Raw genomic sequence first — 60,948 nt, forward strand, 5'->3', positions numbered from 1 at the left:
GGTGTGCACCATGAGGACAGTGACGTTGAGAAAGGCAGGGACTCCCTGCCCTGCTTGCCTCACCTGGGAAAGTTGTGATGGAGCTGGGACCAGGGTCCCAGGACAGACCCCAGGACACATGGGTGCCAGAGCCCACCTCCACTCTGGACCTTGACTCAGGGCGGACGTTCCGCCCTAGAGCGGCTCTAAGGGATGAAGTTAGAGCAGGGCTGGCAGCACCTGCAGCCCTTGAACCACAGGCAGGGACGCTGGGTGAGGCAGGAGAGGCTGGCACTGCAGGCAGAGCTTTGGGGCAGCCTGGGACTGGAAGGGGCTCTGGGCAGCCCTGCACTGAGGGTGGACGGTGCTGGTGGGCAGAGCTGGGCCCAGAGCAACCCCAGCCAGGACGCACTCAGGCGGAAACGGTCCTTGGCCCCTGCAATGTGGGGCAGGGGTCTAGGTGGGACCACCCTCAGGCCTGGCTGTGGGAGGGCACAGCTTGGGTCCCCTTCCAGCCCAAGATGAGGGCCGGACATGGCGGAAACACTTTCTGTAGCCGCATCCTCCCCAGGTGGCGGCGTACCTGGGGACGAAAAGGACAGGGCCGGGAATGGCGGCCTCCCCGGCACGGGACCGAGGGTGTGTCTGCAGGTGCTCCCTGGGAACGTGCCCAGCCCCTGTCCTGGCTGCCCATATTTCTCAGCTGGGGTGGCCCCCTGAGCCATGTCACTGCTGCAGCCAAGGTCTGTTGAGGGTCGGATGGCTCAACGGGTGCTGTGCCCACCTTCCAGATGAGGAGGCTAAGGCTCAGAGAAGAAGAGTGACCTGCCCAATCCCCCAGAGCAGAGGAGTTGCTGGTGGGGCCCTGGCCTGCGGGGTTCCCCATGCCCATTCTCACTCCATGGCCAACACTCTGGGGCAGAGGGCAGGGTCAGACCTGTGAGATGCTGCCGAAGGCTGAGGATGGTCCATGTACACACGCAGAGACAGAGGCACAGAGAGACAGAGACGCAGAGAGAGACAGAGACACACAGAGACAGAGACACAGAGAGGCAGAGACACACACACATAAAGAGACATAGAGACACACAGAAACACAGAGAGAGAGACACACACACAGAGACGCACAGAGAGATAGAGACAGTGACAGAGACACAGAGAGACAAGGAGGTGACACGTACGGTCCTGTGGCCTTCGTTGGGGCACTCAGACCCCTTTCTGCAGGCAGTCCTCTCCCCTAGAAGCCCTGCTGGTTCTTTCTCTCCCCCAGGCCCCACACCTCTTAGCCCCACTGGGGTTCCCTTGGGTGGCAGGCTGAAGCCCAGCTAGCTTCCAGGCCCCGGGCCGTCAGCTGCACCGCCAGCCTCTTCACCCCGCCGGCTGCAAAGCTCCACTCTGATCCCTGCTTTGAGACCCTGTTCCAGGACCACCTCCCCAGGGCACACTGGGGCATCCTCGCGCTCCTGGGACCTGTGGCACACCCCGGCCTGTTTCCCCATCAGTCACCATGAAAGCTCTGTGGCCTCTGAGAAAAGGAACCCTCGGAGTCCCCGTGGGGGTGTCCGTGGACCCACACAGGTGCAGGCAGGGACAGTGGAGAGGGCCTGGGGAGGTGGGGGCGCCCTGGCCAACGCTGCCTCCCTCTCCCCCCCCACCCACCCCCCCCCCGCCTGGCAGGATGGACCCCTTCGCAGACACACTGCAGCGGCTGCGGGAGGCCTTCAGCTCGGGGCACACGCGGCCGGTCGAGTTCCGGGCCACCCAGTTGAAGGGCCTGGGCCGCTTCCTGCAAGAGAACAAGCAGCTTCTGCAGGAGGCGCTGGCGCAGGACTTGCGCAAGGTGGGTGGGCAGGGGCGGAGCGGGCTGTGTCCCCAGTTCTGTCCGTGCTTGTTTAGCAGACCCTTCCCTGGCCTGCAGCCCAGCACGGCAGGCATTCTACAACCTCACCTCAGCCAATCTGGGAGGCAGGTTCGATTGCAGTCCCCACGTCACCGCACGGGAAACTGAGGCGCATGGGGGTTAAGCCACTTGCCCAAGGTCCCACAGCCGGGAAGTGGCAGCGCTGGGACGGGAGCCCAGGACCCAAGCTCCTTGCTGCTCACGGTGCAGCTCCCAGGGGGGCGGCCCGGCTGCTCCTGGAAACTCTCCCCATCCTCCTTGGGGACTCTTAGGGACCTAAAGACTAGAGCACCTCCCTGACTCCCGAATCCCGCCTCCCCCGCAGTCGGCCTTTGAGGGGGACATGTCTGAGATTCTCCTCTGCCAGAATGAGGTTGACCTGGCCCTCAAGAACCTGCACACCTGGACGAAGGACAAGCCAGTGGCCAAGAACCTGGTGAGCTCGGCGGGGAGGGGGCGCAGCCCAGGGCCGCTCAGCCCAGGCCCAGGGCGAGTCACTGACATTCTCAGGTCCTCTGTCTCCTCATGGGGACGCCACTGCCCTCAAGGAGGCTTGGGGACTCTGGGGCAATGGGCTCTGGGACAAAGCTCTCAGGGGCCTCAGGATCCATCCATCCTATACCCCAGTTCACTCAGCTGGACTCGGCCTTCATCCGGAAGGAGCCCTTCGGCCTGGTGCTCATCATCGCCCCCTGGAACTACCCTGTGAACCTGACTCTGATGCCCCTGGTGGGCGCCCTCGCTGCAGGTGAGGGGGCGCCTCCACCTCCTGCCCCCCTGCCCATCCCCCCGCCCCCAGCCTCAAGGTCTCACAGCCACCCTCAGAGCCAGGGAGGAGGGGGAAGCCAGCCCCAGGTGGCTAAGAAGGCTGGTCCCCACCTGCCCACCATCCCCGGGCTGTGTGGTCCAGGGTCCGAGCCGTATTCTTCCCCTGAAGGGGGCGGGGGCGGGGGGCACCTGCTGTGCAGGTGTGAGGACCTGATGGAGGCGGGAGAGGCTGCACCTGCTGCAGCTTCCCCTCCCCCTGCCCCGCCCCCCAGGGAACTGCGTGGTGCTGAAGCCCTCGGAGATCAGCAAGAGCACGGAGAAGGTCCTGGCCGAGGTGCTGCCCCGATACCTGGACCAGGTGAGGGTGGACCTGCCCCTTCAACGCCCTCTTCCCACAACCCCGCCCCTGCAGCGAGAGTCCCGCAGCGACCCCCCCCGCAGCGGCCCCTGAGCCGTCGCTCATCCCCCATTGCAGAGCTGCTTTGCCGTGGTGCTGGGTGGCCCCGAGGAGACGGGACAGCTGCTGGAGCACAAGTTTGACCACATCTTCTTCACAGGTGAGGTGGCTCCGGCCAGTGTCCTGGGGGAGAAGGGACCCTGGAGAACAGGACGGGGAAGGCCATGGAAGGAGGAGGTGGTGGCCAGTGTGGGGAGCGTCCCAGGGGGCAGTCCACCCAGGCAGGGTGGGATCCTGGGGCAGGCGGGCCAGAGACAGATCCCAGTGGGTGGACCAGGATGGGCCGGGAAGGTGGTGCCTGAACCATCCAGCCACGGCTGGTTGAAGGTGGGGTCAACTCCCACGTCCCCAGGGAGCCCTCGAGTCGGCAAGATCGTCATGACTGCTGCCGCCAAGCACCTGACGCCCGTCACGCTGGAGCTGGGGGGCAAGAACCCCTGCTACGTGGACGACAACTGTGACCCCCAGACCGTGGCCAACCGCGTGGCCTGGTTCCGCTACTTCAACGCCGGCCAGACCTGCGTGGCCCCCGACTACGTCCTGTGCAGCCCAGAAACGCAGGCGCGGCTGCTGCCCGCCCTGCAAAGCGCCATCACCCGCTTCTACGGCGACGACCCCCGGGCCTCCCCCGACCTGGGCCGCATCATCAACCACAAACACTTCCAGCGGCTGCGGGGCCTGCTGAGCTGCGGCCGCGTGGCCATCGGCGGCCAGAGTGACGACAGCGATCGCTACATCGGTGAGTCGGGCCCTCCCCGCCCGCCCACCCCGCTGAGGCCCCTCCACGCGGGAAGCCGCACTCGCGCCCGAGTCCGGGCTGGGCCCGAAACCTCTGGCCCCGAGGCTCCCGCCACCCCACGGCTAGAGCCCAGCCTGGTCCACGGCTCTGTGACCCGTGCTCCAGGCTGCTGTGGCCCGAGACCGTGACCCCTGGACTCCACACTCTGGCTCCGGCTCTGGATTCTCCCAGCTCAGACCCCAGACTCCCAGGGCTCCCGAGAGCTCAGAGTCCAAGCTCTGTCCCTCGCTCTGTGGCTCCTGCGACCCCAGGTCCTCCGAGCCCGCGGTTCCCGGTTCGAAACTCCCGCGGCCCATCCCGAGCAGGTGCTGTGCCGTGGACAAAGCGGCACGGCTCCGAGGGCCACGCTGCGGCCGCCAGCAGGCTGGGGCCTGGGCCCTCACACTCCCGGCTCTGTAAGACCACGGCTGAGTGGTTCTCTGGCCCCACGGGCCCCGGTCCTGCTGGGGAGCTCCTCAGGGCCACTTCTCGGGGGGCGGTGGGGAGACTCGCTTCCCTCGAAGCTCCCTGAGCCTGGAGCCCGGGCTGCCCGGGCCCTGCCCGAGGCCCCGGCCCTGGGGCTGAGCCGTCCCCTGTGCCCGGGCAGCCCCCACGGTGCTGGTGGACGTGCAGGAGACGGAGCCGGTGATGCAGCAGGAGATCTTCGGGCCCATCCTGCCCATTCTGAACGTGAGGGGCCTGGACGAGGCCATCGACTTCATCAACCGGCGGGAGAAGCCCCTGGCGCTGTACGCCTTCTCCAACAACAGCCAGGTGGGGCTGGACAGCGGGGGCGGCAGCAGAGAGACCAAAAGTTGAGACAAGTCACACCCCCTTCCCCGGCCACCTAGGAGTGTCAGGGCAGCAGACGCCTCCAGTGTGACTACAGACCAGGCCACCAGGACGACGGCTCCCTGCACACAGGGGTCTGGCAGAAGGGGCTGGGGCAGTGCCAAGAACCTGCTAACACATGGCTGGCCAGCTGCCTGCACTGGTCAGGGCAGCCTCTGCCCAGATGAGGAGGTGCCCTTTCTACCTGGCCTGTCCAGACAGCCCACACTTTTCCCAAATCGTGCAAAAACTCCGTGTGGGTGAGCAAAACCCATGAAGGGGGATGGAGCCCGAGGGAAGCTGGGACCTGACAGGTAGAGCCAGGGTGGCCGCTGGGGAGTCTGCAGGCTACTGCAGCTTATGACCCTCACTGCCGCTTCTCACGGCCAGGGGCTCCCCTCTGCATGATCAGAAGGGTGACACCTGCTCAGCAGAGGATGGAAACTGGGGAGGCTCTTCCGCTCCTGGTAGAGTGACAGCCTATCCCCCTCCCCTCCTGCCAGGTAATAAACCAGATGCTGGACCGGACCAGCAGCGGTACCTTTGGAGGCAACGATGGCTTCGTCTACTTGACCCTGCCGTCCCTGCCCCTGGGGGGCGTCGGTGAGCTCTGCCCGCCCTTCCCCTCCCCCTCCAACTGTCAGGGAAGCCCAGTTTGGTACCCAGACCCAGGAAGGCCCAGTTTTGCCTTCATTCTGAAGGCTTCGGTTTCCCTACCTGGAAACTGGCTCTCAGAATAGCCTGGCTTTCCCTGAGCTCCCTCGCGGGCCGTGGGTGGCTGCTGAGGATGGGCTGCCTGGCCTCGGGCCCTCACCTCTGTGCACTTGCAGGCAACAGTGGCATGGGAAGATATCATGGCGAGTTCTCCTTCGATACCTTCTCCCACCACCGCGCCTGCCTGCTCGCCCCCTCAGACCTGGAGAAGATCAATGAAATCCGCTACCCGCCCTATTCTGGCTGGAACCAGCAGGTGATCAGCTGGGCCATGGGCAACCAGAGATGCAGCATTCTGTAAGCACCCTGCCCACCTTCAGGGCCCACCCCCTCGGGCCCCCCCACCCTGTCCTGCTGCTGCCCAGATGCTCAGTTGTCCCTCAAAGGCAGGTGCACAAAGATCTGGGGCTCTGTCTGAACAGACTCCTGGCCAGGCAGGACCTCTGGGCCACTGGTCCAGCCCCTTTCAGGGTCAAAGTCCTCCGTACAGCCTCCTGACAGATTTTTTGACCCTCTGCTTGAATACATCTGGTGTCGAAGGACTCACTCCCAAGGCTGAGCCGCTCTGATGGTTAGAAAGGACACCCTTGTGTCAGATCTGTAATTAAATTTCCAAAACACAGAGTGATTTTAGCAGCTTCTGCCACATCTGGTTTGGGGAGCTGGGTGTGTCTGACCTGAAGTGATCTGATCTTGACCTCAGATCTGGCCAGTTGGTGGTGTTTGCCTGATGTGCGTTCTTTACAAGGACTCTGAAGATGTGTGTGGGGTCCATAAGGAAGGTGCGCAACGGTCGATTAGGGATGTCTGCAGTGGGCACAGCAGAGGGTTGTTCACATGCTTCACTAGACTCCTAGAAGGAAATGGATCAGTCATGTCTGCTAAGGCATAGGAGTAGGTTGTGCACATGCTGGCCATGTCTGTCATCCCTGCTCTAGACTCCCCGGAGGTCAGGGCGAGAAGAATCTAAATCTGGTCACTTCACCCGACACATAGGAAAACTGAGGTCTAGAGCCAGGATAGGGCTGAACTGAGTTTATTCAGTAAAGCAGGGCAGAGTTGAGTGACAGTGGACTTCACTGAGAAATGTGGGCATGGGGGATCAGTAGACAGCGTATCTGGTCCGTTGTGACCAGGCTCTTGATCTTTCCTTAGTCCTCACCCTGGGAGCCCACTTCTAATCCACCCAGCCTTGCTTCAGTGGGATCCTCCCCACTCAGACATGTGGGAAAACTGAGCTACCGGCCTGACGTTGAAAGAAGGAAAGTACAACCCTCCTGCTCCCCTGGGAATTGTTGGGAATGGTTGACCTCAAAAAGGTACAGGATAGACTCAAAGGAGGTGCTTAAGCCTAGACTCAAAGAGCTTGTAAATGAGTGGAGGAAAGCATGAATAAGGAAGTGAGAGGATGGATGGATGGATGGATGGAAGGGTGGGTAGATGGATGGATGGATATGAGGGTGGGTGGATGGATGGAAGGGTGGGTGGGTGGATGGATGGATAAGACAATGGGTGGGTAGAAGACCAAGTGAGAAAAATAAAATTTTTTTTAAAAATTTTAAAAAAAGGGCAAGTGAGTGGCTGAATGGCTGAGTGAATGGGACAATGGATAACTGTTGGGTGGCTGTGTACACAGATGGATGGGCAGGTGGCCCAGGTAGAAGCTGAGTGACCAGTGAGCGTGGGTCAAAGAGACTGCTATCTCCTCACCTCTGTCCTGGGAAGCTGATTCCTTAAAATAACTATTGGACTGAAAAGAGAGAGCCAGAGGGATTGGGGAGATCACAGGGTCTCCTGGCCACAGTCTGGGCAATGGGTACAGTGACGAAAGAAAAGAACATAAAGCTCCTTAAAGACTCTTTGGGGATTTCTTTGCCCTCGCCACACCAATCTTGTTCCCTCCCTTTGCCCTCCTGGTCATCAGCTTTTGTGGCTCAGCGAGGGGACAAAGCCTCCAAGGAAGAGTGGCTCTGGGGGACACTAGGGTGGGAGGGCCATCCCCAAATGACACTGCAGTCCTGATGGCCTTTCCTCCGCTCTCGCTTGGGCCTGTGTACCTTGCCCCTCTCCCACCCCAGGCCACCGGTGCCGAGGTCAAGGGCAAATTTGGGTTTGTGGCCTGGCTCTGCCACATACGGGCTGTGTGGACTCGGGTTGTCAGAACCAGCTTCGCAGGGATCTGGTGAGGACGAAACGAGCTTGTGTGCGTGGTCGTGCCCTCAGCTGGCTCACCCAGCGCCCTATGCGTCCCTGTGGGTGCTCCACCACCGAAAAGCTTGGGCGTGCATCGCTCCACTGGCATATTGTGACTGTGTGCCTTCAGGCAAGCCCCTTAACTTCTCTGAGCCTCTGTCTCCGTGTCTTGCAGCATGAGGTTCCCACCTACTTCTTACAGTTGGTGAGCATGTCAGATGGGATCATTTGTGTCTGGGGCCAGGGGCTCCCACCCCGAGACACAGTGGGGTCCAGACGCTCACGCACACTGAGCCAGCATTGGGCCGAGGCCCTGGCTGCAGTTCCCCCTGGCCACACATCTCCCAGAGCTTCCCAGGGCTCTGTCACAACCCCAAGGTTTGTGACAGCAGCTTCTTCCCATCCAGCAATCATGGCACACTGCTGCCCTGAGGCTTGAGGGTGGCCCGGGGGTCTCTTAGGGCTCAGGGCAGCACTTCAGCCATAGGTGCTGTTTCCACTGTCCAGAGTGGGCCTTTAAGAAAAATAACAATATGGGTAAGTCCTCCTCCCACCCCAACCCTAGGACACCAGGCCAGCAGGGAGGAGGGGCAGGGTGGTTCCGGGGTACACGGAGGAACAGGCGATGTGATGAGGGCGCTGGGAGAGGCCAGCAGGAGGGGGAGTCAATCCGGGTCAGGATGGTGGACCACCGGACAGAGGGTCCCAAAGCCACTCCAGAGACCCTGGGTCTGGCTCCCAGCTCACGTGGCTCTCCTGAGCCAAGCCTTCCAATTTGATGGGTTGGTCCAGGTCCTGGCCCTTCCTGGGCCTCGGTTTCCCCACCTGCAGTGAAGAAGTTGGACCCCGTGGTACTCAGGACGCTGCCACCCTCAGTCACACCAGGGTCTGCTCTGCGCATGCCTGTTCTCCAAGCTTGCCCCACGCTTTGCCCCTCGCTTCTCCCGGCTCCCCGGGCCCAGGAGGGAGCCTCACCCCCATTTCATAGGCAGGAGTCAAGGCCCAGAGAGGGCCACTGACTCTCCACAAGTCACACAGCCTGTCAGGGAGGGCTGTCAGAGCCAGTGGGGGTTAGGAGCCCCCCTTTATTCCATTTTTGGCTGCCCCCGGGCATATGGCATTCTCAGGCCAGGGATCCTTTTTTGGCCGCTCCTTGGCGTATGGAGTTCCCAGGCCAAGGATCAGATCTGAGCTGCAGTTGCCGCCCTCATCGGATCATGTAACCAGCTGTGCTGGGCTGGGGATCGAACCTACATCTTGGTGCTGCAGAGATGCCACAGATCCCCTTGAGCCACAGAGGGAACTCCCATCTGAGGCTTTAAAGAGTCACTGCAAGTAATTCCCCAAGGCCATGTGCATCTCCCCAGGGAAGCCCCACCTGGCCCCGGGAGGTGGGGATGCTCTGATTCCCAGAGGAGGGGCCAAGGGCAAGGGCGGGAGCCTGGCTGCAAGACCTGGACTCACTGGGCTATGACAGCTGTGTGAGGTAGAGCCAGCAGAGACCCCAGCAGCTCCTCTGGGTGGATCTCAGTCCCCCCCTCCCCTATCCTGCCCGTCCCCTCCTCTCCACCAACTCAACACAAACACTTCCTGCCCTGGGATCTCCTGGCCCATAAATACCCATCGGTCCGGGAGATGCCCAGCTCAGCCCAGGAAGCTGAGACCCTACGGCCCCTCCCTAAGGCCCCAGCACCAGCTCAGAGGAGCACAAGGGATGGGCCTGAGGGAGCCGGAGTCGCCTGGAACCCGACACTCCACAGCCAGCTCCTGTGACACTGCCCTCTCCACAGCCGTGCCCGCATCCGCATCTGTAAAACAGGAGCACGGCCCTCTGCTAAGGGAGTGCCATCCGTCTCCCCAAGTCTGGGCCCCTTTTCTAAACTTGGAGAAAGAAACTCCTTCTCTCCAAAGGGAGCAGGGAAGTGGTTTCCTAAGATGGGGGTGGGCAGTGCTCACCCGCGAGGGAAGGATGCTAACAGAGGGACGAAGCTGACACCTGGGCCACTGAGGGGCAGGGGGGACAAAGCCGAGCTGACATCCAGCCACCCTGCCTGGCCTGGGCTCCTCCAGCCTCAGACAGCTCACCACTGCCAGCCCAGCTCTCTCCAATGTTGCCTAAGCAGGCCCACCCACCAGTGGCGTCACCTCACACCATGATGGGCTCACTGCTGGTGCCCTGAGGGGCCCTGCGCCAAGTGGCAGTGACCCCGGGCACCCATGGCAATGAGATGGCTGGGGTCTACCTGACCCAGCACTGCTTCTGGCCCCAGGGGAGCTGCAGAAACCTAGCTTCGCCTCCATGCCTGTGCCAGCCAAGCCAGGGGTCACAGCCACCTGGCTCCAAGTGGGCAGTGACCTTGACCACATCCTTGTCAGCTCCTTCCTCAGGGGGCATTCCTCTGCCTGCAATGCCCATTTCTCCATTTTCAGTTTAGAGAAATCCCGATTGATGCCACCTCCTCCAGGAAGACCTTCCTGATCCCAGGCTGAGATGGGCCCTCCTCTGTGTTCTCTAGACCCTGGGGTTGCCTCAGGTCAGCCCCACCGGCTGTGTTTACCCAACCACTGTTTACACCTGCCTTTAGTGGATGGACACTGGCCCAGCGTCTCTCTGAGCCAAGCTCTGGCCAGCTCGGGTGAGAGAATGGGGACTCGAACCAAGGCGCTGTCCTCAGCTTATTGCAGGAGACAGAGGACGGACCCAACAGCCACAAACCAGGAAGCTAAATGCAGAGGCGAGGGCAAGGATCTAACTTGGCCAGGGGCAGTCAGGGAAGGCTTCCTGAAGGAGGCGGGAATCTCAGCCAAGCCTCAAAGGGTGAGTCTAGGAATTCCCACTGTGCGCAATGGGATCAGCGATGCCTCTGCGGCAACAGGACACAGGTTCAGGACACAGGCCTGGCACCATGGGTTAAAGGATTCGAATCTGATCCCTGGCCCAGGAACTCCTATGCCACAGGGAGGCCGAAAAAGAAAAAAAAGGGAGGGTGAGTATGAATTAATCAGGTGAAGAGAGGAAAGAAGGAGCTTCCAGAGACTGGGCAGCAGGCTCAAGGTTGAAGGTGAGGCTAGCGCGGGGCTTGGAGGTGTGGCTGGTGTGAGAGCTTACAAGGCAGGTGGGCAGGGCCAGGCTGAGGGTTTAGGGCCAGACCTAGGGTTTACGGCGCCCCCATGAGCCCGTGAGCTGCTGCTGCAGGGTCTCAGCGGCTGCCTTCAGCAAGAGGCTGCCTCCCTCTCCACTGAACCTCTGTCACCGACAGAGACCACAGGCGCCTGCCAGGGCCGCTCTGAATGACACATTGGAGATGACAAAGGCCCAAGAAATGAACCGGCTGCTGGGGCTCAGGCTGGGCCTTCTCTTCCTTCTTACCTTCCTTTCTCTCTCTCTCTTTCTTTCTCCCCCCGCCCCCGGCTTCCTTCTTTCTTTCTCTTTTTAGGGTCACATGTGCTGTGCATGGAAATTCCCAGGCTAGGGGTTGAACTGGAGCTGTAGCCACTAGCCTACACCACAGCCACTGCCATGCCAGACCCGAGCTGCATCTGTGGCCTACGCTGCAGCTCACGGCAGCACCAGAACCTTAACCCGCTGAGCAAGACCAGGAATTGAACCTGCATCCTCATGGATACTAGCTGGGTTCTTAACCCACTGAGCCACAACAGGAACTCCTGGGCCTTCTATTTCATCTGTCTTTCACAACACCACAGCCTCATCTTGGGCGGCACCCACAACGTTTATGCCATGCACCTGTGCCACCACTCCAGGTGGCCCTGGCTCCCCAGAGGACGGCAGAGAAGGGTGGGGGAAGGGGGCAGAGGGGATGGTGAGGGCGCCTCCCCTGCTTGGCTTCAGTCCCCAGGGCTTGCCACCTGCACGTGCTCCAGGTGGGCATCTGCTGTCCGTCCCCCGGGCCCCCCCGCCCGCCCCCCCCAGGAAGGCAGAGGGAGGAGGGTGCGCCCTCCATTCTCTTCCTCCTCATCCCACCCTTGCTTCAGCTGTTTCCCACCCCCGGTCCCAGCTGCAGAGCCCTGAACGGTCCTACCCAGGTCCTCCTGCACCATCGACCGGGAAGAGGAAAGTTACAGCGCACACTCAGTAGCTAAGAACCGCGGGAGAAGTGGGCGTGGCCCAAATGGGCGGGGCCAGAGATGGGCGGGGTCAGGGGCCTTAGGTCTGGAGCGCAGCCTCTCGGGTATCCCCTGACCCCTTTCTTCTCTGTCCTCAGCCCCGGAGCTGGGCGCTCGCCTAGCTGGGGCCAACTTTTTCACCAGGATGAAGGCACTTGTAGCTTGAAGCTCTGGGCTTCATCGAGCTGTTCAACCAGGGCGAGACCCTCGGGAACTTGCTAGGAAACTGAGGCCCAGAGAGGAAAGGGCCTGGCCCAGGGACAAAGGAGGGTCGGGCTCCCAGCATGGCTTTCCAGCCTTTGCGATGGAAGCGCGTAGAACCGTGAGCCCCATGGAATTCCCACGCACCGAGTCACAGGGTCATCAGCCCCTCAGAATCAGAAGCAGGACAGGAGGCTGGGTCCCCATGTCCCACTCCTACTGTCTCCCCGGGATCGCCGCAAGCCGGCCTGGCACCGGCGCCGCAGTGATCCTCAGAGCGCCTGCGGAGGCAGGAGGGGGCTCCTCAGCTGCGTGGACACGCCTCCCTCGCCCCAGAAGGCAGAGGGAGGGAGGGGATTGGGGTAGGTCCGACCCAATTCACCCGCTTAGAGCTACAAATACAGAACTCTCTTGGAGTTCCCTGGTGGCCTGGCGCTTAAAGGATCCAGCATTGTCACTGCTATGGCTCAGGTCACTGCTGTAGCACAGCTTCGATCCCCGGCCTTGGAAAAAATGCAAATACAGAACCCCTTCTTTAATTAAACCCTCCAATTAATTCCGCGAGCATATGCACATTAACAGAGAATCCAGCATCTCCCGCTCCAGGACGCCCCCTCCTCAGAGTTACGGGAACTGGGTAACCCGGCTTCGCCACCTAGCGAGCAGAAGGGGAAGATCGGGCAGCCCACCACTGCTGTTCTGCGTTCTGCCACATGGGGCCGCTGTCGAAACCCCTCCAGGGGCCTTTGTGTTCTGCAGTCCCAGGCCGCTGGGCTGTTCCCCAAGCCCCCCTACTGGCCTTCTTAGGTGGGAGGAGCTTCAGAGGGGCCACCCGCTCTGTTGGCACCTGTCCTCCCCCACCTACCGCAGAGTGCTGCCCCTCCAGGATGAGCCTTTGTGGGCCAGCAGGGTCCTCAGGTGGGGCCATGTCCCCAGGAGCAGAAGTGACCAACCAATGCTGATCCTCTGCAGGGATGAGTTTCTGTCTTAGAGGCCTTCACCTCCTTCCATTGGCAGGCCTGCCTGTCCCAGGGTAGGCAGAGCCTGGCTCCCAGGGCAAGCAGAACCCCCAGCCGAGGGCACAGCAAAGTATGGGCACAAAAGACAGAAAAATTTTAGGAAGAATTTTTTTTGGTTGCACCGTGGCATGTGGAAGTTCCTAGAACAGGGATCAAACCTGTGCAGTGACAGCACAGAATCCTTAACTCTCTGTCCCACAAGGGAACTCCCAGGAAGAACTTGATATTTCAAAAATTTGGTCCAAACGGCCAAATAACAATCATAGGAAAAATTAGAACCCGCCTGGATGTGTTTGCTCTTATTACAGCTGCCCGTTTTATTTTAGGGGTTAAGTTATTTGTAACAACATGATATGTATAAATGCAATAAAACTCATTGAGTAATAATAAAAAATTAAGTGTGTCTATTATAGATAGAATTTAATTGGATTTGTTCGTTTGGTTGTGTGTGTGTGTGTATGTGGTGTCTTTTGTCTATTTAGGGCTGCCCCCATGGCATATGGAGGTTCCCAGGCTAAGGGTCAGACTGGAGCTGGAGCTGCGGGCCTACCCACAGCCATGGCAACGCGGGATCCTTAACCCACTGAGCTAGGCCAGGGATCGAACCTGTGTCCTCATGGATATTAGTCGGGTTCGTTAACCACTGAGCCACGACAGGAACTCCTGGATTTGTAAACTCAATCTGAGACTCTGCCTTCTGATTTATGCTTAATCCTTTTGCATTTGATGTAATTATTGACATGACTGGATTTATCGCTGCCGTTTTGCTATTTGGTTTTTTAAATTTTCAATTATTTTACTTTGAGGTATACAATAAGCTACAAGGATATATTGTACAACATGGGGAATACAGCAATATTTTTAATAACTATAAATGGAGCATGACCTTTAAAAATTAAAAAGTGAATCACTATGTTATATACCTGTAACTTACATGATACTGTACAGCGGCTCTACTTCAATAAAATTTATTGTACTTTGCAACCTGAAAAAAAAATTATATGGTGGAGGGGCACCGTCCTTTCAGGGTATAGGGCTAGAGTCCCATCTTCCTTGCAAATGCTAAGTAATAGTCATTTTGAGTGATTTTGCACACAATTTAAAAATTCATTTAATAAACTTTTATATAGTTTTCATTGTGTGTCAGATACTCTTAAGCACTAGTAAATGTTTAACCCTCAGGATGGTAAGAGGAGATATTATAATTTACAGATGAGGAAACTGAGGAACAGAAAGGTTAAGTGAATTGCTCAAGATCACACAGCTAGCAAGGATTTGAACCCAGGCTTCACCATCTGTGCCCACAACTACAAGGGGACACTTCCACAATGATAAGCATCTTTCACAGGTGACTGGTGTCTCCATTTTTGGACACAGAGCCAGTTGGCATCTGCAGACACCCCAGTGGCTTTGACTGAGGAAGAGGAGGCGTGAGTGGACACGGCCGTGAGTGAGGGTCTTCTTTTAGGCAGTTCCTGCTGGGGTCGCCCCCACCAAAGCCAGGGCAGAAGTTGGCCCCAGCAACCTTGGCTCTTGGCTCTCCACCTAGGACTGAGACTTTGAGCCCCTGCAGCCTGGTGCACACATCTTTATAAAGGGGAGTCCGCCGTGTACCCCGTATTCATCAGCGAGGCTGCCTAGCACAAGAAAGGCATTGCCTTCATCCAGACGGAGACGCTCACGTTCTCCACGCCTCCCCTGCCCGCCCTGGCATCCAGCCCCAACCTGGGTCCCTAACCCAGGCCACACCTGCCCAGCCTTAGCCCTCTCTTCTTTTTTTTTTTTCTTTTTAGGGCCCTGGGAATGTGGACGTTCCCAGGCTAGGGTTCCAATCAGAGCTGCACCTGCTGGCCTGCACCACAGCCACAGCAATGCCAGATCCGGGCCACATCTGTGACCTGCATCGCAACTCATGGCAATGCCAGATGTTTAACCCCCTGAGTGAGGCCAGGAATCGAACCTGCATCCTCATGGATATTAATCAGATTCTTAAGCTGCTGAGCCACAACAGGGACTCCTCAGCCTTCTCTTCTGAACAGTCCTGAGACACGCTCTCAAGCCCAGGCACCCCCTTTACCACCCACCGTGTCCTGTGTTTCTCGCCACATCCAGAGACCTCTGGGCCTCAGGTTCCTATTCTATAAGGCGGAAGATGTCCGGGGCCCGTGGTTCATGTCTTCTGTCCTGCATGGCCCCTCTCTGTGACCTCAGGATCTGGGGCAGGGTGGTCTGGAACATGCTGTGTGTCCTGGGGCCCATGATAGCTGTCTCTGGGCCCATGATTTTTCATCAGGGCCCAGGGAGGAAGATCCCACAGGGTTGGGAGAGGACTTGGAGAAAGACTGTCCGGGGCCAGTCGAGGAGATTCCAGAGGAGCCATGACCCAGAGGAGGGCCCCAACCCCACCTGCATTCCCAGGGCAGAGTCGCTCTGGGAGAGTGCGTGTGGGTGTCTAGGCGTGTGCCCACCCCAAGTGCTGTGTGCATGTGTGTGTGTGCGCACACGTGTTCCTGAGAGCCTCAGTACCTTGGGCCTTCTTCTGGAGGGGTCCATATGTGGCTGGAGGTGCAGCCCAGAGGTGCGTTTCCAGATGCATCATGAGCCCAGGGCCCGGACGCAGCCTCACACTTCCCATGCCCAACCTGGCAGCATCGCTCCTTCCTGACAGCGGGGCTGGTGGAGCCCAGAGCTCGTCCTCACTGGTCGTCGCTCCCTGTCCGCCCCCCACCGCCTGGCCCATCCATCTCCCTGCGGCCATGGCTGCCACACGGCCTCCCGCTATTGAGCAGCGAGATGAGAAGGTGTGAAGAATATGGGGGCACCAGGGACAGGCTGGCAGGCAAGATGGATGAGGGGCCAAGGAGCCAGGAGGCGCCTCCGGCAGGAAGGGCAGTTCAGCTGGGGAGGAGTCTGTAAAGGGCACACCACTGTGCGTGGTGTGTGTGTGTGTAAGAGAGAGCGTGTTTCTGTGCACAGGAGCGGTGGCAGGTCATCAGGCTTCGAGATCATGTATGCAGGTGGCTGGCAGGTCAGCGTGCTCATGTCCATGATAGGGGGTTCCCGTCATGCAGACCAAAGGCGTGTGCAAGCGCACACCCACACACATCGCATACCCACACACATGCACACACACATCAGGAGCCATAACAGGACCCTGGGCTCCTGGACTGGCACGGAGCCCCCTCCATCATCTCTCCTATTTCCCACCTGCCCCGCTGTGCATCCTGGGACAAGGTGGCTTGGCTCCACCTCCACGAGTGGTGCTCCTGGGAGCCGCTGGGACCCTCCATTACAAGCGCAGAGAACGCCCCCGATCTTGCCCAGCAGCAGACCCCAGGGCTGGCGAGGCCTTGCTCCACAGCAGGGTGTGGGTCTGTGCCACCCTCATCTGTGGGATTCCACCCAGCTAGGCAGGCAGGGGTCTGGGGCTCCAGGGATTGAAGCAGCAGACCTCCCTGAGCTGGAGGTGGGGGTGGCCTGCCCCCCTCCCACCTGTGCCTATGTGCCCAGTAGGGATGGGCATCTGCCAACCCCACTTCCCTAGTGCCAGACTGTGGAGGAGATGGGGGGTTCTAGCTGACTTTGGGGATCCCAGCCCACTGTGCTCCCACCTAGCACTCCAACCTGGGGGCCAGCCTGCAGTGCTCCCTCCTGGAGTGGGCTAGGCTGGGATCTAGCCTGATGACCTGCCCTGGGCCACATGGCAGCAACCAGCTTCCGGGGACCCCCTCCTCTGCCTTCCCGACCCGCCATCTGGGCGTCCCCTAGCATGTCCAGCCCCAGCCAGGTCAGGCTGGACGGAACAGACAGACCTGTGGGCAGAGCAGACGTACCCAGAGGCCTCTGGCCAGGGCCGGCCTCCCACCCTGTGGGCACTATGCAGACATGGTCTGCCAGGATGGGGACAGCTTGCTGCTGCCCAGGCTGGGCCAGCCCCTCCCAGGCAGGAGCGAGGATGCACTTGGTTCAGTTGGGGAAACTGAGGCAGGGGGACAGTCGGGGTCCTCCCAGTGGTGAACAGGTCATTGGAGCACAGGGCTTCCTGCCTGCCGGGCGGGGTTTCTGCCTCTGTTAGTACTTGCTGCTGCGGCCCCCTGGGCTCTCCTGCCCAAACTCCCCGGCAATTCCCCACCAGCAGCCCCAGGTCAGGGTTCTGAGCCCTGGTGAGAGGGCACCACCTCTGCCATTGAATCCTCTGTGCTCCTGCCACTACTGTGACCCCCATCTTCCCTGAGGCCCTGTCAGCCAGGCCTGGGTCCCTGCAGATCACCCAGCCTGTCCTGGAGATGGGCCCCCGCCCTGCGCCTGGGCCCATTGATCAGGAATGGGCTGGGGGCTCCTAGTCGGGGAGAGGAGGAAGCTGGGAGGGGAGAGGAGGCTTGGCCACGTCAGAGCCTTCCCACCTGCCCTCCTCCCGCACAGCACTGCGCCCGGAGTGGACCAGCCCTGCCAGTGGCCTCCCACAGTCCAGTCTGAGGGTGGCTTGGAGAAGGGGCTGCGCACACCCCAGTGCCGGGGGTCCCCCTGCAGAGACCAGAGAACCAAGACCTGGGCGATCGAGAGGGAAGGACAGTCCTGCCAAGAGACCAGAGACCGTGTAAGGGCCTGAGAGCTAAGCTGTGCTGCCGAATGGCTCGGGAGACCAGGAGAGGCTGACCGCCCCTCCCGGCAGGCGGGGGCCCCAGCTGAGAAGCCCTACTCCAGGAGCCAGACGTCCGGAACGTCCCCATGGCAGGTAAGGTGCTGGAAGACGGGGCAGCCCTATGGGTGGGCTCAGGATCCAGGGTGAGGGGGGCAGGGCAGGGACTGGGCTTGGGGACCAAGAAAACCCCGCTAGACCCAGGACCTGGGCAAGAGGAGGGGGCAGGGGCACCCCAAGCTGAGGACTCAGATCCCGCCAGGGTGGGGCTGATCGGCTCATAGCCACCCAAGTGCAAATGTGGGGGTGTTCCCAGGCAGGGGGACAGAGCCACATCTGAGAGGTGAAAGCCTTATCAGGCATGGGTGACCTTGAGCCTGGCCCCTCCCATCTCTGAGCCTCACCCCTTGAGTGGACAAGGAGCCTTTAACTTCCCCTCCAGACCTGATTCATGGCCTGTGGGAAACTCACCTCCTTCCCCTAGAGGTGCTGACTTTTAGAGGAACCAGGCAGAGGGCAGGCCCCTCCCCAGCGTTACTGAGGGCGCTGAAGGGTGGCACACGGACCAGGATGGACAGGGCGAGGGCTCATAGAAGACTTGGGAGCCGGTGACCAGCCTGTGAAGCCAGCAGACCCAGCAAAGACATGAGCCTCTCCCTCTGGGACCCATCACCATGGGCTGGGCTGGCATCAGTTACCTGGATGACGTGACTGCCCCCAGCAGGACGGCTGAGTGATGGGCAGCTGCCCGTCTGATGGCCAGATCCCAGGCGGTGGGGACCTCAGCCCATCCACCCTTCATGGATTTGCAGATTTGGACCCAGTATGGCCCATTCTCTCAGTGAGACCCACCCACCCCCAGACTGCAGAACACCCAAGGGCTTTAGTGAGATGCTACTTCTCACACACGTGGCTTTCAGCGTTGCTCCTTATGGGCCACGGGCCCTGGGCTCTCACCAGGCATCTGCTGTGCACGGCTCTGACCTCCTGTTAGCTCATTACATGCTGTACCATCCCAGTGATTCCCCATCTACCCATCCATCCATCCATCCGAATTCTACCGCTGCCTAGGGGACCTCAGGTGTTAAAGTATATATAACAGGAGTTCCCGTCGTGGTGCAGTGGTTAACGAATCTGACTAGGAACCATGAGGTTGCGGGTTCAGTCCCTGGCCTCGCTCAGTGGGTTAAGGATCCGGCTTTGCCGTGAGCTGTGATGTAGGGTGCAGACACGGCTCGGATCCCGCGTTGCTGTGGCTCTGGTGTAGGCCAGCGGCTACAGCTCCGATTTGACCCCTAGCCTGGGAACCTCCATATGCCGCGGGAGCGGCCCAAATAAATAGCAAAAAGACAAAAAAGAAAAAAAAAATAAATAAAGTATATATAACATAAAATTACCATTTTAACCATTTTTAAGTGTTCAGTGGCATTAAGTACATTTATTTTTTAATTTATTTTTTACTTTTTTGTTGTTTTAGGGCCACGCCCACAGCATATGGAAGTTCCTGGGCTAGGGGTCGAATCAGAGCTGCCTATGCCACAGCCACAGCAGGCAATACCATATCTGAGTGGCATCTGTGACCTACACCACAGCTCGCGGCAACGCCTGATCCTTAACCCACTGAGCGAGGCCAGGGATCGAACACATGTCCTCAAGGATACTAGCTGGGCTTGTTGCTGCTGAACCACAGTGGAACTCCTATTTTTTACTTATTTGTTTTATGGCCGCACCCATGGCATATGGAGGTTCCTGGGCCAGGGAGTGAATGCAAGCTGCAACTGCGACCCACGCCCCAGCCAAGGCAATGCCAGAATCTTTAAGCCACGGAGCAGGGCCGGGGATCAAACCCATGCTTCCACAGCAATGTGAGCTGCTACAGTTGGATTCCCAACCCACTGCACCGCAGTGGGAATTCCAAGCACATGTATATTTTTGTGCAATCAACCGCCCTTCCATCTCCAGAATTTTTTGCAACCTGCAAAACTGAAACTCTGTCGCCATGAGACGTTACCTCTCCGTTCCCCCTCCCCAGCCCCAGGCAACCACCACCTTACTTCCTGTCTAAGAATCTATTTTAGGTGCCTCTTAGGAGTGGAATCATACAGTGTTTGTCCTTTGGTTTCACTTAGCGTAGCATCCTCAAGCTTCATGCATGTTGCAGGCTGCATCACCGTCTCCTTCTTTCTAAAGGTGGAATAATACTCCATCGCCTGTAGAGACACATTCTACTTATCCGATCATCCATCAGCCGACACTCGGATGCTCCCACATTCTAGCTGTTGTAAAGAATGCTGCCGTGAACCCTGAATGTACACACATCTGTCCAGGTCCCTGCTCTTGATCCTGTTGGGTATATACCGAGAAGTGGAATTGCTGGATCATATGCTAATCCCATCTATAATGTTTTGAAGACCCATCAGTCGTTTTCCCCATGGGCTAAACCATTTTACATTCCACCAGCAATGGATAATAGTTCTGACTTCTCCACATCCTCACCCACACTTGTAAGGTTTGGGGTTTTGTTTTTGTTGTTGCTTCAGTTGTGGTAAAGCCATCCTTGTGGGTATAACGTAGTACCTCACTGTAGTTAGGATTTTTTTTTTTTTTTTTTGCCATTTCTTGGGCCGCACCTGCAGCATATGGAGGTTCCCACGCTCGGGGTCTAATTGGAGCTACAGCTGCCGGCCTACACCACAGCCACAGCAACGCCAGGTTTGAGCCGCACCTGCGACCTACACCACAGCTCACAGCAATGCCAGATCCTTAACCCACTGAGCGAGGCCAGGGATTGAACCTGCCACCTCATGGTTCCTAGTCAGATTTGTTTCTGCTGCGCCACAACGGGAACTCCAGGATTTTTTTTTAATTAGAAGGGGGAAGCATGGCAAAGCTTTTGGCCAAGGCTTATGCCAGGACTGCAGATCAAAAGATGGGCCCTCTGTAGTTCCCACTGTGGCTCAGAGGTAATGAAACTGACTAGTATCCATGAGGATGCAGGTTCAGTCCCTGGCCTCTCTCAGTGGGTAAAGTATCCAGCATTGCCGTGAGCCATGGTGTAGGTCACAGATGTGGCTTGGATCCTGCGTTGCTGTGGCTGTGGCGTAAGCCAGTGGCTCTAGCTCCAATTCAACCCCTAGCCTGGGAACCTCCATATACCCCAAGCGCGGCCCTGAAGAGTGAAAAAAACGGGAGGGCTCTTTAGAAACAAGTGAGGAGGCCAGAGCATAAAGATGTGAGAACTGGCTTTTTTTTTTTTTTCCCTAGGGCCACACCTGTAGCATATGGAGGTTCCCAGGCTAGGGGTCTAATCAGAGCTGTGCCCGCCGGCCTACACCAGAGCCACAGCAACGCCAGATCAGAGCCACATCTGCGACCACAGCTCATGGCAACACCGGATCCTTAACCCACTGAGCAAGGCCAGGGATCAAACCCGAAACCTCATGGTTCCTAGTCAGATTCGTTAACCACTGAGCCACAATAGGAACTCCAGAACTGGCTTCTGGAGGCAGAATTTGGGCCAGTTTGGGGTCAGAGACGGGCGAGAGTCATTGGTGGTAATTTGAGACTCTCCTTCAGCTCAGTAGTTCTTAAGCAGCGCAAGGCAGCCAGGTCTCCACAGAGAAAGACCCCACCCCCAACCTCCAAAACCGCCCATGTGTCCCACATCTGTAACAGGTGTCCTTTATGAAGGGCCTACTGTGTGCCAGGTCCTGAGTGTGTCCTCACAAACCCTCACATCAGCCCCATAAGGCAGATGGTAAGAACCCCTAGTGACAGAGGTGAAAACTGAGCTCTGGAAAGTGGAAGGACTTGTGCAGGGCCACACGGCCTCCTGATGGCCCAGAGATTTCCTGGAGGGCCAGAGAGACCCTGGCTCTGATCTCAGGAGCTTTACGTGAGCATTGACCTCATGAAGTGATGCTGACTCGCGGATCCTGTGGCAACACATCCCTGGCAGTCAGGGAGGGCTTCCTGGAAGAAGCAGCAGCTCGGTGCAGCCTGAAAGATGAAGGCTGGCGGGGTGAGCAGGAGCCTACCTGCCGTCCTCTCTCCCCAGCCTTCCTCTCTGCTGGCCTCGGGGTATTTTCCCCCTCAGAGACCTACACCTCGCCCACGACCTGCTCCAGCTGGGAGCCCCGCCCGGACTCCCTGTTACCATCAGGCCCTTCCTCCACCTCCACCGGGGCCCAAGCCACGGCCAAAGCCACCGGGCAGGGCCCCAAGAACCCACGTGTGTCCAGCGTGACGGTTCAGCTGGAGATGAAGGCTCTGTGGGAAGAATTCAACCAGCTGGGCACAGAGATGATTGTCACCAAGGCTGGCAGGTATGAGCAGTGGCGGCGGGGGTGGAGGCGGGGGCCATGGCGGAGCGACGCGGGCTGCTGAGCACCCCCTCCCGCAGGAGGATGTTCCCCACCTTCCAGGTGAAGATCCTGGGCATGGACACGCTGGCGGACTATGCCCTGCTCATGGACTTCGTGCCCCTGGATGACAAGAGATACAGGTCTGGGGGCTGGCGGGGGATGCAGCTCAGACCTCAGGTGCCAAAACGGGGAGGCAGACCCCCACCCGCATGCTGGGTGAAGCAGGGCACAGCCCCTGAGCAGTGTTGGGGGCCTATCCTGCGCCAGCCGGGGTGGGCCGGCCCAGGGCAGCAGGTGCATCACGGGGAACACAGCCGGGCGGCGTTCTCGGAGCCCGGGCTCCTCATGTGCAGCTGGCGCTGGCACATGGGCAGTTAAGGGAGCTGCTGGCGAACCATCAGTCCTGGCTCCCAGTGGGGGCAGCAGATGAGGTGCTGTCGAGGCGCCTTTGCCACCTTGCTCTGTCCCCAGGTACGCTTTCCACAGCTCGGCCTGGCTGGTCGCCGGCAAGGCAGACCCGGCCACGCCCGGCCGCGTGCACTTCCACCCCGACTCCCCCGCCAAGGGCGCACAGTGGATGCGCCAGATCGTGTCCTTCGACAAGCTCAAGCTGACCAACAATCTGCTGGACGACAATGGCCACGTGAGGCCCGGGCCACAGTGGGAGGGGTTGGGCCAGGGCAGGGGACACGGGAGTCTGACGGTGATGCAGCCCGGGGCCAGGGCTGGCTGGGCCTTTGCTGCCCAATGGCCTTGGTGCCCCACCCCCCACCTGCTGCTGACAGCCAAGGCTGGGGGCCGGGTCACCTGGCTGGGGTGTAGACAGCAGAAGGGACGCCCAGGCCAGGGGGGCCAGGCCCACCGCAGGTGCAGGAACATAGCCCTGCCGACACAAAGGACAGCGATCCCTGTCCTGATGGGCTCACCTCTGGGTAGAGGGCAGGTGATGAGCAAAGAATCCAGATGACAGATCCTGGGGACAAATGTCAGGAGAAAAAGGAAGCAGGGAGGGGCCGAGGCGGAGGTGGCTATTCAGTTCAGGCGTCTCAGGAAAGGGGCTGAGGAAGTTCCCTTGTGTCGCAGTGAATCAAGGACTGGCATTGCCACAGCTGGGGTGCAGGCCACAACGGCGGCTCGGGTTTGATCCCTGTCTGGGAATGTCCATGTGCCATGGGTGCAACAAAAAGAAAAAAAATAAAATAAAGAGAAATGTGAAGGAAGAGGAGGAGGGAGCCTGTGCTTATAAGGGGGGAGCTGTTGCAGGCAGCAACAGCAAGTGCAAAGGCCCTGGGGCTGGAAAATGCTGTGAGGAGGCTCCCCTGTGGCTGGAGTGGAGCAAGGAGGGGCACGGGGAGGGGAAGAGAGCCTAAGGGGGGCCAGCGCTGACCTACAGGGCCAGTTGGCTGCAGAGAAGATTCTGGTCTTTACTGTGAGCAGGGCGGGAGCCACAGGAGCGTTTTGAGCTGCAGCTCATCGGGGCTGTGGGGGTGGCGGGGAGAAGGGACACAGGCACCCGGTGGAGGTGGGGAGAGTGGCAGGGAGGCAGCAGAGGACAATCCAAGAGAAAGACGATGGTGGCCGGGCAGGGTGGAGGCAGCAGGTGGGACGGGGGGTCAGATTCCAGACAGTTCCCTGAGAGCTGGGATGCGGCGGTGAGAGAGGCCAAGTGGCAAGGACGCTCCGCCACAAAGGCGCCTGGCTCAGAACGGCAGACGCACAAGCTCAGACCCGGGCCCATCACACGGCTGCCGCGCCCAGCCCTGCACAGCCCCTTCCGCACCCCCACAGATCATTCTCAACTCCATGCACCGCTACCAGCCCCGCTTCCACGTGGTCTTCGTGGACCCCCGCAAGGACAGCGAGCGCTACGCCCAGGAGAACTTCAAGTCCTTCGTCTTCACGGAGACCCAGTTCACGGCCGTGACGGCGTATCAGAACCACCGGGTGGGTCAGGCCACGGCTCGTGGGGCAGCTGCCAGCCCATCGCACAGGGCGACTCTGAGGCCCCAGGCCCCTGGGCCCTGCAGGCACACAGACCCCTGCCCTCTCTCCTTCCCTGGGACTCAGTGGGGATCTGTCCCCAGCCATTCCCCTGCCTTCATGCCCACAGGCTCTATGGTTCCTAAGTTGAGGGGTCCAGGGCCCAAGGCCCAGGGCCCCCAGGTTAGGGTGTCCAGGGAGGAGAGGGTGGCTGAGCCTGGGGCCCTTCCCCAGCCCCGGGCTGGCCCCTAATGACACTTTCTCCTCTACAGATCACCCAGCTGAAAATCGCCAGCAACCCCTTTGCCAAGGGCTTTAGGGAGAGTGACCCGGACTCCTGGTACTGGCTGGCCCCTGACAGTCCACCCCGCTGCCCTAACCCATCCCCTCACCCCTATCCTTATCCCCAGACATCACCGAAGTCCTCGGTTCCTGAACCTTCTTTCAGGGTCATGCCCATTGGCTTGTGCTGGGGTCCCCCCACCTGACCCTGACCCCTGGCCCAGGCTCTCCATCCTGACCCCCTGCTCGCCCCACCTTTAGGACTGTATCTCCACGGCCCCTGCTCAGCGTCCCGACCCGGAGGCGCAGCAGCCTTGGCCCCTGTCTGCTGAAGGGCTCCACTGAGCAGGAGAAAGGTTTGCCGGAGGCCCGCAGATGCAGTGAGACAGGGCCTGCATAGTGCACAGGAAGCATGGGGCAGGGTGGAGGGGAATGGGAGGACAGGGCCAAGGGACCTCCAGGAAGGGGCTTCAACCTGCTTAGCAAGCTCACTGGGCATCTGTGTGGAGAGAGAAGGGGAGGCAGAGATTTCTAAGACAATTTGGGGCCCAGGGCAGAGAGAGGAGAGCAGGGAGGGCAGGTAGGCTTCCTGGAGGAGGTGGCTTCTGAGCTGGCCCTGGAGGACTGGGAAGGGTTTGGACAGAGGGAGAAGGTGGGGAAGAAATTCCAGGCAGAGGGAAGGGTAAGAGCGAAGGCCAAGAGGTGGGCAGCTTGGGATGGGAGGAGCAGGGGACAGGCAGGCAGCCTGAAGGTCAGGGGAGAAGGGGACCCACTCAGACCATTTCCTCCCTCAGACCCCAACAAAGCTCCAGCCTTCACCTCCAGGACCCCTGCCAGGCTCCACCATCAGCTGCTGGCCCCCACTGAGGCTCTGCTAGCCCCGGCCACCTACCAGCCCCTCACCTACCAGGGCCTGTACCCTGGAGCCTCAAGCCCCCTCCGAATCCCAAGGGCCAGACCGACACCATACCCCCTCCCCAACATCCGGTCTGACAGAGATCAGGGGGGGCTGCCCCTCCCAGCAAGGATGGGGCTCCTCTCCCCAACTGCCATGTGCCTGGGGCCTGGCCAGGACCCACAGTGATGGTGGAGGAGCCCTGTGTACAGAGCACCTACCCTGGCCTCACCTCTGTAGAGACCTCCCTCCCCTCACAAGGAGAACAGAGCAAGTGGAAGCCCAGAGAGAGAAGTGACCTGCCCAGAGTCACAGCAAGGCTGCAATGGCACCAGGGTTGAAACCAGCCCCCCCCCCCATGTCCCAACCTGCCCCCTTCTGCCTTGGGGGTGACGCCTCCAAACGCTGCTTTACCTTTCTTCCCCCCAACATTAAACCATTTGGCACAGGTGGTCAGAGCACTTCTGTCTTCAGAGGTCAGGGAGGAGGGCCTCAGGAATGCCCATGCCCCCGTGTCTGGACAGACGTCCCAAAGCTCTACCCAGTGCGGTTGGCTTCCCTGGGGCACAGAGTGACGGGAAAGGTGGTGACACAAGCTGAGCGGCAGGGCTGCGAGGGAGGCTGTGCAGCTCAGGGAAGCACCTGCCATTCCACGTTTAGGTGCCACGTGCAAATCTGGTTCTCAAGGAGCCAGAGGTGGCGGAGGAATGCAGAACACCACAGACAGGGACCGCAGGGGTCAAGGTGGGGGTGGAAGAGGAGATTGAGAATGCGATCAGGACTCCAAGCAGGAGCTTCTAGAAAAAATGACACGTAAACCAACACCTATAGAAGTAGAAAGTGCGGAAGAGCGGGGGCAGGAGGAGAGGCGAGCTCCCGGCTCTGGGAAAAGCATGGCTAAGGGGTGGGGCTCCAGTGGGTACCTTTGGAACGAGAGGGTGCGACGCGCGCCACCCAGCGGAATCAGGAGATAGGGCCCGGAGGGAGCGGAGGGCCGGGCACTCCTCCTGCAGCCCCTGGCGTCTCCGCCTCCCGAAGGGGCGCGCCGTAGACCCCCTGAACGCCGACTGGGAACGTCCCGGAGCACTTCCTGCGAGGTCCCGGACACTCGCGGACGCGGAAGAACGCGGGCCTGGCAAGGCTTCAACAGCCAGACCCCTTGACTACCAACCCCGCAGTCGGCAAGGGCGGGGCCAGCCGCCAGGCCACGTGCAACCCTAGCTGCTCTAGGGTACCAACAGCCTAGACCATCCCGGGAAGCTCCGCCGCGCCCGCCCCCGGCCCCCTGCCCCCTCCCTCCTCCCTCCCGGAAGCCCAGGCTATCTGGTCACGCCCCTTCCGGGCCCGCCCCCAACTCGAGCAAGGGCCTCCAGCCTGGGTTGGGCCCCGCCCCGTGGGCGTGGCTGGTGCTGCTTTGGAGGCCCCACCCGCCCATGGGGACGGGAGACTCCTCCCGCGGTCCCCTCCCGGGCTTCCGAAAGACCTGGGAGTGTGAGTGCTGCCCTCTCTCCCTCGCGCGGCCCAGTGCCCTTGCTGTCCCGGCCGCGCCCCGCCGGACATGCTGCCCGACTACCTGTCGGCGGAGGGCGAGCGGCGCTGCCGGCGACTGCTAGCGGAGGTCACAGCCCGGCTCCGCGCGCGGCCTGCGGCGGCCGCGGTATTAGTGCCGCTGTGTTCTGTGCGCGGAGTCCCGGCGCTGCTCTACACGCTGCGGTCCAGTCGCCTGGCCGGGAGGCACAAGGGTGACGTCAGGTACACCGGCCAGGAACTCCTCTCCCTTCTTGGAGGAGGCCAATGAACCCCGGCGACTTCAGGGTCCTGGGCAGGGCACTTACCCTCTCCTAGCCTCGGTTTCTGCCTCTGTGGAATGGGTCTGGGGAGGCCCCGTCCTGCCAGCGGGCTGGGGCAGGAGTCAGCGACCCGCGTCCCTCCGCCTGGAGCCTGGCGCCGCGGTGCAACTGCGCGGTCGCCGCGCGGACCCTTCGAAGTGCATCCCGCTACCCTTCAGGCGGACGACACGTCTCTGATCGGTGTCCTTCTCTAAAAAGGCAGGACTCTGCCCCCTTCTGGCGACTATGGGGAGATTCGAGTTTCGGATCCGAAGAAGCGCTTGGGGTAGGGCTACCTGACTTCCTGACCTGGCCCCGCCCCAGCGGGAACGGGGGACACCCAAGGGTCAATGTCAGCGCCACCGGGGCCACCATAAGCAGAGTTGGCTTGTCTGAGGCCCAGGGCCTCTCTCTTACCCTCTTTGCTCAAGGAGGTAAACTGAGCCCAGAGAAGTCAGGTAGCTCGCCGACACGGTCGTCTAGAGACAGACCGGATTTAGGTGGGTCACTAGTTCTCTGCCACAGCTGCTCCCCCACCCATCCATGGCCATGAACGCCCAAGAACCAGGCTCCCCATGCCGTTCAGTTTCCCAGGTGGCAAGTGTGACCCCACTGACCGGGACGTAGTGCACACGGCCCTGAGGGAGACCCATGAGGAGCTGGGCCTTGTTGTGCCGGAGGAGCATGTATGGGGTGTCCTGCAGCCTGTGTATGACCAGGTAAGCCTGCCAGGCCCTGAGGCCCCCACCAGCCCTTATCCCCTTCACCACCTCTGCTTGCCCTGGGCTAGGAGCAGGGACCCCCAGGGACAAGGGAGTGGTCATGGACTCTTGCCATATGGTGGAGCCCCGGACACCTGCCTGGCAGCTGTGTTCCATCCTCACACAACCCAGTGGGACGGGGCCGGGGGTATATTGTCCCCCTTTCTCAGGGGACACTGAGGCTCAGGTGCTTGGGTGAAGGCAGCTCGGCTCAGCTCGGTGGACAGAGCTTGGGGACGGCTTTGCAGAACAGGTAGAGACTGAATGACAGTTGGGACATTTTAAGGCAGTAAAAGTAAGAAAAGGTTTTTCTTTCTTTTTTTTTCTTTTGGTCTTTTTAGGGCTGCACTCATGGCATATGGAAGTTCCCAGGCTAGGGGTTGAACCGGAGCAGCAGCTGCCGACCTACGCCACAGCCACAGCCACGCCAGATCCAAGCTACATCTGTGACCTACACCACAGCTCACGGCAATGCCGGATCTTTAGCCCACTGAGCGAGGCCAGGGATAGAACCCTAGTCCTCATGGGTAGTAGCCAAGTTCATTACCACTGAGACACACGGGAACTCCAGGGAAGGTTTTTCTAAGGGGAGGGAACAGTCTATGTAGGCCCAGAGGTTGGAATGGGTCTAGTGTGTTTGGGGGGGCCTAAGTCAGTCCGCAGGCCTGGGCAGGGCCAGGTGGACCGGGCCTGCACAGCTGAAGGCCCTGGAGTCCTCCTCTCTGGCCCCACCCCACCCCCAGCCCCAAAGCCCTGCAGAGGCCATACCTCCCCTGACCGCCTGCCCTCCTTCTGCCTCAGCGCAAGGTCACTGTGGTGCCCGTGTTGGCTGGTGTGGGCCCACTGGATCCCCAGAGCCTCAGGCCCAACCCTGAGGAGGTGAGTGGGAGGATGCCCAGGGGAGAGGTGGGGTTGTCCCTGTGGGGGGGCGGGGGGAACACCCTCTGTCTACCCTCTTGCCGCCTCTTGCCCACAGGTGGATGAAGTGTTTGCCCTGCCTCTGACCCATCTGCTGCAAGCACAGAACCAGGGCTATACCCACTTCCGCCAGGGGGGCCACTTCCGCTACACACTGCCCGTCTTCCTGCACGGGCCGCACCGTATCTGGGGGCTCACGGCCATCATCACTGAGTTCACCCTGCAGCTGCTGGCACCTGGTACCTACCAGCCCCGCCTGGCCGGCTTTAGCCTGTCCAGGCGCTGAAGGCCTGGCCCCGAGCAGCCCCCACCTTTGCGCTGCCAGGCCAGCCCCCTCCAGGACTAAATAAAGAGCCTTCCCTGACTCCATGGCAACTGCATCTTCTGCACTGGAGCCCTGACCTTGAGCAGACCCCATGGGACAGCTGGCTTCCTGTGGGGTGCCCCTGGATAGTCACACTGTCACCCACAGAAGTGGGCACTAGCTGTGAGCACTTACTATGTGCCAGGCGCCTGGTTACCCCAATTTGGGATTTGAACCATGCCCTCTCTGACTCTAGGAGCCCAGACTCCTAGCCATCATGTTGTTCCCTCTTCTGTGTCTGGCTGACCCTGTGCCAGGTGGCAGGAATCTAGAAAGAAGCCCTGCAGCTTACTGCAAAGCTCTGACTTACCAAGCTCCCACCAGGTGCCAGGCGTTGTGCTGGGGCCACATCTGTGCACAAGCTAGAGGCTACCCTGTCCTCTGGGGGTGCTCAGTATGGGGGAGACCTTAGACCAGGTCACAGGGATAATCACATGATTGCACATTCATTACTCCCAGATGATAGCAGAATTATGTATCAGTCATTTAGAGGAGGGAGCTCCCATTGTGGTGCAATGGGATTGGCAGCATCTTGGGAGCCCTGGGATGCAGATTTGATCCCCGGCCCAGCATAGTGGGTTAAGGTTCCAGTGTTGTTGCAGCTGTGGCTCAGGTCACGTCTGTGGCTCGGATCTGATCTCCAGCCTGGGAACAACATGCCACAGGGCAGCCAGAAAAAAAAAAAAAACACCAAAAAAAACGTAAAGCAGGGTTCTGTGAGAGAGTTGAGGGGATGATGGTCTGACCCTGACGTGGCAGACTGGGTAGTATTAGGCAGGACAAGCGACAGAGAACTCCACCCACTAGCTGACTGCCAAGAGAGGAATTACAAACTAGAGAGAGATACTGGCTTCAGGCATAGCTGGATCCAGGAGCTGAGGCTCCCTGTCTCTTTCTGGGCTTTCCACTATATTGGCCTCAGCCTCAGGAACATTTTCTACACCACAGGGATGAGAGGTGAGGAGAGGGCAACAGCTCTAAGATGGCATGCTACAGCATCTGATCAGTGGAAAACAGCTTCTCTTTCTGGGCCAGTCTATCCCAGAATTGTACAGTATGGGTCTGCTTTGCTCACTTGCCCGTCCCTAAGCCTGTCACATGGCTGCTGGATTTGGAGCTCATTGATTGGCAAGGTCTGGGGAGCAGGGCGAACCTCCTGGACTGAGAATAGGGAAGAGGTGGCCCCAAAGGACCACTGAAGAGACAGGAAGTTGAGCAAGTAAAAGCCAGCCACAGTCCCCTGCAGAGAGTAACCTTGAGACCAAAGGTACAAAGGAGCAGGTGCACTCAAAGGGCAAGCGGGGGGAGGTCGGGACAGAAGGAACAGCACATGCTCAAAGCTTAGGTGGACCTGAGGGAAAGGGGGCTGCTGGGAGGGGCAAGGGGACAGGCCTCAGCGACGCATTAGGATTTTACTCCCCTCTGGGAGGGGGGAAGAGAGGTGTGGAGCATGTTTTTAAAAGCTTGAGCTGCAAAGGGACCAGAGGGCAGACGCCCTCCCCCATCTCACTTTCCCAAAGTGCCCCCACCCTCCCCCTTCCCAACACCTCCCCAGCCCCCTCCGTCTCACCTAGTCCTTCCTCCCCACACTCCCCTCCCTGTGCCCCTCACACCCCTGTGTCACCCCTGGCCCTCCAGCCTCCTCACCTGGGAGCAGAGCCACATGATGGTGGTAAAAATATCTCTCGGACAGAGTGTGAACTGGGGGGGCAGGGGAGGAGGGAGGCCGAGCCCTCCCACTAGGCAAGGGACCCTTGGGGTGGAGGGCAGGGCACTGCTGGTCTCCTGGGCTCTGGGGACGGGTTCTGACGCCCTTCTCCCTCCCCCACGGCCACCCTGGCTCTTGGGTCCCCTCAGTCAGGCGCACAACCCGGTGCCAGCAGCACCAGCTGGGAGCCAAGCAGGTGGAGGAGCTCAGAGGTGAGTAGCCCAGCCGGCCTGCCAGCACATGAGCCCCCTCCAGGCTGGAGCCCCCACCCCACCAGCCTTGACCTTGTGCTCTGTCCTCAGGTCCCCACTGCCGCCCAGGACCCCCCTTGGCACCCTCAGTGATGCCTCTTTGCCCTGTCTGGCTGGCCCAGTGCAGTCCCCTCATCTCCAGTCCAACGGGGCTCCTCTGAGTCCCCACCACCCATGTCTGCGCCCCCATGGCGGGCATGGCGACAGCAAGCCGGGGGCGGGTCACCATGCAGGAGCACATGGCCATCGATGTGAGCCCGGGCCCCATCCGGCCCATCCGCCTCATTTCCAACTACTTCCCGCACTTCTACCCCTTTGCTGAGCCCACCCTGCGCACCCCAGACCCACAGCCTGCAGTGACCCCCGCCATCCCCTCTGCACCGCAGCCACAGCTGGACCTAGAGCCAGAGGAAGACTCAGATGACAGCAGTGAGTGGGGGGGTGGGGGACAGAGAAAGGGCTGTCCCTGGCTTCTGACCAGGGACGGGCAAGGCAGGAGGCCTGGGGCCGGGGCAGGGGCCGAGGTAGAAGCTGACCATGCCCCCCTCCCCGCCCCGCCCTCAGCTGTGCTTGGCACCCTCGAGTTCACCCTCCTTTTGGATGCGGACAACAGCACCCTGCACTGCACGGCCCACCGTGCTGAGGTGAGGATGGGGCGGCGTCCCTGGGCCCCCGGCCTCGACCCCGGGCCTTTCCCACATCCCCTCCCTCTTTCCAGGGCCTCAAGCCACCAGCCTCGGGCTCCGTGGACACCTATGTCAAGGCGAATCTGCTCCCGGGGGCCAGCAAGGTGAGGGCGAGATGCAGGTCCCTACGGCTGCCCCTTGGCCACACCCCTAGCCTGAACCCGCCTGGCCTGCAGTGCCCCTCCGTCCCAAGGCCTTGACCTCAGGCATGCAGCTCCCCATCACTGGAACCAGAGACCCTAGCAGAGAGGGGGACCCGGGTGGGGCCCTGGGGCCTGAGAAGGCTCTGACCTTCCCTGCTCGGTCCCTAGGCCAGCCAGCTGCAGACACGCACGGTTCGGGGCACGAGGGGACCTGTCTGGGAGGAGACGCTCACCTATCATGGCTTCACCGTCCAGGACGCCCGGCGCAAGACCCTGCGGTGAGGCTGGGGCCCGAGCTGCAAGGGGAGCAGGGTTGGGGAAGGGGTGGAGGCCTTGCCCGGCCAGGTCTGACCTGGGTGGCCACCAGGCTGTGCGTGTGTGAGGACCCACGGCTGCGGCGGCGGCGGGGGGCACCTCCCCTGGGGGAGCTGCGGGTGCCCCTGAGGAAGCTGGTGCCCAACCGAGCCAGGAGCTTCAACGTGTGTCTAGAGAGGCGGCGGCTGGTGAGTGGGGCAGATGCACAGGGTGGGGCTGTGACGGGGTCGGGAGGGAGACCGCGGCAGTGTTGGCCAAGGTGACCGGGCTCTCTGCTCTTTCAGACCAAGAGGCCCAGGAGCCTGGACACAGCACGTGGCATGTCTCTGTATGAGGTGGGTAGGACCCAGCAAGGGGTGGGGGCGGGCAGGTCTGGGGTGGCCCAGACTGAAGTGTGATAGACAGGGGCCAATGGGGGCTGGGCAGGGTCCAGGCACAGGCAGGCTCGGGGAAGGCTTGGCCATCTCTCTCACAGGCCGTGAGCACTCATAGAGTCCCAGGGAAGAGCCAGGCCCCGGTGGCTGGGCAGAGAGGGTGACACCCCTGCCAGGGCAGCCCAGAGGAGCTGTGGGGAGCTGGCACAAGTCCTCAGAGAGCAGAGACACAAGCCAGCTGGAAGCAGAGGCTGACTGGTGGGACCTGTCCATGGTCAGAGCTGGGAGGGCAGGTCAAGGTCCAGGAGAGAATGGATGCGGTGGGGCTCCCTGGCTGCTAGGTCTGCCCCTGGGGCAGTGTGGGTGCCATTCTGGGGCTGGTAGCCCCAGACAGGCTGTTGTCAAGAGGCAGTGAAGGTGACTGCACGGGATCTGCAATGGGAAACCAAAGACCTGGCCAGAACCCAAGCCCCCGCCCGCAAAGCTGAGGCAGGGCCCTCCCCAGCCGAGCCGGATGGAGGGCCAGGGGCTGCTGCCCTGCCCCCTAGCGGAGCCGCAAGGTGCTGCGGCTGTCAGTTAGTCCAGGCCAGGCTGGTGAGTCCCACCAGGTGGGGCAGGCACCTGGGACAAACCCTTCCTGTCCCAGACCCCCCAGGCAGCAGCCCCTTGGTGCACGGCCAGTGCCCAGGGGGCAGTCCCTTCCCGAGAGAACTGAATGTGAGCAAGGCAGTTGGGCTTTCTGCGAATCAGAGCCCACAGAGAGTGTGGGGAAGCTTATTCTTTCCAGGCATCCTCCCTGAGTCCTTTTGGGAGCAGCGGCGCAAAGGACATGGCGAATCTGGCCTCCTGGGCTGCGGGGTATTGCAGCTGCAGAGATCTGTCTGTCCTTGGACAGAGAACAGCCCCAGAGCCGCTTCTCTAGCAAGAGCCCCGCAGAAGGGTGGTGACGGGGTCCTAATGCAAGACCACTTAGGGAGCCGTTAGCACATTCGGGGCCCTCAGACATCAGCTCCCTTCTCCTCCTGACAAAGACGCACTAAACTGACCAGTCACGTGGCCTGAGCCAGCCCCTCTCCTTCTCGGGCCCTGGAGAGTATGGCTGACCTCCAGGCCATTGGGCCAGTGACTGTCTTTGGAAACTGCACCATGAAATCAAATCCTGGGCCTGTCTGAGTCCTCACATCAGGGCCAGCGCTGGTGGGTGGCTGGACTGTGGGCCACACGGGGGCTGACCCAGCCTACCCCCGCAGGAGGAGCTGGAGGCAGAGGCGGCAGGAGAGGAGCGCGGGCGCATCCTGCTGTCGCTGTGCTACAGCTCTCAGCGGGGCGGCCTGCTGGTGGGTGTGCTACGCTGCGCCCACCTCGCCCCCATGGACGCCAATGGCTACTCAGACCCCTTCGTCCGCCTGTGAGTGTGAACAGGGTGACAGGTGGGCAGCAGGGGTTCCTCAGAGCCCTTATGGGACTCACCTCTCCAGGGCCGCGCCCACCCTGAGCCCGTCCTTCCCAATCAGCTTCCTGCATCCAAACGTGGGGAAGAAATCCAAATATAAGACCAGTGTTCGGAAGAAGACCCTGAACCCCGAGTTCAACGAGGTAGGCCGGGGCCACAGAGGGGGCAGTGCTGGCTGCTGGGCAGCATCCCGCCTCGGAGAGCGAGGTCCCAGTCCCAGCTCGCCGGAGCCGTCCCCCTGCCCGGGTCAGCCTCCTTCCTGCCCCTCCCACAGGAGTTCTTCTACGCCGGCCCAAGGGAGGAGCTGGCCCAGAAGACGCTGCTGGTGTCCGTGTGGGATTATGACCTGGGCACGGCCGATGACTTCATCGGTGAGTGGGGAGGTGGGGAGCTGGGGAGGGGGGTCCAGTGGGCTCCCACATGGCTCCTGACCTGTCCCCCAACACAGGTGGGGTGCAGCTGAGTAGCCAGGCCAGCGGGGAGCGCCAGCAACATTGGCGTGAATGCCTGGGTCGCAGTGACTGCCGGCTGGAGCTGTGGCACCCGCTGGACGGTGCGCCCCTCCAGCTCAGCAACTAGCAGGGGCCCCCCATCTGGGCCTGCTCACCGCCCCTCCCCAAACCAGCCCTCGGCGGTTCCCACGGAGCTGGGAAGACCTGAGGCTGCCTCACCCACCACACCCAGCCCCTTCAATCCCTTCCTGCCCCTCTTTCAAATCCATCCCGCTGCCCAATCATGAAGCAAGAATAAACCTCTCTTTCAAACCCGACTGGGCAGTCTGTTCTTTCCCTGCCGCTCCCTCCCGGGGGCAGACAGGCCTGCTCGCCTTCCTCCCGCCCTCCAGAGGCCTGCCCCGGGCTGGGCCCAGGCCACCACTCCCCTCCCAACCCCTGCTCCCCGCACTGAAGGGTAAGTGCTCAGGAGGTCTATGACAGGCTGACCCCCCAAAAGCCAAGGTGTAATATTGTGCTGACCTGTTCCTCCCAAAACTCCATCTGCCTGGGAGACAAGCCTCCATGAGTAATGGGCACAGCAGCAGAGGGAAGAGCGAGGCCACAGAGAAGGTGCAACGAGAGCCTGGGCGGCACCTACTTTATTGTCCAGAGAGCCCAAGGCTCAGGAAGCAGCCTGCCTGGCCTGGTGCTGCAGGGCAAACTGCTGCATCCGCTCCTCAAGCTCGGGCCGGAAGTGTCGGATCAGGCCCTGGGGGAAGTGAGGTGCTGTGTGAGGCAGGGGCTGAAAGGCCCCCAAGGCCTGGGCCCTCAGCGCCACCCCCGCCCCCGGCAGAGTGCCACGCAGTGGGGCAGTGGGTACCTGCACAGGCCAGGCGGCTCCGTCGCCCAGGGCGCAAATGGTGTGGCCTTCTATCTGCTTGCTGATCTCCCACAAGGAGTCGATCTCAGCCGGCCTGGCGTCCCCCTTCACAAAGCGGGCCATCACCTTGTTCATCCAGTCCACACCTGAGCCGTGGCGGCAAGAGAGGGCCCGCTGAGCACCCCACGCTGGGGCACGGGGCACGGAACTTGAGGGGTACAGAACACGGGGAGGGTGGGACTAGGAGAAGCCACTGCAGGCTGGGAGGCAGTGGTGTTTCTCCGGGTCCGAGCCCAAGCCATGCTTGTCCTGTACCCAGCCCGGGCCTGGGGCGGGCCGCAGAGAAGGCCCGGCCCGCACAGCGCGCTTACCCTCACGGCACGGGGTGCACTGGCCACAGCTCTCATGCTTGTAGAACTCGATGAGGCGGGCGATGGCTTTCACGATGTCCGTCTGGAGTGACAAGGGGCAGTGAGGAGGCACCCAAGGCCTGAGCCTCAGCGCATGGCAGCAGGCCCTCCTGCCGCCAGCCTCCCCGGGCATCCTGAACTGCCAGGCTCCACAGGTGTTCTCTCCCAGAGAAGCCCTGCTCCCCTCCCCATCCCACCACACTATCTCGGGTAAAACGAACTGGGACCTAGGAGCTGGCAGTTCTCCAAGACACCCAGGATGGGGTAACTAGCCAGGCTGGCGTAAGGCAGGCACTGGGAGGGGCGCGTGGGCCAACGCTTACCGAGCGGTCCATGACAATCACCGCAGCCGTGCCCAGGCCCGACTGTGCCTGCACCAGCGCGTCAAAGTCCATCAGCACCGTCTCGCACACAGACTTGGGGATCAGTGGGGTGGATGAGCCGCCAGGGATCACAGCAAGGAGGTTGTCCCAGCCACCTATGACGCCTCCTGGGGCCCCAGCCAGTCCCCAAAAGGATGGTCAGGGCTGGGGCAGGCACAACCGCCTGCCCACACCCTGCCAGCCCCCGCCCCAGCCCAGGCTCCCGAGGCCCTGCCACCCGGCTCTGTTCCTGGGCTCCCCCCCCACGACTACCCGCTGGCCGGCCCCAGGCCTCACCCGCATGCTTTTCAATCAGCTCCTTCAGCGGCACAGACATCTCCTCCTCCACAGTGCACGGGTGGTTGACGTGGCCAGAGATGTTGAACAGTTTGGTGCCGGAGTTGCGCTCTCGGCCGAAGCTGGCAAACCACGCGCCCCCACGGCGGCAGATGGTAGGGGACACGGCCACTGTCTCCACGTTGGCCACGGTTGTAGGGCAGCCAAACACTCCTGGGTGGGGTGGGGGGATGGGATGAGAAACTGGTGGCTGCCAGTGGCAGCGACAGGCTGGGCCAGGCTTCCTGGCAGTGAGGCCTGTCAAGGTCCTGCTCTTGTGGCAGAAAACCCCGCTTTCACCCCTTTGTTATTCTTGTCCCCCACTGGCCCCCAGATTCCAGCTGGAGCCGCAGCGCCTCCAGCACCCTGCCTCTAGCTCCTGGAGGGTCAGACAAGACGTGGGGGCTGAGGCAGGAGGAGGGGCTGCAGGTGGCACTAGGGGCACCCCTGTGTTGTTACCGCCCTACTCTGTGTCTGGCCCCGGGTACAAAAGGAACTCAGAAACTACCTGAAGCCAGGTCCCGGGTTCCACAGGACACAGGGCAAGGCCCAGGATGAGGCCAGGTGCCAGGTCTTACCCACGTCTGCGGGGAAGGGCGGCTTCAGGCGGGGCTTGCCCTGCTTGCCCTCGATAGACTCGATGAGCGCGGTCTCCTCCCCGCAGATGTAGGCCCCAGCCCCGCGCACCACAAACACGTCAAAATCGTAGCCGGAGCCGCAGGCGTTCTTGCCGATCAGACCAGCCTCATAGGCCTCTCGGATGGCCACCTGTGGGAAAGGGCTGTGAGGGACCGTCGCCAGGAGCCCAGGAACAGTGTGTGTGAGTGGAAGGGGTACAGGCCCAGTGAGCCCATCGCTAAAGTCCAGAGTAAAAGCTCCCCTGAACACGAGCAGAGGACCCCCCAGGAGAGGGGTGGGATTTTTACGTGTATGCTGCTTTTGGAATAACACTGACCAAACTCTCCAACTGTATGTTTTTGATTTTGTTTTTTCTTTTTTTAGGGCTGCACTTGTGACATATGCATGTTCCCAGGCTAGGGGTCGAATCGGAGCTACAGCTGCTGGCCTACGCCACAGCCACATGGGATTTGAGCCACATCTGCGAGCTACACCACAGCTCGCGGCAACGTTGGATCCTTAACCCACTGAGCAAGGCCAGGGGTCGAACCTGCATCCTAATGGATTCTAGTCGGGTTCGTTAACCACTGAGCCACGAAGGGGAACTCCCTATATGTATTTTTTAAAGACTTCAAGGAGATAACGAAAATTTCGGCAAGTCGTTTCTCTAGGTAGTGGATCTGTGAGGGATTTCTCTTTTGTGTGTGGTTTCCTATTTTTATGATGAGGGCGTACTGCTTCTTAGTACAGGAAAAGACCCTGAAGACTTATTTTTAAATATGTCATAGCAATAGCACTTATGCACAATGCAGCCATGTGCCAGGCACTGTTTCAGGTGCCACGTCCTTTGTCACTGGCAAGTAGGAGCCTAACAGAAGGGTGAGGCTTTGGCCCTGAACTAATCACTACAGGCATGACTAAGCCGAGAGTCGCTGAAATGACCCCTTGACGCCCCTACAGGAAAAATGCCCACATGTGAGCTCCCCAGCCTACCCCTGCCCCAGGAGTCATGGAGCCCTGGAAGGCCTCCCAGGCTGAGGCGCTGGAACATATAGAAAGCGAAGGAGGCTTTGGGGACCAGGTCCCATTCACGACACAAGATGCGCAGGAGTGGTCACCACTCTCACCGTTCCACCCCGGACAGAGTCAGCGGTAAAATCTAAGAACAGGTCTGGCCAGCAACGGGGCATGGGAATGCACGTCGAGCACCCTCTCTGGTGATGGCCCTCCCCCTGCCCACCTGCAGATTGGAGGCCTCGTTGTAGAACTCCCCTCGGATGTAGATGTAGGCGGCGCGGGCGCCCATGGCCCGGCCCCCCACCAGGCAGCCTTCCACCAGCTTGTGGGGATCGTGGCGTATGATCTCCCGGTCCTTGCAGGTGCCAGGCTCCCCCTCATCAGCGTTCACCACCAGATACTTGGGCCTGTGGGAGCCAGCAGGTCACTCAGGCTGTAGGGCCACCAGGATTGGACCTTCAACCACATGCCACCCCACTCCGCCCAGGGGAGTCTCAACGACATCTCCTTGTTGTCCTCCCAACGTGTTCCCAGGGGCTCTGCCTGCTCACCGCCAATGGCAGGGAAATCCCTGCCTATTCCACACTTGGGTGGCTATGACCACAGGAAAGCTATTCGTTCTGCTCAGTCCAAATGTCTCCCTAGCGCTTTCCCCAGAGTCCAAACTTGTCCTTGGTCACAGAGCGTGTTTCCTGAAGCTCCGCTATATCTCTGAAGCCACAAAGAGGTAAAGTACTTGGCACTTATCATTTACTTTCTATGTGCCACCAAAGTGCATTATCTCTTAAAGAACACTCTCTCTTTAATCCTTGCAAAATATAACATCCATTTACAGAACCGAAAACTGAGCTACAAAAAGGCCAGGAGCATGCCCAAAGCTGTATGATGAAAAGGCAGAGCTAGGAACTGAAATCTGCCAGGGTCAAAGTCATGTCGATTTCACTGGCCCTCAGGTCTCCCCTGAGGAAGAGGACAGAGACCAAGTCCCACCTACTTTAGCTCTGGTAATGTTTTCCCACTTCATTCTCTCTTAGTTTCCAAGAAAACAGCCCAAAGACCCAGGTGAGCCACAGCCACCCCCAAAGTCTCTGCTGAAACCCTGTCTCTGCCTGCCTACACACACCTGCCATCTGAGGGCTTATTCATGAAGCTCCATTTAAGGCCGGTGGGGAAGCCAGCGCCTCCACGGCCCCGCAAGCCCGACGTCTTGACCTCACCCAGGATCCAGTCAGGTCCCTTCAGCAGAATCTCCTTTGTCTTGTACCAGTCACCGCGGCTCTGGGCACCTTTCAGTCTGGACAGAGTGGGGAAGGCAGTGAGGGGAGGCCCTGCCTTGGGACCCACCAGCCTAAGGGCACCATCCTACCTCCAGTCATGGCGGCCATACAGGTTGGTGAAGATCCGGTCTTCATCCTTCAGCGAGCCAAATGAGGTTTTCTTGGGCGCTGTCTGGGGACACAGAGGGTCAGTAGGCTCAGCAGAGCTCTGAGGTCACAGGCGCCAGGTCAGAAGGTACAGATTCTTGGGTGTCCCTGATTATAGGGCTGGGCTGGGAGGAGGGTGGGGACCTAAGCCTTAGAACCCTTGGCAGCACTGTAGCTACCACCACCACTTCCCGTGAGCAGGCACAAGGCTAAGCAACTTATATCCAAAGCCCATTACATCTTCATAACTCTGAGATGGGAATGATTCCCATTTTATAGAAGAGGAAACTGAAGCTCAGAGCAAAATGGAATTATGGAAGGGCCCACAACCCAAAGCAGCAGAGGAATCTAAGCTCAGGTCTGGACATGGCCAAAGCCCACCCCTGAACCACAGCACCGCACTACCTCCCTGGGCCCAATGTGATGTCGTGTCCATTTACTAGTCTGGCCGTGCCGCTGGACCAAAACTTGGTTAGGCCAAAGTCTTACATCACTCAACTTTGCTGGAAACAAAATGTGTTTTCTGAAGGAAAAGAAATGCCTCACTGGGGCTGGGACACAAAATGACAGAGGGAGGTCTGCTCGGGATAAAACTGTGGAGAGATGAGGTCTGGAATTCCATATGACCCAGCTGAAGGCTAAGGGGACCAGGCTTCCCAACACCCATCGCCTTAAAAAACAATATAAGGAGCACAGCGCTGAAGAAGGAATGAAGAGGCGCACGTCCCTCTCCAAAGATGCCGATCTTTTCTGCATCTGTAAAATGGGGCAATGGCACCTTCACGCCCTACAAGGTTGTGGCGAGGAAGGAATGGCCCAAGGACGCGATGCCGCCTGCAAAATGTTCTGCTAGGTCGCGCCCCTATTATATAACGGAAGCCAAGGGCTGGGGGCGGGGGTGTATCAGCCTCCCGTTTGTCCCTGTTCCCCTTCTACACCCAGGGAGGATCGGCAACCTTCCACCCGGCTGGGAAGATGAGGGTTTGTCCAGAAAGCATTACAGACCCCAGGAAAGGCGCGCGCACAGGTGCGGCCGCGAGACCCGGCCCGCGAGCACTCCTGGCCCGAGCCAAGCTGGGCCTCACCGTGTCGCCGCTGAAACGCACAGATACTCGCGCGGGGAGCGACCCGCCGAGCAATCGCCGTGCCGCCAGCATCGCGGGAGCCAACCTGGTCACCTCCCGCTGTCACCTTCACGGCTCTGAGGCTGAGGAACCGGCGCGACCGAGACGCTAGGCGGCGCACAGGAAGAACGTCACACGCCAGGGCGCCGGCGGCGCGCCCAAGCTTCCCTGCGCCGCTCGCACCCCCGCCCTTGGCCCCGCCTCCTCGTAGGAGGGCGGAGAGGCCGGAAGTGGCCTGTCTGGCGCTGAGGCTGCTGGGAGACACAGTTCTGTGTACTTTTCTACATCGGCGAGGCTGTCCTTTCTACCTCCACCGGGCTGGCGATTAATCTCTTCCTCTCCTGCTCTGCTTTTTCACATTCGCCCGGGACCCTCAGATCTTTCAGCCTCCCTGTAAACAAACCACGCATGTCACCTTCTGCTGGATTCTGGTGTTTTCTACTTTCTACAGGTTCCGCATTTTGTGTGCTCCCGTGGTATGCACAGGTGTATGAGGGGAGGAGGAGAAATCTGATCGGTTACAGCCCGACCCTCGTGAATGCGCGTCTGTGATTTTTGCCCCTCACCCACGACGAGCACCCCTGGGCTCAGGGAAGGATTGCTCTTTAGCCACAAGGCACCGGGGCCGCTCCAGGGCAGGCAGGCGGCTGCTGGCGGAGGTCTCTCCAGAGGAGGTGTGTCTAGCTAGAGTCCTAGGTGGGTTGGGGTTGTGGCCCAGAGGGTGGAGATGGTCAGTGGGTGGCACGTCCTCTTTCTCATGCTGCTAAATTCTGCCAGCCGTTCCTTCAGTCCACATCAGGAGAGTTTGGCACTTGGCGCTTCTGGTCAAAATCCCGGCGTGCCCCCCACTGCCTTCTCAGCCAGGCCATAACCTGGCATTTAAGGACTTTGCCCATCCCCTGCAGGGTCAGGCCCAGGCCACATCATGCCCCATCCTACCAAGGCGTCTTCCTTTGGGGGCTTTAGGGCGTCTCTGTTCCCTGCACCACCACCATCCTCCATGCTCCTGTGACCTGAGGAGGTCCACAGTTCTTTGCCTTCTCTTGAAGCCTGATTTACTCTTGGTAATCAGTTTGTCAGTCCTCTGAAACCCTTTGGCTCTGAGGCCCATGGTAAGCATGTCCTTTCCGGTCTTGCCCCCCACATCCTCAAGTCTCTTGTCCTGTAATTATCCGTAGGTCTCCAGAAATGTGCTGCTTACAAAGGAATATGACTTTGTTTTCTCATATATTCCCCACAGTAGTCTTGGTGGATAGTATCAACTCCATTTTCTATTTTCTTTTCTTTCTTTCTCTGTTTGTTTGTTTTGTTTTTTGTTTTTTACTTTTTAGGGCCGCACCTGCAACATGTGGAAATTCCCAGGCCAGGGGTCGAATCACAGCTGCAGCTGCTGGCCTATGCCACAGCCACAGCAACTCGGGATCCGAGCCATGTTTGCAATCTACACCACAGCTCACAGCAATGCCAGATCCTTAACCCTCTGAGCAAGGTGAGGGATTGAACTGGTATTCTCATGGATCCTAGTCAGGTTTGTTAACCACTGAGCCACAGAGGGAACTCAAACTCCATTTTCTACATGAAAAAAAAAAGAAAAAATCAAGGCCCACGGAGGTTTCATTTCTTGTCTGTGGTCGTGAAACTGTTGAGTGGTGGAGCGAGAATCAAACCCAGGCCTTTCTTCCTTCCCAGAATGCCTCCCACTCAGCAAACGCTCAGAACAGAACAACATCCTTGTGGGTTGTCATCAGTGGTGTTTCCAAAAGAGGTGGCGGGAGCACGGCACCTTGTCTGAGGTCTCGCAGATAGTAGGGCAGCACCGGGCCCAGGACCCCTCTCCTGGGCAGGAAAAGAGGTTGCACAGACAGAGCCGAGGATTACATAGCTAATCCGTGGCTCGGCCCTGGGCCACGGATCCCTTCCTCTGGGGTGGGAGGAGGGGGGCAAGATGGAGCCAGAGAGTGGGTTCTCTCCTCATCCCTGTCTAACTGGGTCAGGGGAACCCAAGGCCAAGGGAAGAAGGCATCCCAGAGATGCAGGGCGTGGGGTGATGGGAGACGGGGAGTGAGGGCCAGGAGCTCCAGTTCATCCAGCCCCGGGCTCTGTGCCAAGCACTTGCCATGTGTTATCTCCTTAATCCTCCCACAACCCAGGGCACAGGAATGACGAGCCCCTGTGTTCAGAAGAGGACAGAGTGTATTAGCCATGCCGAATGGCCTGCCCAAGACGGGGCAGCTGCCAGAACCCGGCCTGAGGTCTCCTGACCCTCAGTCCCCTCTTCAGTCCCCACACGCCTAGAGCACCCACTTGCCAGGCTCCACTCAGTGTCACCTCCCAGGAAGCCCTGCTCCAGGTGTTCCAGACCCTGACTCCCACCTGTCCCATGCTTTGTCCGTGTCTGTCTCCCCTGCCAGCTTCCAGGCCAGCCACCTGGAGTCATCAAGGACCCAGTGCCTGCAGTCAACCTGCCTTCCCAGCGTGCCCTGTTCCTATGCCTTGGGCCTGGCCCCATGACAGCTTTCACCTGGAATTCTGCAAAGCCTCCTTGAGGTCTCCGAGCCTCGATGCCCGACCTCTGCGGTCTCTTCTTTGCTGCATCGAACGAGCAGAATTGTAAACCTCAGTTCCGTTTCACTCCTCCCCTGCCTGAGACCCTTCGTGGTTCCCCAGGGTCCTCAGGACAAAGCCCAAGCCCCTTGGCCTGGCGATCAGTGCCCTGTGCTCATCTCTCCAGCTCCAGCTCAGATAGCTCTGCCCGTACAAGCTGGCTTTGCACCAGAGGGCCACCTTCCTCCCCTTCAGCCTCCTCCTCCCGAGGAGCCCTTGGGATGCCACCTCCCAGGAGGCTCTTCCCCCTCCCGCCCCCATCTCTACACCTCTCATGAGCAATTATTGCCATAGTTCTGCCTGACTATGTCACAATTGCATCTTCTCTCTTCTCCGACCCCCAGCACAGTGCTTCTCGAGGGAGGTGCTTACTCAATATTGTCATCTCATTTTATATTTGGAAAATGAAAAAAAAAATGTTTTTTTCCTTTGTCAGAAATTTAAGAAATATAGGAAAGCGGAAAAAAAAAAAAAAAAAAAAAAGGAATAATGTGTTTTCACTAACCTGACCTAATCCCCGTGATCATTTTTGCTTGTTTCTACTTCTTTCTTTTTTTCTTTTTTTCTTTTTTGGCTGTAGCCAGGGCATGCAGAAGTCCCCAGGCCAAGCAGTGACAAGATCAGATCCTCGATCCACTGCCCCACCAAGGAACTCCTATTTCCACTGTTTTCTAGGTCATTTAAAGACATTCCACAGGGGAGTTCCCATCGTGACTCAGTGGTTAACGAATCCGACTAGGAACCATAGGTCACGGGTTCGATCCCTGCCCTTGCTCAGTGGGTTAAGGATCCGGCATTGCTGTAAGCTGTGGTGTAGGTCACAGACGCAGCTCCAAGCCCGAGTTGCTGTGGCTCTGGTGTAGGCCGGCGGCTATGGCTCTGATTAGACTCCTAGCCTGGGAACTTCCATATGCCTTGGGTGTGGCCCCAGAAAAAGACAAAAAAAAAAATTAGACCTTAACAGAAAAACTAAAGTCTCTCTACCCCAGAGCCAAGTGGTGTCAAATTAGATATTATCTTCCAATCTTGTAAACACCTTTATTTGTGCATCGACTTAACCTGCAGAAAAAGGAGTGTGTGGTACTTTTTATTTGTAGTAACAGTGTCTTGCTATAATATGGTTTTTCACCTTGCTTTTTTTTTGTCTTTTGTTGTTGTTGTTGTTGCTATTTCTTGGGCCGCTCCCGCGGCATATGGAGGTTCCCAGGCTAAGGGTCGAATTGGAGCTGTAGCCACCGGCCTACGCCAGAGCCACAGCAACGCAGGATCCGAGCCGCGTTTGCAACCTACACCACAGCTCACAGCAATGCTGGATCGTTAACGCACTGAGCAAGGGCAGGGACCGAACCCGCAACCTCATGGTTCCTAGTCGGATTCGTTAACCACTGCGCCACGACGGGAACTCCACCTTGCTTTTTTTTCATTCCACACACTGTTTTTTGAGATTAGTCCAGGTTACAAACAAATTTTGAAGCATAATCTCCAGGCGACACCCGAGCTTCAAGGTGAAGGGCCTGGATTCACAATCCTGCTTAGTGCTTACTCCCTGTGTGATTTTATGTCCTGAGCCTCAGTTTTCTCTGTAGGGAAATTAGGATAACATATACCCTAAAAGAGCATCTCGTAAGGTTGAGGAAAGCAAATGCACAGTGCCTGACACACGGCAAATGCCCAGAGAACGTGTGACCAAATGCACTGGCTGGTAGGTTAATTTGGACACAATCCACCTCTTCACAATATTCCAGCTTCCCACCCGGCGATGAGACGTCACTCTTCACTTTCTCAGATCTTTTAGGTCCTTCCCCAAACATGTAGAGATTTCTCTTTCCAAAAAAAATTCTGCACATTTTTATCTATTTATTTGTCTTTTTTTAGGGCTGCACCCATGGCATACGGAGGTTCCCAGGCTTGGGGTCCATTTGGAGCTGTAGCCGCCGGCCCACACCACAGCCACAGCCATGCAGGATCCGAGCCACGTCTTTGACCTACACCAGCTCACGGCAACGCCCGATCCTTAACCCACTGAGCGAGGCCAGGGATCGAACCCGCTCTGCCACCCCTCTATGTCAACAATAGAAAAAGGATTGATGTAATTAAGAAGGAAGAAGAAGAATGTGGCCGTCTCAGATGCAGAAGAAGCCTTCAGTGAAAAAGAGCATCCCCTCCTGATAAAACTGTGCCTTAATGTAATCAGGTGTCTGTCAAAGGCCTCAGCAAAACTCAGATGGACAGGTTGGCTTGCCAATCGCCCATGTAGGCGTTATTTTAAGATAAGAAATGGGGAGTTCTCTTTGTGGCTCAGCAGGTTAGGGACCCGACATTGAGTCTGTAAAGATGCAGGTTGGATCCCTGGCCTTGCTCAGTGGGTTAAGGATCTGGTGTTGCTGTGGCTGTGGTGTAGGCCTGCAACTGCAGCCCCAATTTGACCCCTAGCCGGGGAACTTTCATATGCTGCAGGTGCAGCTGCTAAAAGCAAAAAAAAAAAAAAAAAAAAAAGATAAGAAATGGACCTGAGTTCTCTGCATATTTTATATAACCCTGCCTGAAATGGGAGGAGAAACCCATTTCCAAGGTGCCACACCCAGATCTGGTGGGTGGTTGGGACCTTATTGCCTGGAACCACCCCCTCCCAGCCACCATAGGCACAGTTCCTCGGCAAGCCATTTGGAGGCTCAAGGTCACTCCTCAGACTGCTTCTGATGAGGGTAGAAGACATTCTATGGCAGGAAAAGTCAATAAACAATAGCTGTTCTTGGAGTTCCTGTTGCGGCTCAGTGGGTTAACAACCTGATATGGTAAACATGAGGATACAGATTTGATCCCCGGCCTTGCTCAGTGGGTTAAGGATCTTATGTAGCCACAAGGTGCCAAATAGGTCACAGATTCGGCTCAGATCCTGCAGCTGCAGCTCCAATTTGACCCCTATCCCAGGAACTTCCATATGCTACAGGTGAGGCCCTAAAAAGAAAAAAAAGAAAAAGAAAAAAAACAAAAGGATAGATGGTCTCATGAATGTCTCCGGTCTCCAGCTTTATCTAGAAGGGATTTAAGGTACTCTTGCAACCGATCGGGGCCCTAGGAGGCCTTCCCAGTACAGAGCCTTGCCTGTGTCCTCCAGCTGCCTTTTGTCTGTAGATAAATTTTAGTCAAAGAATCAGAGAAATGAGAAAATACAGAGAGAGGAATTCCTATCGTGGCTCAGTGGTAATGAACCCAACTTGTATCCATGAGGACACAGGTTCAATCCCTGGCCTTGCTCAGTGGGTGCAGGATCCGTTGTTGCGGTGAGCTGTGGTAGAAGTTGCAGACAGGGCGCAAATCTGGTATTTCTGTGGCTGTGGTGTAGGCCGGCAGCTGCATCTCCCATTCGACCCCTAGCCTGGGAAATTCCATATGCCACCAGTGTGGCCCTAAAAAAAAAAAAGACAAAAAATAAAACACAGAGAGAAAGGAAGCCAGTCAAACAAAACGAAATAATAATAGCTTAGCCATTCAACAAAGTCAAGAACATTTAGTTCTTCCTCAAGGGCTATAGATGTCCTTTGAGCTGTTTTGCAGCTGCTCAAGTCCCCACTGGGTGGAAGAAGCTAATTGCCCACTGCCCACGAGCATGTAGACTCCAGGCAGGCTGGAACCAGAAGGCTGATGATGCTGACTCCCAATTAACTCACCACCAACCAATCAGAAGAATGTCCACGAGCTAATCTCGCCCTGCTCCTTGAAAGCATAAGACTCCTCACTCCCCTCTCCGGGTAGCAGGGGGTGGGGGGTGGTGGCTGTACAGTCTTCGAGGTCCTAGCGTGCTGTGGTCCCTCTCTGCCTGGCAAAGAAATAAAGCAACTCTATTTCCTCAACACTCTGTCTCTGTATTTCTTTTCTTTCTTTCTTTTCTTTCTTTTTTCTTTTTTTTTTTTTTTTTTGCTTTTTAGGGCCGTGCCCGTGCATATGTAGGTTCCCAGGCTAGGGGTCTAATCGGAGCTGCTGCTGGCCTACACCACAGCTCACGGCAACACCACACCCTTAACCCGCTGAGCGAGGCCAGGGATCAAACCCGCAACCTCACGGTTCCTAGTCGGATTCATTTCCGCTGCACCACGACGGGAACTCCTGTCTTTGTGTTTTTATTCAGCACCGGTGTACAGAAGCAGCCGAGATTCTTCTTTTGCACCTGCATTAGTCTTTTCTGCAGTCACTCTGCCTTTAGTTTCATAAGCAGCTACTACTGATGAGGGGTAAAATAAACACCCACTGTAGGAATTCTGTTTCTCAGCAGCCCATGAAAAACTGCTGGCCTAAGGAAATCGAAAGGCATGTGAAATGATAAGGAGAGTAATTCTAACAAATGGAATTGGGGATTTTATTTTATTATTTTGCTTTTTAGGGCTGCACCTGCAGCTTATGGAAGTTCCCAGGCTAAGGGTCCGATCAGAGCTACAGCCTCCAGCCTACTCAACGGCCACAGCAACATGGGATCTGAGCCGCATCTGTGACCTTCACCACAGCTCATGGCAACACCAGATCCTTAACCCACTGAGCGAGGTCAGGGAACGAACCTGAGTCCTCATGGATACTAGTCAGAATCGTTTCCACTGTGCCACAAAGGGAACTCCCTGAATTGGGGATTTTAATATTAAGCTTTTACCTACTCCCACTAGAGTCACACGCCATAGAAGGAAGCTCACTCCTCCACTACTATTCAGCCTTATTCTGAAGCTCTTAGTTCATGCAGTAAGAAACCAGAACCTGACATAAGAAAGGAAGATGCTAGACACCCAATTTTTCAACAGTCAAATTATCAGCAAAGAAAACAGAAAAGCTTCAATGGAAAGTTTCTAACGGGGCGTCCATTAAGGGCTCCAGATACAAAGTCAATAAAGGCAAAATGTCCTTTTCACAAACAACAGCCCGTGAGAGAATGTTATCGGCACGGAGCTCACCAAAACATCCAAATGCAGAACATCTAAACACAAAACACACATATTCTTTCACTGTGCTCCCTGCTGGGTTGGTTTTTACATCAGTGCTCCTGAGTGAGGGGAGCCTATAGTTTTATTTTCTCCAGGAGAGCCCTTCCGGTTTGGTTAAAATGAGGTGTGTCTCCTTGCATCTTTCCCTACACATGGCAGGAGTTTTCATTTCCTGAAGCATGACTAGAACTCATCGTAAGGCCAGCTGGAGATGAGGCCTCTGCTTAGGGGGTTATCTGATCACCACTTCCATTTCTTTTATGGGCCATTTGTTTATTTCCTTCAGCCAGTTTTGAACACCTATATTTAAAAGAATGTTTTCTTGATGGATTGTTGCTTTTTTTTTTAGCAGCTGCATCTGGAGCATATGGAAGTTCCCTGGATCCTTCACTCACTGAGCAAGGCCAGGGATCAAAAATCCATATCCTCACAGAAATACTGTGTTGGGTTTTTAACCCTCTAAGCCACAATGGGAACAGGACTGTTGCTTTTTCTAATATAAACTATTTCTCTGGGACTCTTGTAACAATTCTGCCTTGAGGTCTAGTCTCCCTGATATTACTATTGCTACACAAGCTTTCTTTTTATTAGTACTTGGGTTTGTTTCTCTCTCTTTTTTTTTTTTTGATCTTTCACTTGTTTTAGAGATGCCTTTAACAACAACGTCTAGTTGAATTTCATAAAACATAAATTTAATTACATAAACAAAATTTTTTGTTATGTTATATGGATGTGTTTATGTTAACCCAGCCAGTGTTTGTCTTTTTTTTCTATTTTGGGGGGCTGCATCTGCAGCATATAGAGGTTCCCAGGCAGGCTAGGGGTTGAATTGGACCTATGGCTGCCGGCCTACACCACAGCCGCAGCAACGTGGGATCCGAGCAGTGTCTGCGACCGACACCATAGCTCATGGCAATGCTGGCTCTTTAACGGACTGGGCGAGGCCAGGGATCGAACCTATGTCCTCGTGGATGCTAGTCAGATTCGTTTCTGCTGAGCCACGATGGGAATTCCTCAGTGTTTGTCTTTTAAGAAGAGCGTTCGGCCTGTTTACATCTATCAGTATTGCCACTGGGACGTATTTCTGACATGTTATTTTGTGTTATCTATTTAGATTCTTTTTTTTTCCTTTTTGGTTGCACCCAGGGCATGTGGACCAAACCCAAGCCACAGCAGCAACACAAGTGACAGGGCCAGATCCTTAACCCACTGAGCCAAAAGGGAACTCCCGAGCATTCTTTTTCTTCATGTCTTTTCCTCTATTACCCAGTCTTCTGTTGCATTTTAATTGTGTTTTCTTTGTGCTAGTCTCTTCTTCCCCGAAATGGTTTGAAAGTTAAATATTTCTATTTTTAGCAGTTTCCTTAACATTTTCAACAGTCATACCAAAATTCCTTTTTCCAGAAAAGCTAATTAATATGTCTGTCTTCCTGCTGCATATGAAACAAAATCAAGAATACTGGCTCCCTCTGGAGTTCCCATCATGGCTCAGTGGTTGACGAATCCGACTAGGAACTATGGGGTTGCCGGTTCAGTCCCTGGCCTCGCTCAGTGGGTTGAGGATCCGGAGTTGCCGTGAGCTGTGGTGTAGGTCGCAGACGTGGCTCGAATCCTGAGTTGCTGTGGCTCTGGTGTAGGCCGATGGCTACAGCTCCGATTGGACCCCTAGCCTGGGAAGCTCCATGTGCTGCTGGGGCGGCCCTAGAAAAGGCAAGAAGACAAAAGAAAAGAAAAGAAAAGAAAGAATACTGGGTTCCTCTGTACTTACTTCCATCTCAAATTCTGTGCTCCTGTTTTCTGAGTTGGCCCAGTTTGTGACCTGGCAGGGAAGGCATCTCTGGTCCCCTGCTTCATGCTTCTGGTGGAGACCCGGCCTCAGCCACAGAAGGCTCTCTGCTTTGCTCTCCAGCACTGGGTACAGACTGAGGACTTGGCCGCACGCCCTGTGCATTCAACTCGGCTGTGTTCCTGCTTCTTGGCTAAGACACAAGGCTTCAGCTCCCACCCCAGCCTGCGGGTTTCTTCCGATTTCTTTCCTTCAAAGAGCGCCTTACTTCCAGTCCATACAGAACTCCCTTTTTCATGTCTATGTGGCTGGAATGTCCTTATCAACGTCTTTGTTTCTCTGATGCTGATGTGTTTGAGAAGGACAGGGCACACTGCAGCTTCGGCTCTGCTATCTTGAACTGGAAATCTCCCTATTTTTTCCCATTAATTTCTTTAATTTGATAAATTTTATTATATTTAGAGTTGTGCAACCATCATCACAACCTAACTTTACAATATTTTCATCCCAAATCCCCAACTCATCCCCCCTGTCTCCTTTGGTAACAGTAAGTTTTTCAGTGTCTGCGAGTCAGCTTCTGTTCAGCAAATAAGTTCATTGTATCCTTTTTTTAGATTTCACCTATGAGTGATAGCATATGATGTTTGTGTCTCACTGTCTAACTTCACTTAGCATGATAATGTCTAGGTCCATCAATATTCCTGCAGATGCCATTATTTCATTCCTTTTTATGGCTGAGTAATATTCCACTGTGTATATGTACCACATCTTCTTCATCCACTCCTCTGTCGATAGACACTTAGGTTGCCTTCCATGTCTCGGCTGTTGTATATAGTGCTGCAATGAACATTGGGGTACACGTAACTTGTCGAGTTTTCCCACTAATTTAAACTGGAGAAAGTCAAGTCATCAGTCATGGCTGGTGAGGTCCACCTAGGACATGGTGAGCGTTTGGGAGGCAAGCAACACAATTCACGAGGCACGTGGCCCCATCTCCCTCCCTGCTCTTGGGCTCAGAGTGGCCTCCCATGCTCTGCAAATCCAGTGGTCCAGGTGCAAACCACTCCCTGCCACCCTGCCAGTGTCTCAGGGCCCCTCTCTGACTCTGACTGGCCCTGAAGCCCCAGACACCATCAGTGAGGTCCTGTGAATCTCCACTGGGCACAGGTGCCAGCAACCCATATGGTCCCCTCAACCCATGCTGGCGCCTCCCTGGCCCCAGCCCCACAGGCAGACACCCGGATGGGGTCAGGGCATGTGGCGTCTCCATGTGGGTGCTTTCCCGTCCCCTTGGCATTCTGCCTGCCCTCCCTTTGTCCCTTAACACAAAAGCTCTCCTCTCCTCTTTGCCCAGTGCAGCCCTTGATGGCTACTGGGGATGACAGATACCAGGCAGGGCCCCTCCGCTCACCCCACGCTGTTAGAAATGCCAGGCCCTCCTTCCAAATCAGCCGAAAGGAAAACCCATCGAGTGTTTATGAGAAGCAGGTCGAGCTGTTCATCTTCGGTTACGTGTTCTTCCTCCTGTGACCACTTTGCCCCTTGCAAAGACCGTTTCCTCCCAAACATACAAAACTCGGAGCGGCGAGGTTCACACGGACGAAGCTCTGTGGCTGCCTCGGGTCGGGGCGCCAAAGCCAGTATTTATGGCTTCCTTCCTGCTTCGCGAAGCCCACATGCCCTGTGCCTCCGGCCAGCACAGAGCTGCTCAAGGGGCTTAGCCAGGTGGGGTCACTTAAGCTCATAAAGAAGTCACGTCTCTCCAAATTAATTTACAAGCTCATTGCCAAGTCCGATCAAAAGCCTGTCAAGGGTTTTCATGAAACTGGAATTATCAAAATGTGAAAAGAATGGCCAAAACGAGTCTGAAGACAAACCAGGGGGTTGGAGGGAACTGCCTGCCAGACAGTGGAACTAATGATAAAAGCCAAAGCAAGCAAGTCAAGCAGACAACTGCTCTTGATATGTGGTGCTTCTTTATCATAATTTGCTAGACGTTCTGCAATTTTTTTTCTTTCTTTCTTTCTTTTTTTTTTTTGTCTTTTTAGGGCTGTACCTGTGGCATACGGAGGTTCCCGGGCTAGGGGTGGAATTAGAGCTGTAGCCTCCAGCCTAGGCCACAGCCACAGCAACGAGGGACCCAAGCCGCATCTGCAACCTACACCACAGCTCACGATGCCAGATCCTTAGCCCACTGAGCAAGGCCAGGGATCAAACCCGCATCCTCATGGATATTAGTCGGGGTCATTAACTGCTGAGCCACAGCGGGAACTCCTATTTTAGTTTCTTTTTTTTAATTTTTGGCTCCACTTGCAGCGTGCGGAAGTCCCCGGACCAGGGATCGAACCCATGCCACAGCAGTGACACCAGATCCTTAACTTGCTGAGTCACTAGGGAACTCCTTGGGGGCCTTGTTTAAGGAATTCATCCCCAACCGAAGGTCATAAATCTCTTACATTTTTTTTTTGTCTGCTGTTTTTTTATTTTTCTTATTCAGAGACAGGCGAACCCTTTGGCAAGGTTTCTCAGTCCTGACACTATGGACATCTGGGGTTGTATGATTCCTTGCTGTGAGTGGCTATCCTGTGCATCGTAAGATGTCTAGCAGCATCCTCAAGTGCCAGCAGCACCGCACAAGTTGTGACAACAAAAATATCTCCAGGGAGTTCCCGTTGTGGCTCAGCAGGTTAAGAACCCAACACAGTATTCGTGAGATGCAGGTTCAATCCCTGGCCTCGCTCAGTGGGTTAAGGATCCGGCGTTGCCACAAGCTGCAGCGTAGGTCTCAGATGTGGCTCAGATCCAGTGTCGCTGTGGCCATGGTGTAGGCTGGCAGCTGCAGCTCTTCCACATTCCACAGGTGCAGTCCTAAAAAGGAAAAAAAAAAAAAATGTCTCCAGGCCAAGCACAATCTGGGGGACAAAATCACCCCTCCTGAGAGTCACTGCTCTGTTTGGAATTTGCATCCATCTGACGTGGTATGTGGTAGAGATTGACTAGATATCAAAATCATTTCCTCTTCCCGGGCACAGAGCCCAGAAGTGAAGAGTGTCACTTCCAGGGCTGGGCAGCTGGGCGCAGGGATGTCTGCATCCCTGCTTCCTCCCTCCGCCTCTCCCATCTCTTCCTGGCGCCCTGTCTCCCTCCCCCTCTTCCCTTCTCTGACCTCTCCATGTGGACTCTCTCCGGGGCAGCGTGAGGGTGGCTGGAACTTTTGCTACAGGGACCGAAGTGAAGTGAATGTCTCAAGAGAAACTGCAAAGCTGCGGGACCTTCTTGAACGCAGCCTGGGAAACCCCACCTTGTGACGTCCGCGGAGTTCTCTTTGCGGAGGCAGCGGCAAGGTCCTGCTCAGCTTCCACTAGAGGGCACAGAGATGCTGGAGGGTTGCAGACCTGTCCCATTATCACAAGGTATCTGATAAGACTGAAAAGCTTTATCCCTTGTTTGTGGTGTTGGTTTTTCTCTCTCTGGAAGGTTGCGGGGTCTTTGCTTTCGGGAGGCTCTGGAATTTCATGATCAGCTTTTGTATCTTTGATCCTTTTGCATTCAATGGGCTGGGATCTCACCATGCCTGTCCACCTAAAAGCTTCGGCTCTGAGAAAATGTATTGTATTCAATACTTTGCTTCCCACTATTTTTTGTTCTACCCTCCTCTCTCTCCCTCTCTCCAGACTTCCTCCAATAATACCCTCTTTTTCTTATCTTTCCATGGTTTAATCTTTTTCTTTTCTTTTGGGGAGGGCTGCACCTACAGCATATGAAAGTTTCCAGACTAGAGGTCAAATCAGAGCTAAAGCTGCACGCCTGCACCAGAGCCACAGCCATACCAGATCCGAGCCACATCTGCAACCTATGCTGCAGCTTGCCACACCAGATCCTTAAACCACTGAGCGAGCCCAGGGATTGAACCTGTGTCCTCATGAATACTAGTCAGGTTCTTAACCCACTGAGCCACATGGGAACTCTGCCTCTTCAGTTTTGATTCATCCTACCCGAACCCCAAGTCTTCCACTGGCAAGGTCCATTTCAGACTCTAACCCGCTTCCCCAGCCTCCCGGACAATGCCCAGAGCGCACCTGGCACTGCCCTCAGCTGCTCTGTGCACCCAGGCCTCTCCCAGGGTGTTCAGGCATTCTGTCCCAAAGCCGGGGCCATGTTTGCCTTGACATCATGAACAGCCCCAAAGCGGGGCCTCTGAGGTGCAGGATGGGTGAGGGTACCCCCTCTACCCCCCCCAACCCACCACCACTGCAGCACGCAGGCAGGACACCAGGGTCACATACAGATGTCTCCCCCAGCCCTCAAGTGACATTTCTTGCAAGTCTCAACCTACTGTGAATTCTCCTGAGAGGTCCCCCCTTTGGGCAGGAGGCTCTGACACTGGGCAAAGCTTCATGGAGACATCTTCCCCTCTAGGCTGCAGCATGGAGGTGGGCGGGGGTGGGGGGGACATGGCCGTTCCCCTCCAGCAGTCTCTGGGAGCTCTGAGAGCCCCAACCTGCTTGCCCCCCACTGCCAGCTCACCCAGGCTGGGTTGTCCTCTTTGCCCAGCTAACAAGGATAGTGAGGGCAGGTGGCAGGTGAGCCACCTGGGCGGCCCATGTGCTCCCACACCCACGATGCATGAAGAAGCAAGGACAGCCCCACCTGAGCAGAAGGGACTGGACCTCCACATGCCCAGCCGAGGCTGCTCAGGGCGGCTCTGCTTCTCCCCACCTCTCCTCAGCTGTGGGGGGCCCCCCTTGGCACCTGCTGTCCTGGACAGAGGCCCCCTGATAGGTGGCCTGCTGGGACCACAAAGCCAGTCTGCCTAAGCGAGCCTCTCCTCTCTGGACTGTGGGGCTCTCCAGGGCAAGGGCCAGAGTTATTTTCTCTTCCTGTTTCTTTTCTTTTTTTTTTCCTCCTCTTTGGAGTTCAGTAAACACACACTGCTTTGAGGGCTCCAGAAAGACACTATGTTTCAGGATTTGAGTATCCAAGCCAGCCGCCCCCCACTGCTGAGCACCCGAGGGGATCGGACCCTCCCTGGAAAACTCAAGGCTTGAGGCACTGCTTTTCTGGGAAATTTTATTGGTCCTGGAGAAAGGGAAGCAGGCGGCTCCCGCCTCCAGCCACAAAGCCCTTACTGTTTCCCGTTGCCGTTGATGGGGCGGTTCACATGCTCGGGGGAGGCCAGGAAGGCCTTGAGCTTGGGCCGGGCGCTGAGGCGGGCCACGTAGGCCGAGAGCAGAGGGAAGGCGTCCAGGCAGCTGGGGTTCAGGACCTGGTGAATCCGAAGCAGGTCCAGCAGGTTGTAGTCGGCAAAGGAGATCTGCAGGGTGGGGGGTGGGGGGTGGGGATTAGTGGCGGTGGGAGCAGGGAGCCCGAGCTGGTCCCAGCTTTGCTGAACCGATGGCTCCCGTGCTCTCTCTGCACTCGTTGCCCATATGTAAGAAGAGGGTGGCAGGGAAGGGGCAGGACAGGGCCAAAGGCTCACCTGGCTGCCCACGACGAAGGCCTGGCCCCCCTGGTTCTGGGACAGCAGGGTCTCAAAGGGCTTCAGGTGCTCGGGCAGCTCCTTCACGTACTTCTCCTTCCCTGCCTCCTGCAAGCAAGATGCCGCTGCGTATCCACCCCCGCCCCGCCCAAGAGGCCCCCTTCTGCCGGCCCCATCTTGGAGAATCTTGGAGAATCGACACCCACCTAGGCCCGGACATGCCTCTGCTCACTCCCCACCCCCAGGCCACCACCACACCCTGTCCATTTCAGCCACTGCGTCTCCTCTAGTCCATTCTTTATTTTTTTTTTTTCGGTCTTTTTAGGGCTGTACCCGTGTGTTCCCAGGCTAGGGGTCTAATTGGAGCTGTAGCCGCTGGTCTACACCACAGCCACAGCAACGCCAGATCCGAGCTGTGTCTGCAACCTACGCCACAGCTCACGGCAACGCCGGATCCTTAACCAACGGAGCGAGGCCAGAGATCGAACCCGCAATCTCATGGTATCTAGTTGGATTCGTTTCCACTGTGCCATGACAGGAACTCCTCCCCAGTCCCTTCTTGCCGTGACCACTCACCAGACTAGTGGCGAGGCCTTGGAGGATCCTTCCAGACCTCATATTTGGATACCACCCTGCTTAGATGCCCCAAGGAGCATCCAAACCAACGATTCAAGGCCTTCCGGACCCAGGCACACTGCCCCTCCAGCCCCATCTCCTGACACACTCTCTCTCACACACAGGCATGCACACTAGCCTTGCCCCTGCTAAAATGATCCCAAAGTCTTTGAATGTGCTCCAAGCCTGAGTACTTGTGTTCCTGAAAGGGCCCACACCCCTTCCAGAAGCTGGCTAAAGGTCATTCACCTCCTGCACCTGCTCCAGGATGCCCTCCCGCCCTCCCCCAGCTGAGGATCGGAGAGCACCAGGCTTAATGTCTCCTGTCCTCCCACAGGCTGCTTCTCGACTGGGTCCCTCCCCGAGGCAGGGAGGCTGAGGGGCGTGTCTAATCCAGAAGGGCTCTTGGGCCCTTCCTGAGCAGGAAGCAGCCCAAGGGAGGGATCTGCCAGAGCCCCGTGAGGGGGGTGGCATAGGGCGAGAAGGAAGCCAGCCCCTTTCTTGGTCCTGGGTGCCCACCCCGTGCCTGCGCGCTTACGTAGTTGGTGTAGATGAGGGTGGCATATTTGCAGCGGAGGTCCTCCACGCCGTCATTCACCATGTCCACCAGGGCCGCCTCCTTCTGGTCCTTTCCATACAGTCCTGGGTAGGGGGGGAGCGCAGATAGCGTGACGTGACCAGGAGCCTGAACAGCCACTGCAACCTGATCCACCAACAGGCCACCTGGCTGCCCGTGAGCCAGGGCCAGGAAGGACCGAGGAGGATGTGCATGAAGAAAGGGAGAGCCTGAGTCCTTGCTCAGAATTCAGCTGGCAGTGGCCTGCTATGGGGCAAGACCTGGGCCTGACCTTAGTCAGGTTATACAACCTCCCCGCCACAGGGTTGCTGGGCAACCTGGCTTCAACGGAAGAGGCTCAGAGGGCTGGCTGAGGCTTGCCCACCTTTGGCCTGTCCTGGACCGGGCCACCTGCTGCATCAGGACTCACCAAAGGAGCGGCCCAGGTGGCGCAGGATGGCATTGGACTGGTACAGGGTGAGGTCTCCGTCCTGGAACTTGGGGAGCTGTCCATACAGCTGCAAGGATACACGTGCTGTCAGAGATGCTGAGCTCGGCTGCCCTCGGGCCCCCCAGCCGGCTGCCTCCCTTTGCCCTCCACCGCGGGAGCCCCTGACCCGGGACAGGGCGAAGGACTCACGCAGGAGGGCTTGAGAGGAGGCCAGGTCTCCATGGTCACCACCTCCTCCTTCCAGCTCTGATCCTGGTCGGCCAGCAGCATGCGCATGGCCTCGCAGCGCCCTGGGGGCGGGGAGGACCGGGCAGCGGGGGATGGGCAGAGACCCCAGCTTTGCTGCGCCCTGGGGAGGGGCAGGCCTGGGCGGGGGTGGGGTTGGGGGGCTCCGGGGGCGCCGATGGAAGGAGGAGGCCGGAGCTGGTCGTCACGTGAGGGAGGGAAAAGGCGGGTGCGAGACTCCCTCGCTTGTGGGTGAGGGGCGTGGGCTGCAGCCCCAACCTCTGCCTCCCCTCCCTCCTCGTCCCAGGCCCTTACCTCGAACGGGGAAGTAGGTGATCGTGTAAGGCGGCACTGGAGGACGCAGAGAGCCGTTAGAGTCTGGGAGAGGCGTATCGCGGGGGCGAGGGCACCCACCCGTCCTCCCCGGGGTCCCATTCCCTGCTCGGGGCGCTCCGGGGAGCCCCAGACGCCCCAAAGACCCCGGAAGCCCCCGGGATCCCCCGGAAGCAGGACTCACTGGTGGTGGCAGCAGAGGCGGCGACTGAGCTCCAGCGCGCCCCGCGGCGGCCCCGAGCCTTATACGGGTGGACGAGCCCCGCCCCGGCCCGCCCGGTCCGCCCGGCCCGCCCCCCGTGCTGAGTCACCGCCCTGGGCCCCCGGCCCGCGGTCCCCCTGCAGCGCGACCCCTCCCAGCGCTGCGCCCGGTTGACTATCTCCGCGGGGCTCAGACTTAGGGCTGGGGGACGGGTTCTAGAATCTTCCAGAGGCCTTAGGGTCCGCGCAGCTCGGCCCCTTCTCCTGCTGGTGTCGCAGATCCCAGAGACACAACCCCTGGCGTGTGGACATTGTTCCCACAGACAAAAGATGCTGCACAAAGACAGACACGCCCCCTGTGCACCGAGAGGCCCGAGCAGGCAACTCACACCCCAGTTGGGTTTTCAGACCCATGGGCCCTTGAGGCCGCCTGGGGGGGGGGGGGTCTTGTCCTCGCCCCTGTACGCAGCTGCTCCTTTACCGTTTTCCTCTCAGTTAACTCAGAGGCATTTACCTTCAGAGGTTACCTGTTTCTCTTCTAAGTGGAGGAGGGATCTGCTTATTACTGGAAAACTCAGAGCGGAAGTCATCGTTTTGTTTTGTTTTATTTATTTATTGATGGCTCCACCCAGGCATGTGGAAGTTCCCAGGCCAGAGATGGAACCCTCACCAGGGCAGTGACAACCCCAGATTGTCACCTAACATGCTGGGCCTCGAGAGAACTCCCGATGTGTTTTTCTAAATCCACCTGGTCACTAGGACCCTGGACCCTCCCTTCGCAAAAGTGTCACTGGCAAGGTTAGGTGTTCCTGGCTCAGCAGTACCAAGCTGGTCCACGTCCCTCAGTTCTGTCGGGATGGAGCGTGATATTAAGGAATTCCAGGACCATCACCAACACTGTTTAACTCCATCTGTCTACCTGGGAGCCCCTTTCCGGGGGTCCAGGCCCTACTCTGGGTCCCCCCATCAGCTGAGTGGGCGGAGGCTTGCAGGGAAGCCGGCCCTGGGGGTGGGGGCGCTGACTTGGGCCCTGGATGAATTCTCCTAACACATCTAGTTGGAAGCTTCTGGACTTGGTGACTGTGTGGGGACCCAGGAGGACAGGCAGCCATTGAGAGTTCATTGTGTTCCTTGTTGGGCCAGGCGTCTGTGGGACTGGCTAAGGTAGGGATGTGGCAGAGGCAGAAAGAAAACCCAAAGAGGAGCTCAGCCAAGTGATGGGATAGGTCCGGTGGACCAGATTCCTGCCTAAGGACCAAGTTTTTCTGGTTTCTCCACCTTTGACCTCGCCAGCAACTGCACCCCGCGCCCCGGCCTTGATTCTTCAGGGAAGACACAAAGCTTGAAAAACACCATCAGTGTATAACTTTCTAAGTGGATAATGAAACAATTTTTTCTGCACTCCACGCTCCTGGACTTGCCCAGGCAGCCGTGGTACAGGCAAGGACAGGCAGGGTTCTGAAGCCAAACAGTTCTGGGGTAGGGCAGGGCTGGGCCAGGCCAGCTGCACAGTGCCTGGGTCTTAGCACAAGCTCCAGTTTCCAGACTTAAGGTCTCTGCTCACAATCTTCTCTCAGGTCCCACCGCCACCCTCTTCATCTCAACACACAAAACTCTGCTCTTTTTCTTCCAGGAGAACTTCCTAGGCTCAATTGAGCTGAGCTAAATAAGCAACCTGAAATTTGCCCTTCCCAGTTCTTTTTTCGCATTTTTTTTTTTAGGGCCACACCAGTGGCATGTGGAAGTTTCCAGGCCGCTGCCAGCCTACATCACAGCCACAGCAACTTGGGCTCGGAGCCATGTCTGTGACCTACACCCCAGCCCATGGCAACTCGGGATCATTAACGCACTGAGCAAGACCAGGGCTCGAACCTGCATCCTCATGGATACTAGTTGGGTTTGTTTCCCTTGAGCCACGAGTGGAAGTTCCCCTTTGCTCCAGTTGGACCCCTAGCCTGGGGACTTCCATTTGCCTCTGGTGCAGCCCTAAAAAAAAAAAAAAGAGAAAACAGTTGCAATTTTATATCAAAAACAGCCTCAATAGTTCCCTTCCTGCTACATTCTGTCCTTCAGCAAATTTCACAGCATTGACAGAGACCATACGCCCCCATCCCCAAAGACACACACTCACACAACCTTTCAAACGCTGTCACACACTCTCCAACACCTGCATGCACATGCACACACACACACACACAAAACACTAGGGACCAGAGTCTCACCAGGAGACACGGAAGCTTCCTCTTCTGGGCTCCCCAGGGCCTGAGAGGGACAGCCAGATCTCAGGCTTCCCGTGTAGGCACGGGGGTGGGGGGTGGGGGGCTAGGTCTGGGCTAGTGAAGCTGGGGTGGGGGTGAGGTGGCAGGGGGTGGCCACAGCTGGTGTTCCCCTCCTGCACTGGTCCTGCCTCGGCCCCATATCTCTGTCCCTTTGCCATCTCTCTGAGTGGATGTTAACCTCACCCAACCTCCCCGTTTGCCCTGGAGTGGGTGGTATTGGCCTACCTCCTCCCACCACCCCTGTGCCCTGGGCTCTGTGGACTCTAAGTGACAGGCAGAGGTCATATTAATTTGTCCCACCGCTCTCTCCTCCTGCAGCAGGTCAAAGGGTGGTCCTGGGCTGCTCCTGCATGCTGGACCATGGGGCGGGGCAGGGGGGCGTGACCCTCAATTCTGGCCCATTGTCTCCGCTGGTCTGTGTTGCCCACTCCCCCCTGCCATTTGTAGTTGCGCATTCATCTAGTTGGTAGCTCTGTGTCCCCTTATCCCCACATTCCATTCCCACTTCCAGTGGGGACTTGTTCCCAGGCACTCCCAGGAGTGGATCTGCCGCATCCCACGTACGTGAGCACTTTGGTCCCTTAAGTAGCACCAGGTTGACCTCCCGAAGGGCTGCACCAGCCCATCCCACACCCCAGCTGTTCTTCGGACTCACTCCAGCCCCACGTGCCCCCAGCACGTGGCATTATCGGCTTTGCAATGTTCGCCAGTCCCGTTGGTGTAAAGGATGGACTGTTCTAAGTCGAGCCTCTCATTCCTCAGGATTTGGTTTCTTGTTAAAGCATAGTCGACCTGCAGTGCTGCGCGGTTTCTGCTGTAGAGCATGGTTCCTAAGGATTTCCGTCGTCTCTGCATATGCTCCTTGGATCTTATTTCCTCTTCTAGACATGGTCCCTTCATACCTTGATCATTTTCTGTTT

General features: G+C 57.8%; 7 protein-coding genes across 10 annotated transcripts in view; 5 read left to right on the plus strand and 2 right to left on the minus strand.

Moving 5' to 3' along the window:
* The window catches only part of ALDH3B2 (aldehyde dehydrogenase 3 family member B2), an 8,997-nt gene extending 2,182 nt beyond the window's left edge, over window positions 1-6,815 (plus strand). The window contains exons 1-11 of one of the 3 annotated variants that reach the window (XM_047775092.1): window positions 1,147-1,557; window positions 1,657-1,819; window positions 2,205-2,315; window positions 2,507-2,627; window positions 2,920-3,005; window positions 3,123-3,204; window positions 3,457-3,843; window positions 4,490-4,656; window positions 5,217-5,316; window positions 5,544-5,724; window positions 6,583-6,815. In XM_047775092.1, coding sequence (XP_047631048.1) covers window positions 1,487-1,557; window positions 1,657-1,819; window positions 2,205-2,315; window positions 2,507-2,627; window positions 2,920-3,005; window positions 3,123-3,204; window positions 3,457-3,843; window positions 4,490-4,656; window positions 5,217-5,316; window positions 5,544-5,724; window positions 6,583-6,664 — 1,551 coding nt within the window. In that variant the 5' untranslated portion in view covers window positions 1,147-1,486 and the 3' untranslated portion in view covers window positions 6,665-6,815. Of the gene's footprint in view, window positions 1-1,146; window positions 1,558-1,656; window positions 1,820-2,204; window positions 2,316-2,506; window positions 2,628-2,919; window positions 3,006-3,122; window positions 3,205-3,456; window positions 3,844-4,489; window positions 4,657-5,216; window positions 5,317-5,543; window positions 6,056-6,582 lie in introns of those variants that run through there. The other 2 variants (XM_047775093.1, XM_047775094.1) reach the window with 2 other exon arrangements.
* Window positions 6,816-9,776: 2,961 nt separating this feature from the next.
* Window positions 9,777-14,702, plus strand: ACY3 (aminoacylase 3). The gene is given in 8 exon segments (XM_053743493.1): window positions 9,777-9,873; window positions 9,876-9,964; window positions 11,383-11,441; window positions 11,665-11,735; window positions 11,844-11,908; window positions 11,910-11,943; window positions 12,015-12,104; window positions 14,539-14,702. Coding segments are annotated over 8 exon segments (669 nt in total).
* A 1,019-nt stretch (window positions 14,703-15,721) lies between these two features.
* TBX10 (T-box transcription factor 10) lies at window positions 15,722-25,725 on the plus strand. The gene is made up of 10 exons (XM_047774263.1): window positions 15,722-15,766; window positions 17,638-17,705; window positions 21,732-21,929; window positions 22,007-22,108; window positions 22,440-22,611; window positions 23,757-23,912; window positions 24,221-24,288; window positions 24,492-24,586; window positions 25,025-25,145; window positions 25,650-25,725. The coding sequence occupies exons 1-10, from the start codon at window positions 15,722-15,724 to the stop codon at window positions 25,723-25,725; spliced, it is 1,101 nt and encodes a 366-aa protein (XP_047630219.1).
* An 800-nt stretch (window positions 25,726-26,525) lies between these two features.
* Window positions 26,526-28,997, plus strand: NUDT8 (nudix hydrolase 8). The gene is made up of 4 exons (XM_047775099.1): window positions 26,526-26,877; window positions 27,541-27,673; window positions 28,517-28,594; window positions 28,692-28,997. The coding sequence occupies exons 1-4, from the start codon at window positions 26,684-26,686 to the stop codon at window positions 28,917-28,919; spliced, it is 633 nt and encodes a 210-aa protein (XP_047631055.1). The 5' UTR covers window positions 26,526-26,683; the 3' UTR covers window positions 28,920-28,997.
* A 659-nt stretch (window positions 28,998-29,656) lies between these two features.
* LOC125124864 (double C2-like domain-containing protein gamma) lies at window positions 29,657-34,696 on the plus strand. Of its 2 annotated transcripts, XM_047775096.1 has the most exons (12): window positions 29,657-30,264; window positions 30,855-30,917; window positions 31,008-31,385; window positions 31,521-31,600; window positions 31,675-31,746; window positions 31,954-32,063; window positions 32,153-32,288; window positions 32,385-32,435; window positions 33,725-33,882; window positions 33,953-34,070; window positions 34,202-34,298; window positions 34,376-34,696. In XM_047775096.1, the coding sequence occupies exons 3-12, from the start codon at window positions 31,145-31,147 to the stop codon at window positions 34,504-34,506; spliced, it is 1,194 nt and encodes a 397-aa protein (XP_047631052.1). In that variant the 5' UTR covers window positions 29,657-30,264; window positions 30,855-30,917; window positions 31,008-31,144; the 3' UTR covers window positions 34,507-34,696. The 2 variants fall into 2 exon arrangements, with proteins under 2 accessions (XP_047631052.1, XP_047631054.1); XM_047775098.1 differs by lacking the exon at window positions 29,657-30,264 and having other exon boundaries at window positions 30,597-30,917; window positions 33,989-34,070.
* Window positions 34,697-34,987: 291 nt separating this feature from the next.
* NDUFV1 (NADH:ubiquinone oxidoreductase core subunit V1) lies at window positions 34,988-40,667 on the minus strand. Its single transcript, XM_047775095.1, has 10 exons — window positions 40,494-40,667; window positions 39,351-39,433; window positions 39,108-39,278; window positions 38,208-38,391; window positions 36,928-37,117; window positions 36,311-36,523; window positions 35,975-36,141; window positions 35,613-35,694; window positions 35,242-35,387; window positions 34,988-35,130 (listed from the first exon to the last, which is right to left on the minus strand). Exons 1-10 carry the CDS (start codon window positions 40,563-40,565, stop codon window positions 35,044-35,046), a joined length of 1,395 nt encoding a protein of 464 aa, XP_047631051.1. The 5' UTR covers window positions 40,566-40,667; the 3' UTR covers window positions 34,988-35,043.
* A 14,275-nt stretch (window positions 40,668-54,942) lies between these two features.
* On the minus strand, window positions 54,943-57,817 carry LOC125124866 (glutathione S-transferase P). The gene is made up of 7 exons (XM_047775100.1): window positions 57,733-57,817; window positions 57,531-57,566; window positions 57,180-57,280; window positions 56,970-57,057; window positions 56,522-56,625; window positions 55,369-55,476; window positions 54,943-55,203 (listed from the first exon to the last, which is right to left on the minus strand). Coding segments are annotated over exons 1-7 (627 nt in total). The 5' UTR covers window positions 57,734-57,817; the 3' UTR covers window positions 54,943-55,014.
* Window positions 57,818-60,948: the final 3,131 nt, after the last annotated feature.

Source organism: Phacochoerus africanus, chromosome 4 (genome assembly GCF_016906955.1).
Source record: "Phacochoerus africanus isolate WHEZ1 chromosome 4, ROS_Pafr_v1, whole genome shotgun sequence".
Lineage (NCBI taxonomy): Eukaryota > Metazoa > Chordata > Mammalia > Artiodactyla > Suidae > Phacochoerus > Phacochoerus africanus.

Excerpts from the sequence above, each read along its gene's own strand:
- TBX10 (XM_047774263.1), top strand. The coding sequence starts at position 15,722 with ATGGCTGCCACACGGCCTCCCGCTATTGAGCAGCGAGATGAGAAG. Across the intron at positions 21,930-22,006 it reads ATTGTCACCAAGGCTGGCAG|GAGGATGTTCCCCACCTTCC; the intron begins GTATGAGCAGTG and ends CCCCTCCCGCAG. Across the intron at positions 23,913-24,220 it reads CGGCGTATCAGAACCACCGG|ATCACCCAGCTGAAAATCGC; the intron begins GTGGGTCAGGCC and ends TCTCCTCTACAG.
- NUDT8 (XM_047775099.1), top strand. The coding sequence starts at position 26,684 with ATGCTGCCCGACTACCTGTCGGCGGAGGGCGAGCGGCGCTGCCGGCGA. Across the intron at positions 26,878-27,540 it reads AGGCACAAGGGTGACGTCAG|TTTCCCAGGTGGCAAGTGTG; the intron begins GTACACCGGCCA and ends CATGCCGTTCAG. Across the intron at positions 27,674-28,516 it reads TGCAGCCTGTGTATGACCAG|CGCAAGGTCACTGTGGTGCC; the intron begins GTAAGCCTGCCA and ends CTTCTGCCTCAG.
- LOC125124864 (XM_047775096.1), top strand. The coding sequence starts at position 31,145 with ATGGCGGGCATGGCGACAGCAAGCCGGGGGCGGGTCACCATGCAGGAG. Across the intron at positions 31,386-31,520 it reads GGAAGACTCAGATGACAGCA|CTGTGCTTGGCACCCTCGAG; the intron begins GTGAGTGGGGGG and ends CCCCGCCCTCAG. Across the intron at positions 33,883-33,952 it reads TCAGACCCCTTCGTCCGCCT|GGCCGCGCCCACCCTGAGCC; the intron begins GTGAGTGTGAAC and ends TCACCTCTCCAG.
- NDUFV1 (XM_047775095.1), bottom strand. The coding sequence starts at position 40,565 with ATGCTGGCGGCACGGCGATTGCTCGGCGGGTCGCTCCCCGCGCGAGTA. Across the intron at positions 37,118-38,207 it reads ACGAGGCCTCCAATCTGCAG|GTGGCCATCCGAGAGGCCTA; the intron begins GTGGGCAGGGGG and ends CCTTTCCCACAG. Across the intron at positions 36,142-36,310 it reads GCTGATTGAAAAGCATGCGG|GAGGCGTCATAGGTGGCTGG; the intron begins GTGAGGCCTGGG and ends CTGGGGCCCCAG.
- LOC125124866 (XM_047775100.1), bottom strand. Across the intron at positions 57,281-57,530 it reads CACCTACTTCCCCGTTCGAG|GGCGCTGCGAGGCCATGCGC; the intron begins GTAAGGGCCTGG and ends CCCCGCCCCCAG. Across the intron at positions 57,058-57,179 it reads CTCCTCTCAAGCCCTCCTGC|CTGTATGGACAGCTCCCCAA; the intron begins GTGAGTCCTTCG and ends GTATCCTTGCAG.